General features: G+C 46.6%; 1 protein-coding gene across 2 annotated transcripts; it reads right to left on the bottom strand.

The window, feature by feature from the left end:
- Positions 1-24682: 24682 nt before the first annotated feature.
- MAD2L1 (mitotic arrest deficient 2 like 1) lies at positions 24683-44130 on the bottom strand. Of its 2 annotated transcripts, none has more exons than XM_075616203.1 (5): positions 43593-44130; positions 30978-31124; positions 30483-30603; positions 26640-26743; positions 24683-25394 (listed from the first exon to the last, which is right to left on the bottom strand). In XM_075616203.1, the coding sequence occupies exons 1-5, from the start codon at positions 43663-43665 to the stop codon at positions 25222-25224; spliced, it is 618 nt and encodes a 205-aa protein (XP_075472318.1). In that variant the 5' UTR covers positions 43666-44130; the 3' UTR covers positions 24683-25221. The 2 variants fall into 2 exon arrangements, with proteins under 2 accessions (XP_075472318.1, XP_075472328.1); XM_075616213.1 differs by lacking the exon at positions 43593-44130 and adding an exon at positions 43378-43586.
- Between the last annotated feature and the right edge of the window lie 19765 nt (positions 44131-63895).

Here is a 63895-nt window from a genome sequence, read left to right as displayed (position 1 = left end):
ATACCTAAAGATGGCGTTATTTCCATCCAGACCCCCAAATATGGCTTTTGTTGGAGAGGAGAGAGACAGAGATACTCCATTATACAACATGTGGACAGATACCTGTTAACAAAAATATAACACTGCTGAGATACCTGGGAAACATGCTCATTTGGATATACAAAGTATTTTTAAATGACACACACTAGGTAGTACTAACTTAACATGGTGTTAAGACTATGAGAATGAGATATGCAATGATCATTGTTTTTTGCATATAATTAGCTACTGTGGGTATGTGTTAACCTTAGGTAATATAATGTCTGTTACTGATTTTGGTAATATGACGTTATGAACCCCGTGTTCATGGTGCACTGTGGATCTTGCCCTAAGAGGTTTTCTGGAAGACTTCTCCTTAAGCAACAAGTGATAAGAATGCAGAACAAGACTCTGGCCCATCACTGAACTAGTTACACTAACAAGCATAGTGAAACATTGCACGTCAATGCATTCTGTAATATTTCTAAGGCTACTGTAAACAGAAAATATCCCTCATGTCATGAGTTGTTACCTAACATTACATAAACATGCTGTGATTTTTTTTTTTAAAGATCATATGCTAGATTTCTAGTTAGGAAATTTCAACAAATCAAAAAGGGGTACAATCCTTTTTCAAACACAATATTTGATTTATACTCTCATGTTTATTATAAAACTCAGTGACTGGGTGGCCAAGTCAATTTTAGAACGTTTGCAGAGTTTGCCTTTGGCAGGCAAAATAAACCTTTCATTGGAGTTAAGTTTGATTGTATGAATATGGCATAAGAACGCTACGTGATATATTTACTGATCCTTTACTGTGCACAGACTGGCCTTCAGAGCTCTCCATTTTTACTGAGTCCTTATATATATATATATATATATATATATATATATATAATGGTATCACTCACTAATAATGGAGGGCTCTGAAGGCCAGTCTGTGCACAGTAAAGGATCAGTAAATATGTAGCATGTGTAACAGTGTTTCCCCCACCCTCTGGGAGATTCCCCTGTTACCAGGTGTTTGGTGCATGCTACCAGTTGGCTCACAGGATGTTGATGGGTCCTCCGATAGTAGTGGAGACGTCTGGACAGGCTTCTGGGGTACATTACCGTTGTTTATTCCTGGGTACACCGCGCCTCCATCTACTGCAGGCTCCTGATGTATGGAGGCAATCTCCCACAGAAGAACCGGACTCCTCTCCTCCCAGAAAGATTACACACTAGGCAGGAGGTATAGATAACTGGAACCAATTTATTTCTCCTCTGCATACAAAGGATCACAGACATCCTGCCCAATACAGTTCCTGCAGGTCTCCAACTTCTGGATGGTCCCTGGACCTCCACTCCGGGCCAAGGGCACCCGAAGCAGTCCTTACTTTTCCCTGCCCCTCTAGAAGGGACAAGGGAATGGTAATCAGTCACTCTCCCCAAGGGGAAGAGGAACAGGGAATGCCAATGCACAAGCAATCCTGTGTGATACCTGTCTCTCTCAACGGTAGAGACACTGTCTACATTTTGCGGTGCAGCTCTTTAAGTACAGTGGGAGGAAGGTACAAGGTCTGAACCCATGATTGGGTAGAACACAGGCCTTGTCCCACCTCCTCCCCAGTCACTCAAGGGAGCTGCCTCTGTGGGGAAAACCCATAATTGGTCCTGTCACTGCCTGCGCTGTTACCAGGGCTTGCATGACAGGGAGGGCAGACTGGTAGCCAAACCAGGCATGGCTACAGATGTAAATAGTACATATGGGCATGTCCGCTTTAAGTGCTCAGTTTCCAATACTTTTGTCACTTTCATAAAGAAAGAAAGGATTTTCAATAAATAAATGGCTAGTCAGAAAAGAGAAAAAAAACAAGAAAACTAAGGGAGGTGCTACACCAGGGGTGGGTATTTAAATGCATTTATTCATGTGTGTGTATAGACATCACTGCACCTGATGAAGGGGCGCGGTAAATGAGTATACACAGGGTTAACATTCCAAGAAACTGAATGAGTACCAGCATAAGAGAAACAGACAAAGTATGAGAAAATAAAAATATTACTTTATTAACACATGCATCACACCCAGACTCAACGTTTCGATCCCCAGCGGAACCTCTTTCAGGGGTATCACAACGACACTGATGCCACCTTTACACAAAGCCTTGGCTCCAAAAAAAAGCAGGAGGAGGAGTAACATTCCCCACTATCTTTTTGGTGCCATGGCTTTGTGTATTTAGCATCAGTGTTACGCTTCCTGCTCACTTCCTGCCTCTACTCACAGTGAGCTTGGGACAGAACAGTAAATTACAGCTCTACAGGAGAAAGCTTGAGACACAGTAGCTGCTGCAACAGCTTCCCAGAGACTGCAGGCGGACTGCAGCCCTATCCAGCTACAAAGTGAGGTACAGCCCTCAGACCTACCCCAGCGCTACGTCCCCACTGCTAGGGCTACCAAGGGCCATGCTTCGGACATTCGCCAGGACATGGGCCTGAGCAACGGACACCTATAAGTACAGTTATCACTACACTGACCACTGCAGGACATCGACCTGCACTATCTGAGGCGGTCATCCATCGCTGACGCAGGTAACAGACCACACACCATACACATTGGCAAAAGCCTGCAGACACCTGCAGCATGGCAGAACTCAGACCCTCACCAGACACCAAGCATGAGAGAGATAACTCAGACACTGAGACCGCTACACAACCGCAACAGATGCAAGAGAGCGTAAGGCCTAAGTGGACAGTCGCACTTATACAGAAGGCCTGCAAAAAATATGAATCCGACATTGACACACCGTGACAAATTAGAGAAGGTCTGGGAAGATACTGGACTTTATCGCTAATATTTGTAACATTACGCATTTAAAGTAAAACAGTTTAAGCAGGCTATAACTCATCTAAGGTCAAGCCGCAGACATTATCAAATGCTGTCACAGACATATCTCACCTACCTGACAAGGACCAATACAGAAGATAGCCTGCAAGAAAGCAACTGATCTGGAACGTGATGTCTTTGTGCAGACCACTATCACAGAAGCTGAAGGCCAGAGAAAGGACCTCTTGCTGGAGACTACATCACAGTGCTCCAGCACATCAAAGCATTCAACAAGGTCAGTAAGCTCAGTGCGATCAAACCTATCAAGCGCAAGCGCTAACAAGGCTCGAGCTATCGCAGAGGCTGCACGCGTGAGGGCCACATACAGCCGGAAAGAGGTAGCCATGAAATTAGAGAGAGCCTGCATCGAAGAGGAGGAGCAAAAGGACATTATCACAGCCGCTGCAGCCAACGCCGCCACAGCCTCTGTGCATAAGAAGGCCAATATAGAAGCAAACTTTGAGGCCTTAAGTGAAGAGAAGGAAGCCGCCGCCACAGCCCAAGTCGAGGTCTTAGAAGCATTTGCAAGACGAGATGGCGTGGAGCAACCGTAGAATCAGATTGCTTCAGAAGATCCAGCCCATCGCACTAGAGACTGTGATGAGCCACACCAGTATGAGTGCCAGTTAACCATCTCCCTGATGAGGAGGCTATCACAGATGCCGAAGTTATGGAGAATCCACAGGAAGTAGATGCTGTTTCTCTAAAGGCATACGCTACCTGGGATGGCTACAGGTACAACTGTGATCCATACGCTCGCAAGCATATGGATGCACTACAACAGGCTCGCAATCCAGGTATGCCTGCACAGAGAAACACAGCTCCTCACACTAACCCGCAGTCATCACATGTCCACTGCAATGAAGAGATGACAGCAAGGTTCCTCCCAGCAACCACCATTGCACATAGTGCACACCCTGCACACACCAACGATGCCCGATAAACCCCCCCTCGACCTTACAGTCCAACGCTGCAAACTTAGATGGCGGACAGAGCAACATACCCAAATGCAACCGCCCACATCTTCCGCAACACCAACAGACTGAAACATCAGGCCTAACAGACATGGGCAAGTACATGATCCGGCGTGAACGGGTCAAAACAGGACTTATCAACTTCAACGACTGTCCTGAAAACTACAGAGTATTGAAGTCGACATTCAAGAATATAACCAGGAGTCTGGACATTACTGCAAGTGAAGAACTTGACCTGCTAGCTAAATGGTTGGGGAAATAATCTTAAGAGCACGTGAAGAGATTCAGAGCAGTAAATGTAAATCGCCCTCAAAAAGATCTTAACTTAGTATGGGAAAGACTAGAGGAGTGCTATGGCAGCCCATAAGTAATTGAAGACACACTGTTCAAGAGAATTGACAACTTTCCCAGAATCTCGGTCAAAGACTTTATACAAAGTTAAGAGAGCTCGGAGATCTGCTGCAGGAATTGGAGTCTGCAAAAGCTGATCAATTTCCACCAGGTCTCAACTTCCTAGACGCCGCTCGTAAAGTGAAACCCATCTTGGAGAAACTGCCTCATAACCTTCAAGAAAGATGGACCACATAAGGTTGAAGATACAAAAGGGAGAAGTAAGTCACCTTCATTCTTCTCAAACTTTATTCGTGAATCAGCAAAAACAAGAAATGATCGCAGCTTTACTATAAGTACACCAACTGCACCCAATGCTAGCTAGCTCAAGAATGAAGGACCGGTGGCAAGGTACGGTAACACCAGAATGCCTATCCCGGTGCACAGGACAGATGTGTCTTCTACAACATATATAGTAATGGGGAATAGGGAGGGAGGGATAGAGAGCTCTAGCTACTGTCTGTGGTTAGGTGCCAGGGGTGAGAGGATCATTAATTGTACAGAGAGACTTGCCTAGACAAGTAAGAGTACCCCTTTGGAACAAGCACTCATAACATAATTGATACAAGTAGTTAAAAAAGTATGTAGGTAACCTTTATTAGTGTCTGTGGGTAAAATAAGTGAAATACATAAACACTCAACACAATTAAAACACGTATTAAACTGTTTGTCTCTGAGTCTAAGTCATAGACTAATGAAGGTGGTGTTTGAAGGAATATAGTGTGACTGGCACCATATGCAATAAAATCAAAACAAGACAAGAGAGAGGATTTTAATTATTGCAGTATATTATGTGTAGGGTAGGGTGCCTCAGTGTGGTGTGTATATTATAGATGAAAGTGTCTGAAGTGTGTCACATAAATAGAGTGTAAATCACACTGCTTTCAACCACATCTGATTAATATGTTGTTCTCTGACAGTATATAGATGGTGTAATATATTTGGTACTTTTCTTTCTAGATCAATGTAATTTAATACATGATGTGGCCCGTTTGGAATCGGTTTGTCAGAGAAGCCAACAAGAGGTTAATAAATTTCCTTCAATACAACGCTGGGTAAAGTCAAATATCAAAAAGGGAAAGGAAGGCTACTACGTAGCTAGGGGTGGTGAGGCTAAATAGTGGAAACTATTGGTATATAGTAATACTTATATAGTTTCCCCCTAGTCAGTAATTATTACAATAAAGATATAGCCTCAAATGAGCTCGACAGAATTTACTTGATGAATAAATAGTGAGATAAATAGCTGCTCATGTCCCCTGTGAAGGTAGCAAGTGTGTTCATAGATAGGCTAGCTGATATCTCTGGAATAATGAGGCCAATTATAAAGGGTAAACTTCAGCTGCCTATAGGATAAAAATCACTCTATATCTGCAGACCTCTATATGTGGTATAGGTGGGTGATTACTATATATATTGGCCGCCCTGTTGGATCAGTCCATGTGAAAGTTGTGAATGGGCTGGCTGTATTAACATAGATAAATTTGTCACAGCAATCACTTATCATCTAGGGCAAATGCGCCCTGTCTGCTGGTTATAGGTGACTAGGTATAATCTTGATGGTGGGCGGTCCTTTGTGACGTCAGCACGCGCATTGGTGCGGCGACATCTGTTTGTAGAGCGCGGAGTAATAGCCGCAGCTTCATATTCGAGCTCCACCCGGCAGTTGATTACATAGCGGTGTTTATGAATACACCATGCCGGGCGGAGACTAAACAGATGCCGCCACTCGGGAGCAGGAACTAAACGCTCCGAGACAGCAGCCCCCCCACAGCCCCCTTGAATTGTAGAGGGTACGCTATAGCGGCTGCGGGGCACCATCAAGATTATACCTAGTCACCTATAACCAGCAGACAGGGCGCATTTGCCCTAGATGATAAGTGATTGCTGTGACAAATTTATCTATGTTAATACAGCCAGCCCATTCACAACTTTCACATGGACTGATCCAACAGGGCGGCCAATATATATAGTAATCACCCACCTATACCACATATAGAGGTCTGCAGATATAGAGTGATTTTTATCCTATAGGCAGCTGAAGTTTACCCTTTATAATTGGCCTCATTATTCCAGAGATATCAGCTAGCCTATCTATGAACACACTTGCTACCTTCACAGGGGACATGAGCAGCTATTTATCTCACTATTTATTCATCAAGTAAATTCTGTCGAGCTCATTTGAGGCTATATCTTTATTGTAATAATTACTGACTAGGGGGAAACTATATAAGTATTACTATATACAGCTAAACCCCGTTATAACGCGGGTCTCGGGGTCCACCCCGAGACCACCGCGTTACTAACGGGGTCGCGAGAAAAAAAAATGGCCGCCGCGCTTTAGCGCATATTCATCCCGCGGGACAGGAGATGGGAGCGGGCATGTCCCTCCGCTCCCCGCTTCCCCCTGTCACCGCGGGACAGGCCGCGGGGCAGGAGATGGGAGCGGGGATGTCTCTCCTGTCCCCGCTTCCCCCTGTCACCTCGGGACAGGCCGCGGGGCAGGAGATGGGAGCGGGGATGTCTCTCCTGTCCCCGCTTCCCCCTGTCACCTCGGGACAGGCCGCGGGGCAGGAGATGGGAGCGGGGATGTCCCTCCTGTCCCCGCTTCCCCCTGTCACCTCGGGACAGGCCGCGGGGCAGGAGATGGGAGCGGGGATGTCTCTCCTGTCCCCGCTTCCCCCTGTCACCTCGGGACAGGCCGCGGGGCAGGAGATGGGAGCGGGGATGTCTCTCCTGTCCCCGCTTCCCCCTGTCACCTCGGGACAGGCCGCGGGGCAGGAGATGGGAGCGGGGATGTCCCTCCTGTCCCCGCTTCCCCCTGTCACCTCGGGACAGGCCGCGGGGCAGGAGATGGGAGCGGGGATGTCTCTCCTGTCCCCGCTTCCCCCTGTCACCTCGGGACAGGCCGCGGGGCAGGAGATGGGAGCGGGGATGTCTCTCCTGTCCCCGCTTCCCCCTGTCACCTCGGGACAGGCCGCGGGGCAGGAGATGGGAGTGGGGATGTCCCCTCAGGTCGCCGCTTACCTCAGAACCATGCTGCCTGCATGGAGGTTGTAGCGGGGGGTTTCTTCTCCCCACCGCTGTCCCCGGTGCTCCCGCTGCCTGCGCGGGAGGAGGGGGGGGAGCGGGTGGTGGTGCTGGTCGCGGCCCGTCTGTGTAGAGTGAGAGAGTGTGTGTGTATGTATATATGGGAGAGAAAGTGTGTGTGTGTATATGGGTGTGTGAGTGTGGGTAAGTGTCTGAGTGTGTGTGTAAGTGTGTGTAAGTGTGTGTGAGTGTGTGTGAGTGTCTGTGAGTGTGTAAGTGTGTGTGAGTGTGTGTGAGTGTGTGTGAGTGTCTGTGAGTGTCTGTGAGTGTCTGTGAGTGTCTGTGAGTGTGTGTGAGTGTGTGTGAGTGTCTGTGAGTGTGTAAGTGTGTGTGAGTGTGTGTGAGTGTGTGTCTGTGAGTGTCTAAGTGTGTGTAAGTGTGTGTGAGTGTGTGTGAGTGTCTAAGTGTGTGTAAGTGTGTGTGTGTGTGTGTGTGTGTGAGTGTGTGTGAGTGTCTGTAAGTGTGCGTAAGTGTGCGTGAGTGTGCGTAAGTGTGTGTGAGTGTGCGTGAGTGTGGTCAGTGTGTGTGCAGTGTGTCAGTGTGAGCAATGAGCAGTGTGTGTGCAGTGTGCAGTGTGTGTGCAGTGTGGCAGTGAGCAATGAGCAGTGTGTGTGCAGTGAGTGTGTGCAGTGTGTCAGTGTGAGCAATGAGCAGTGTGTGTGCAGTGTGCAGTGTGTGTGCAGTGTGGCAGTGTGAGCAATGAGCAGTGTGTGTGCAGTGAGTGTGTGCAGTGTGCAAAAAAAAAAATGTAAAAAAATTTTTTTTAAAAAAATTTTTTTTTTTTTTTTTTTTTTTTTTTTAAAAAAAAACGGGAGCCACGGGAAAACCGCGTTATAACCGAATCGCGGTATAACGAGGCGCGTTATAACGGGGTTTAGCTGTACCAATAGTTTCCACTATTTAGCCTCACCACCCCTAGCTACGTAGTAGCCTTCCTTTCCCTTTTTGATATTTGACTTTACCCAGCGTTGTATTGAAGGAAATTTATTAACCTCTTGTTGGCTTCTCTGACAAACCGATTCCAAACGGGCCACATCATGTATTAAATTACATTGATCTAGAAAGAAAAGTACCAAATATATTACACCATCTATATACTGTCAGAGAACAACATATTAATCAGATGTGGTTGAAAGCAGTGTGATTTACACTCTATTTATGTGACACACTTCAGACACTTTCATCTATAATATACACACCACACTGAGGCACCCTACCCTACACATAATATACTGCAATAATTAAAATCCTCTCTCTTGTCTTGTTTTGATTTTATTGCATATGGTGCCAGTCACACTATATTCCTTCAAACACCACCTTCATTAGTCTATGACTTAGACTCAGAGACAAACAGTTTAATACGTGTTTTAATTGTGTTGAGTGTTTATGTATTTCACTTATTTTACCCACAGACACTAATAAAGGTTACCTACATACTTTTTTAACTACTTGTATCAATTATGTTATGAGTGCTTGTTCCAAAGGGGTACTATTACTTCTACAACATATACACATCCCAACAATTCTATCGCTATAAGAGGGAAGACTGAGAACCCAAAAATGGAATGTCCCATACACAAGAAACCGCACCCACTTCACAGGTGTTTTGGGTTTAGAATGAAGCCCATAGAGGAACGCAGGAGCCTACTCAAAGAACTTGGCGTTTGCTTCAGGTGCTGCGCTTCCACAAGTCACCTGTTCATAGATTGTAAAGAAGCTAATAAATGCACAGTGTGCGATATAGTGACAAGCTTGTAACATCTTTACATCCAGAGGTCATTACACTCTACCAACTCAACAACCCTACCTCCATAGCAAAACATGGCAGGGAGAATTGAAATATGGCCGCCGGTATACCGGCACCCCATAACGGGGCCTGTAACTCGGGAAGCAGTGGGTTCCCGGACCTGAAATCAATGTGGTTCAGCTCCAGAGACCCTCCAGCTACAATTCTGTATTATTAAAATAAAATAAAACCCCCGCGATCGCCTGTTAGAGGCGCGCAGGTAGAGTGACTGATTCAGTCTCTCTCTTACTGCGCGTCTCTTACAGACAGGTGGAACCCAGTAGGATTCACATAGCGCGAGTCCCATTCAAACGCAGGGACCCCCCCTGTGTTAATCCGATTAGACATTACAGCTGCTTTGGGCCATCTCACAAGGTTTTTCGCAAATTGGCCGTGAGTTTGGTACGTGATGTGGCCGAATACCGGTGGCTACAGCTGTACCTGTTTTTTCTTTTCTTCTCACAAACTCATTGCAGTGGTCTCTAGAACGTACAAAACTATGGGAAGTGCTTTGAACACTAAAATGGCTTAATGACAACAAAAAGTTTTATAAAAAGCATAAAAGCAAGATTACAATTTTACTGCTGCATACCAGACATGACGAAGTAAAATGTAAGGGATTATTTTAGCAGACACTGAATCTTAACACATCTATTATTTGCTCATTCTCCAGATATATCTTGTTATACAGAGTGCTATAAGTACACTAAGATTCCACATTTACAATTATTTACAACCTTATATTTAGTTAGGAATCAATGGCATTTCCTTATGTAGGGTTTGTGCCCTTTAAACGCTTGTTAATAAGACCATTTTAGTAAAACGGGAATTCAAGCTGTGATTAGCTTTGCTAGTGTTCTTTGTGCTTTGACATTTAAAAGGCCTGACTCTCACTGAAACACACTTGTATTGCCCTCCAGTAGTATCTGAAACAGTGTCATCTGCTCAGTTCAGAGGAGTTTGAGTTTCATCTTTCTGTCTTCAACAAGAATTTTGCAAAACGATGCAGTGGCTTTGAATTTCTAAGACACTCTAAAGGAGCAGTTTTCAATGTGCTATTTTTTTTTTTGCTACAGTACCACCTCATTTTACTTGGATGGGAAGCAGGGGGTCTGTGGAGTTGAACTGCGTTAATTTTAGCTTCGGAGACCCACTGGCTCCCAACATATTGGGGAAGGTGCTGACGGAAGCACAAAATGGGGGTTTAAATCACCCGCATAGTTCATAGATTGGACTGTATGATGCAGGGATTTAATACCAGGAAGTAGCTGGCGGCTCCTTTCCCAGAGTGACTCTCAGGAACCAAGGGATACTGGAGCGGAAATTAATGTGGTTCGGATCATGGACCTCCTGCTTCCTACTGTACCTTTATATATTGTTTGAAAAAAGGGACTGCTCCTTTAAAGCTGCAGTTCAAGCAATATCCTATGTGCGTGTTTTTTATTTAATATAAATCAGTTCTGTACTATGAGAAAATGCTTATAGCATTTAAACAATTTTTAGACATTTTTAATGTATTAAATGTGACAAACATTTTTTGTTTCTAAAGCAGCCATTTACAAAATCATATCCCCTTCCTCTTCTGAAACAGGCTCTAGCACACCCCTATTTGAACCCTGCCCTCTCTCTAGCAGTGAAGCAATTATATCTAGTGCCTGCCTGGTCACATGATCTTCCACACAGATCTTTGCATCTTGGGTACTCTTCTGCAGCACTGACAGTGATTTAGTGAACCCCCGAGCCGGATCTTCGCCGATTGATCACAAGAGAACGGATCGATCGGCAACTTAGCTAATCACTTGTTGCACTTCCATTGAATGGATTTTTTTTTTAATGGCAGTTTGAACTGCTGCTTTAAATATACTTGTACATTTATATAAGTTCACTGTTTTGAAACTGTTTTAGCGACAGTGTGGCAATGCAAGTTGCCAATTGCCACTTTGTTCCGACATAAAATAATTATGGTGCTATCATTAGCCAAATTAATACATTATCAATAAATGGCTCTTAGTCAGCCTAAGGATTTGGCAATGTGGTTAGAATTACAAGAACAAGCATGTGATGGGAATGAAAGGTCACAAGAGCTAATGTTAATATTCGAGCTGGGTTCACCTGCTTCAAAAGCAGTGCTCTTACCATGGAGTTACTCCTCCAGACATTATATATTCCCTTTAAGAGTTATTCCATATTTCTAAGACAGGAATGCTAATGTTTACTCCCCAAGGGCTACCAAAAATCCAGGTATTACAGGGCAATACATTTCTTTATACAAGCAAGCTGTCTTAATGATACTTTATGCTAGGTTATTTGTTTGTGTTAAATAGGTAAATCCTGAAGGCTGATGTTTGATACAGATGTGCCCCTCTGTTGCATTACAGTGGGATATTATCCTGGCTTTCAGCAGATGTTTTTGAATGAGGGAATAGCTCGGGTAGAAGGTCACTGAGGGAATAGCTCAGGGAGGTCACAGGTGAAATGGCTGGATCCAGTTCAATTCCCAATGTTAGCTCTTCTTGCGACCTTGGTCAAGTCCCTATTTCTCTGTTCCTCTGACACCAAAATGTTATTGTAAGCTGGGAAGGAACTAATTGTCAGTGCAAAATCCTATGTACACAGTCTGTGCTATATAAGAACAAATATATATTGCATATTCTGCACTAACATTGCATTCTATGTAAACTAATATTCCGAGTTGCAATCAGATATGTTGTGTTTCCTGTGAGAACAAGGTCATGGGTACATCTGTAGGTCTCTGGGACTGAGCTTGAATACTCATGTTCTAAGCAAGCCAATTATATTGAGCAGTTGTTAACTAACCTGGGAGGTATTGCCATAGGAAGTAAGAGAGATTTGCATTAAAAAGCCAACAAGTTGCACATCAATGCCATTTGGAGAGAAAAAGAATAGTATTAAAAGGCGCCTAGTCAGGAAAGGATATATTCACCAACTGGAGGAGACCGATGTGGATTCCAGACGTACCAGATGTGCTTAAAAAGAATATAAAAGAACACAAAACATAGTGTAATACTGTATGAACATGAAACATATATGTGAACACAATAAATATATTATCAGCTGAGATCAAAATATGAGAAAAATTGACAACATTTAATAAATTGATTAAAAAACACTGGACATAAAAAACATATAAAAACAATTAATAAAATATTAAGTTGACAATTAATATTGGTATAGGACGATTAATAGGGGACTGATTCACTGCTGCACCAGATGGAGTGCCCACTCACCGGACGGAAGATAAAATCAGACGGTGGATATATCTGAGAGTATCCCCTCTCTCTTTCCAGCTCACACAGCTTTCACATCAGGATCGGAGCCAGGATGATGGTTGCACACGTTGGGCTGTGTGTGTTTTCCCTGGTCACACGCACTCATCCACAGCTATTGATAGGTGGAACGCAGTTGATGTATATAACTTTCACTGCTGTTACGCCGAGTCTGGGGCCAAGATGTCGGCTATACACGCTGAGCCGCGTGGGCCTCCCTCCTCCTGGCGTACCTTCCTCGTAGCTGTTGGTTTGCTGCGGCAGATTCGAGTTAGTTTGGTCAGCCCAACCCCAAACCAACTCGAATCTGCCGCAGCAAACCAACAGCTACGAGGAAGGTACGCCAGGAGGAGGGAGGCCCACGCGGCTCAGCGTGTATAGCCGACATCTTGGCCCCAGACTCGGCGTAACAGCAGTGAAAGTTATATACATCAACTGCGTTCCACCTATCAATAGCTGTGGATGAGTGCGTGTGACCAGGGAAAACACACACAGCCCAACGTGTGCAACCATCATCCTGGCTCCGATCCTGATGTGAAAGCTGTGTGAGCTGGAAAGAGAGAGGGGATACTCTCAGATATATCCACCGTCTGATTTTATCTTCCGTCCGGTGAGTGGGCACTCCATCTGGTGCAGCAGTGAATCAGTCCCCTATTAATCATCCTATACCAATATTAATTGTCAACTTAATATTTTATTAATTGTTTTTATATGTTTTTTATGTCCAGTGTTTTTTAATCAATTTATTAAATGTTGTCAATTTTTCTCATATTTTGATCTCAGCTGATAATATATTTATTGTGTTCACATATATGTTTCATGTTCATACAGTATTACACTATGTTTTGTGTTCTTTTATATTCTTTTTAAGCACATCTGGTACGTCTGGAATCCACATCGGTCTCCTCCAGTTGGTGAATATATCCTTTCCTGACTAGGCGCCTTTTAATACTATTCTTTTTCTCTCCACTTTGTTATCTGACCAGGGGGTCAGTTTTAGTATTTAGGCAGCCCCCTATGTGAGCTATCCCTCACTATAGGGTTTGTTCCCTTATATAGTTAGCGCTACCCAACCTGTGTTTACATCAATGCCATTTGCTACACAATGGAGTAGCTTTGTGGACCGTATTGGATCACAGTTGTCTCTCCTCCTTGCAACTGTGTGCATGTTGCTTTATGTCCATGTGCCATAAAAACTAAAATACAGATTGTGAGCTCTTCAAGGCAGGGACTAGCACAATGCTGTTCTGGAAACGTTGCGCTCCTTTTCCTAAGAAGTTGTTTTTAACCAAACAACAAGATATAAAATAGAAGGGAGAAGAACTGTTCCTGTTGTATACTCCTGCCTGAGACTGCAGTTAATCAGGAGGAGTAGAGGGTTTTCCTGCAGGGACTGCACCCAGTTCAGCTGGGGCCTGCGGTGAATGGAGGCGCTGCACCAAGTGAAGAACAGAGAAGAACCCTAAAGTCTGTCCTGTTAATCCCCGCTACCATCGGCGGACATTCAGTATCCTGTAAGCCTTGCAGGTGAGCAGCACAAGAACACTAGGTAGCAGAGAAATCTCACAGAGGGTGGGGGAACTCCTGTTACATTTGGAGGCGCTGCTAAGACCTCCTATCAGGACAGGCTTTTACAGTAAGAGAAAGGAGGTACGCTCCTGCTATGTACGAGGAGGGGAGGGCAGGTGTAGTGTCCAGGGGACTCTTGCCCAGCAAGGGACCAACTTCCCCATCAGCCTGTGCTGCTCCCTAGTGTGTGTTAGTTCATGCCATCCCAAGGACTGATGTGTAGGGCACCTGGAGGGGGTATTTTGGGATACTGGGGATCCAGAAACCTCAGGAAGGGGACTATAGCATCACAGTCCAAACAGATGGGGTTCACAGCATGTGTGGGAAGTGTCCGAAGGGGGGCTCATGAAAGTCAGGAGGCCAGAACCTCCATTTGAGGAGCTACAACAGTACTAGTAGCGGTCCCCAGCACAGGGAGCCGCAGTGTGCTATAAATGAATTGTTCATGTGTGTAGCGTCCTTGCCCAGCAAGGGACCACCTTACCCGCCCGACAAAATTGGGAGGACCGCGTGGAGACGTTTGCAAGCTTCTTTTGCAAACACAATAGGGCTTGGTTCATCTGCTGAGAGTGGCTTGGCGAAAAAAAGGGAAGCCGCACCCATCCATAGTGTGCCTGTAATAAAGTGAGTGTCATCACTAGGGGCGTAGCTGGACGTGGCTACCACACCCTCAGTCGCATATGGTGAGTCAGCAGAGCAGGAGCTGATCGCCACTATTCCCGTGCAATACTCTACCATGGCCGAGTGTATTGTATCCCACTACCGACTACCAGAAGGCTTCCTGGTAGTGCAAGTGAAAGGGGAACGTTTCCTGCACTGCTGTGATTTCCTGGGCAGAGTGGTGAACCCAACATCCAAGTGCCAGCGTTATGGTAGTCCCCACTTAAAGCCCAAGGTGTTGCCGCCACCCCTGCCGGTCCAAAAGGGAAGACGCGGCATACCTACAGAGGCGGGAAAACTGGATTGCAGCTTCAGGAATGGACACTCCCTTGGACCCATGCGTTTCTGTTCCAAATCCTAAAAAGGACTTACCCGGTGAGGTGACTGACCGGGAGGAGGCATAGGCACTTCAGCTGATGGTGCAGGAGTTGGACCGCTGCCTGAAAGCCGCCATCAGCAATAGTGAGGTGTCAGGGAGACGCCCATCCCCAAGACCGAACGGGAGCCGAGTCCCGTAACGGTGATATCATCGAAGGCGACAGTGCAACCGGAGCGGAGGAGCTCCAAGGCCTTGGAGGTTCCTCAAGAGGCGGCATCGTACGTGCCTGCTCCCGGCCGGGAGAACCACGTGGATGCCAAGGACCATCGGTGTGGTGAGGATGCGTTTCCTTCCCAGGTTCCAGTGGAAGGATCCATCGGAGAGGTACTGGCTGGTACTTCTTTCCACATCGCAGATATCAACACCCTTCTGGTGCAACTGGATATCGTCATAGCGGAGGCGACCACCGGGGTGGAGGAGGACATTGCTCTACCCGCTCCGGTGAGTAAGGCCCCAACTGACCTGCCTTTACATCCGCACCACAATCGCGCCAAGGCCCGAGGGCGTAAGGCATAAGGCATCTGCGGACCCCAATTAGTACAACATAATAGCAATAATAGGCTGTGGTAGACATACCGAGACTGACACACCCAGAGACCTTGTGGAGCTTAAGGCTTCCACAGACCTTGTCCAGGACAATCAGAGGGTAACTAAATCTTCCCAGGACTGTAGAAACTGGTTTGGGTTTGATGGTGATCCTGCTGGAGGAGAGATGGCTGAGTACATGGCTTTCTCCAGAGAAGGGTCAGAAAGATCGGGAACACCCTCTGGGCATCTTCCGAGTCTGATGGGTCTGTGTGTAATGCAAATGTGGGGAAGGTATGGCAGTGGTGGGACCCCATGTTTCAAGGGTTTGTCCATCCTATGAACCGGATACGGTTCTTGCTGTTTAGAGGAAACATTGTGGCTCATTGGTGGGAGGAAGGAGAGTTCTCTGTGGAAGAGATGGCAGAGGCCCTCAGGAGAATGGATAGGGAAATTAAACTTGGGTTGATGCAACCAACCGGTTTAACACTAACCTACCAAGAACAGCCCTCTCACGAACCAGTATTCTGGGTGCTAACGGGTCAGGTCAGTGGTCGTAAATTAACCAAACTCAGTCGGGCTGACCGATTAATAGTTCAGAGGTACCGTCAGTCCCATAGGTATGATTACCCCTATATCCCTGAGCCCATAATGAGAGAAATAGAGGTCAACCGAGAGGAGTGGTTGCGGGAAGGTGTCCTAGAATACATAGCCTCCAATTGTAGTATCTCTAGGTACTACAATGAGAAATATATGTTGTTATCTAATGAGTATGGAGGGTAGTGAGAAACATCTACCTGGACCGGGTGGAATATATCCCTGAGCGGGGTTCCAAGAAAGTGTACTCCGTTACCGTTCCTGAGCAAGAGAGTAAGTTGATTAAGGAGCCCGATCCAAAACACTACTACTGAAGGGGGGTATGGGTTCTTCTTGTTATGGAAGGGATCGACATACCTCATTGGTTAAATCTGTTATGCTATGAACTATTATGTCATCAAATGTTATGTATCGTCCCAGGTTATCCAATTTAAGGATAGTCTATAAATTGGGTTCTCAGTGGGGTCCGTGAGATTCCACCAGGGGGAGTGTGTAGCCATGTATCCTCTTGGCTACTAATCTGCCCTATCTAACCCATTAACCCTGGTACAAGCACAGGCGGTGTTAAATCTATGCCCTTGCTGCAGCAGAAAACAACTGCCTTGCATGACAGGGCAGCACACATGCCTTCGGCCCACCCCCATATCAGGGATCAGACATAGGATCCTACCCTGGGTACAAAAGGGGCTGCAGATCCAAATTTAGTGCAGTGCTGGAGAGATCCCCTCCCTCAGGGTAGTGGGAACAGCTATCCATATTACACCAGGGGATATGGAGCAAAGGATAGACCTTTGGGGCCTTAAACTCCTTGGGTTGATTCCAGGGACCAGAGAGAGAGAGAGAGAGAGAGAGAAAGTAGTGTACATGTTGGTATACTGTACTGCTGTGCTGAAGAATAAAGAACTGTCCCTGTTTTATACTCCTGCCTGAGACTGAAATTACAACAAAATTTTTTTCCTGAGGAAGCTGTCAGTTTAGCACAACGAAACGCGTCGGGCAAGTAGCTTACTATTGTGGTCTGGAGAGAGGAGAGAGTAGCACCCTCTGACGAACGCTGACAGACGTATTGGTGGAACCGGAAGTGACGTCGGAGGCTGTGATGCGGACAAGGAGGCAGAGATGAACAAACGAGGAGCCAGTGAGATCACGACTCACCACAAAGAGATATCGTTTGTTACCTTGCTTGTTTATCTGCATCTGAGTGTAAGCCTCCATTTCTGAGATTTCCTGATTAACAAGACATTTTAAGTTTTATCTGCACTATGGGTGTTTTTCTTTTTCTGAGATCCACTGAACCACCTGCATTGTATCCAGCCAGAGACAAGGCTGCCACTGCTAGGAATTCTGCCTTATTACATCTGCTCTATTGTGAGTAGACAATTGATAGGTTTTATGTTTCACTTTTTATAATTATTTTGCATTATTGCACAGTGATTTTTTTTCTCTTACAGTACATGGCACCTACCACCACGTTCCCCCATGGTTCGGAGAGACTGCAGTTAATCAGGAGTTGTTCAAGAGTATTTTCCTGCAGGGACTGCACCCAGTTCTTCTGGGGCCTGTTGGAGATGGAGGCTCTGCACCAAGTGAAGAACTGAGAAGAACTCTAAAGCCTGTCTTGTTCATCCCCACTACAATCGGCGGACACTCTGTATCCTGTAAGCCTAGCAGGTAAGCAGCACAACATCAGGGACCAGTGAAATCTCCCAGAGGATGGGGGGACGGAGGGGGGGGTGGGGGGGGAGAACACCGGTTAAATATTTTACTTGTAAGTTTCATCTAGGTTTTAGTACAATGCCATCATAATGAAAACTGTAACCTTTATTCAACCCCGGTGAGACATTTATCTGTAAAGTGCAGCAATGGTGACCCCTGGTGGTTATGTGACGTTTTGTCAATAAGATCCACTTGAAAATTAGGTTTGAATTGTTTCTCATTATACACCTGTAAATTACATAGGTAATACAAATAGAACTAAAACTACTAATTACATGCAATACGAAACAGAGTAAATACTTCTACTGATCGACACATAGCACTTCAGGGTGAATGATACATCTGAAGACTCTAACCCCGCTTGCATGTTTGTAAAGTGCAGAGGGTAAGTTGCAGCACTTTGCAAATTCCCAGATTGACAAATGGAAACCATGTTGTACTTTATTACCACAATATTTGACAAAGCAGTAATTTGCTCTAATTACCACAAAAATTTATTTTTATTTACCATTGCAGTCATTTTTTTGCTGTCCGTAGCAATCCCATCCTTTCATTAAATTCTGTTGAATTCTGGAGATATCAGTGTCACGGGAGACCATGTTTCATAACACCTTTTTATTACCGGGATCATTGATTGAGCAAAAGAAGATGGTAAAATAAATGGTAATTTATTTCTCGTAGAAGACAGACACACAAAGTTACACAATTCAAGGTTAACACATTTACTGGGACTGGGGCTAACAAATAAACAAAAATCCTTAAGATTACCTTTTTAGAGCACTTTCCAATGACCGGTAGTTACCCGCAAAAGTCCTGGGACTGATTTCGGCATGCAATGCCAACCGCGACCGCTACGTTCTAAAAAGCTGGACTTTTCTGACTTGAAAATCTTTGAAGCCGGCTCACGTCTATTCAGTTCTGAGCATCTTTGAATTTGCCGCTGTTGGTTTGGTGCTTGGAATCTGCGCTCCTGATTGGCTGTAAGCTCTCTTAAGGCTTTCATTCACTAACCTGAACAGCCTATCAGAGCGCGGGAATTCTCTTGCCAGCCAATCACCAATTTGTCGGGTTGTAAAGCCGGGAGGGCACCTTTTCTCAGTCTGAAAACGGGACATGCACCAACCTGGCACCTCTGCCTCTTTGCATACTGAGCCCACCCGTAGTTCAGGCTCCGCAGAGTCTGGGGTTGGGCAAATGGTTGCCGGATAGCCTTGTGTTAGCCCAGGATGTGGGTACTCAGGTAGAACTGCAGTACCCTGCCTGTTCTAAACCTGGGCATCACTGAGGCTTTCAAGTACGGACTCCGCACAGACACAGAGGCACTAAGCTTGGTCGCCATCTGGGCTGGCCGGAATCCATGACTTAGAAAATCCCTCAGTTCATATACAGGTTATCAATATACATACACATTAAACTGTAACCATTTAATAAAATATATTGTGTCCTGTTTCTGTGTGCTAAAAGTTATGAGTTCCTATTCTGGTGTCGGGGATGGAGTGAGTGTATATTCCCTACATTCACTAGCCTCATTCTTGGCAAACATGAGAAAATACTTTAAAAACAGTTAGACAATGTAAAATCTGCTCAGCTTTATAACCTAGCTATAGCAGCCCCTGAACCCCTACACTAGGTTCAGTGTACCTGGGAATCTCTGTATATTGGGGAACCCCTGCTAAACTAGGGATTCCGTGAATAGCTGCAGATATAGTTTAACCCCTTCATACCCATTTACCCTGTCTGGATGATACTGCAGCCGGAATAACGCTTCCAGAGTCAGAGTTTGGCGGAGTAATGTGCTTGGCTGTATCTGGGAATTTCACTCAATCACCGGATCCAACTCTTGGGGTATCCCTTAACTTGGGAACCCCGATACATAGACACATTCTGTAAATACTTTCTCCAACAAACCTACCCTGAAATTTACAGCCTAGAAATCTCCCGATCCCAGCATTCCCATAAAGGCAAAAGTCAAATAAATCATTGTCGCAAAATTAGTATACCGTTGCAGTAATACATTTTCGACACCTGGGTCCCAGAGCTGACACTCTAAGACTCTAACACCCAGGTCAGGATTAACCAAGTGGACTTGACCTTTATCGATGAGCCTGTTTAACCCCTTCACGTCACAATCAGTTGCTGAAATTGAGAGGTTGAAATAATCGCTGACATTTACTCTCATTAAGTCAAGAGCTGTTGCCATGGTAACCACAGATGCCAGTGAAATAAAATGGGTGAAAAATGTTGGCCAAAAAAATAAAATAAATTATATATAATCACTTTATTTTTGTTTTTGGCAGGTGGATTGCTGCTTAAAGAAAAATTACTTTTCAATTAAAAAACTCCAGAAACCCCAAATCTCATGGATTTCAGTCCCTAGATGTCCACGTCCTGTTACTTAAAATACAGTATATAGAAAAGCTCACTTGTGCTAAAGGGCTAACGTTGCAAGCCACAACTAACCTGGCTTTTTGAAAAAGTTGCTATAAATGCCAACTGACTGGAACCATTCTGAACAAATGATCTAAAATTGTATTTTACATGTCTTTATTTAGCAAAACCATACATTCTTAATTGAACTTCCTGTATAATGTATCAGTGCATAAACAGGAAGTTTGTTTTATGCACATTAACCTTTGATAACCTTGGCAGTCTCTTTTGCATTAAGATCCAAATAATAAAATAAACACTTTAAAAAAAAAAAAACAGCCTTCAGATTTGGTATAAACCAATAGAGACCATCTTTTTAAGCTTGTGCACTAATATGCTTGGTGCCCTAATTTATACATATGTGAAGTATAGTAAAATCCCTAACATAATCCCACCTAGTTTTCTTGGAAGAATTCAGTCACCAGCATGAACTGCTTTTCCCCCAATACCTACTTTTCTGATTATAACCATGCTCTGCTATATGAAACGAGAATAAACACGAGTCTAAACACTTTGTCCACAAAAGCATTTTGCCCTCTAGTATAGCTACAGTAAGTATACGGTCACAAGCTGTATATGAGAGCTTACAGTGGCAAAAAGGTTTATTAACCCCAATGATCATTACAGAAATTCCATAGTTTTCCTTGATAAAACTGGTTTTAATTCAAGGTTATCTTAAATGTCCAGTAGGATTTATATTAACAAATTCCATGTCTTTTGAAACAAAATGATGTAGAAATTAGACAAAATGAGTAATTAAGAGTCAGGGTATGTGCAAAAGTAAGTGAAATCCTGGTTTTAATAGCTAAATTAAAAGTGGATAATTAGAATCGGGTGTTTAAATAATTAGATCTTCAGGAGTGAATTTTGGAGGCCCCATCCTATATAAAATTCAGAAAGTTTGTTCATTTGGTCTTCACCATTCAGGTGTTTGGAAACACGTCATGCCACGATCAAAATAAATCTGCGGGCCTCAGAAAAACAGTTATTGATGCACATCTGTGTAGAAAGGGTTACAAAACCATTTCTAAGGATTTGGGATTCCACCAATCCACTGTCAGACAGATAGTCTACAACTGGTGAAAGGTCAAAACCAGAGTCTCTCTACCCAGTAACGATCGCCTTACCAAAATCTCTCCAACAAACTGGTAAATCATCCAGGAAGTCACAAAGAACCCCAGAGTAACATCCAAGGATCTGCAGGCCACTCTCACCTTGGCTAATGTGAGTGTTCATACCTCAACTATCAGAAAAAGACTGAACAAGAATGGTGTTCATGGAAGGATAGCCAGAAGGAAACCACTGCTCTTAAAAAAACACATTGCTGCCGGTCTGACATTCGCCAAAGAGCACATAGCAGATACACAATACTTCTAGAACAATGTTTTTTACCCAGAGGGGTCAAAGGTAGAACTTTTTGGCCTTAATGAGAAACGTTGTTTGACAAAAATAAAAACACTGCGTTCAAACAGAAGAACCTCAGCCCAACCATCAAGCATGGTTGTGGGAGTGTGATGGTTTGGAGCAGTTTTGCCATCTAATGTCCTGGATGGTTTACCATCATTGATACATACATGAACTCTGCCTTGTATCTGAAGATTGTAGAGGCGAATGTAAGGTCATCAGTCCTTGAAATGAACCAGGAGTCATGCAGCAACACAATGATCCTAAAACATACAAGCATACTGTATCTACAAAATAATTGCTAGAGAAGACGACATTCCGTTTTAGAATGGCCTATTCAAAATCTGGACCCAAACCTCATCGAGCTATTGTAGCAGGACCTGAATAGAGCTGTCCATGGAAAGAAACCCTGAAATGTCACAGAGTTGAAACAGTTCTGTAAGGTGGAATCAGACAAAAATCTTCAAAACCGATGTGAGTTACAGACCAGCAGTTAAAGGAAACACTTAGTTGGTCATTGCTGATCAAGGTGGGGCCACCAGGTACTTAATCTAAAAGGGTTCATACTTTTTCACACATGGATATTGAATGTTGAATAATTTGTGGATAAATGACTGTTGAAAAAGTATCATGTTTGTGTCGTTTGATCAGGTCATCTTTATCTCATATTAGGACTTGGATTAAGATCTAACAACATTTTAGGTTTGCAATATGTGAAAATCCAGAAGGGTTCAAAAAGCTCTCACCACTGTACATGTTCATAAAATAGAATGTAATGCTCAAATGCTGGAGCCTGGAAGGATAGTAGTTAGTGTAGCAAAATGACTTTCGCCATCATGAGTTCTGCTTGGAGTAAAGAGAATCTGAGACAAGGATCAACAGGATGTTGAAAGTTTGTTTGTCTCTCCAGATGCCAGGAGCATTTGAAGTGGTACAGGTCTACTGCAGTTAACTTGGGATACTCTACCTGCTCTAAAAAGCAGAAAACAAGTGTCCCACGTAGATTGCTTTAACAGTTGTTAAGCTTACAGATATGAACATTGTTCAAAATTCATAAAGCTTAGGTACATGATATTACACCTCGCTCCAGTATTAATGCAATCATTGCTTGATTAATCGTCACCAGTATTAGGAGCTCCTCAAATTCCCCTATTAGCTGCCTTTCAGTTTCAACCAATTGTTTAGTCACTAACACAATAATAAATATATGGGGTGGGGTGAAATACCCCAATAAAATGAAAAAAAAAAATAAATATATATATATATATATATATATATATATATATAAAAAAAAAGGCACCCCACCTAAGTAGCAGGTTTTTCCAAGTACTTGTGCAGGATAGGTCCATTGAGGCCATTCTCCCTCCACTGAGGTAAACGAGAATTTCACAGGTAGTGTTAGGACCTGCATACTTGTCATGCCGTGACGTGGCTGCAGGCTTAGAACACTTTGGCCAAAAAGGTTTAACTAAATGACCCTTACTCATGAAAATACTAACATTTGATGTAGCATTAGGTATTTTTGCCTTTTGTTGTATACATTTGGCCACACTCCGTAGCACTCCTTTTGACACACGTGGTGGGTTCTGGACACACACGGTGTTAAGAATTAGCCTCATTGTCCCACTCCTCTACATAAGGCACCAAGTGAGCATTCACCCAATACACAAAATCCCAAAATCCCAAAATCCCCAAAAATGAGGGCACTCAAAAAAAAAGTTGATAGGCTAATTTACAAAAGCAGCAGGCAAACCTATTCTAAATAATGTCCCTATATGCCAAGTATAAGAATCAAATAAAATACTTCACCCAAACCCACGGATCAGAGTAGAAGAGGCAGCACATGCAAGTTAACAAATTAAAGTGTATTGCACAAAAAAATCAAATGCATCAGTCCTAAAATAAAACCTTAAAACCAGTGTGACTTATTTTAGAACTGAAACTGTTTTGTCCAATACTATACACTCATTTGTTAACTTACCTGCGATGTGCTGCCTCTTCTACTCCGCTCTGGGGGTTTGTGTGATACATATTTATCTTTTGATTCTATTAAGAGAGCAAGGCCGTCTCTTAACTTATTCAACAGTGCACGCTGCTAACACAGATTGAATGACTTTCTTGGCTACATTGTGAATCATGTGCGCCTATAAAAGCAGGAACAAAACGCTACACAATGAATATCAGCCCTTACATCTTATAGTTGGGATTTTTTTTTAATGCATCATTATCTAATTCTATAGAACTGATATGCATATTAAAAAAAAAAAAAAAAAAAGAGGATGTTTGTAATTCTGCTTTAAGCCCGGAGAAGGATGCATCTTCATTCTTAGTAGATGGAATGTTAACCACTCTAAAAAGGAGGCTACTGCAGGACTGACTAATGTTACTTTTTGGACACCTACAAGAAATCACAATGGAGCTCCTCCCCACCCCCACATGTTACTCAACAACAAGCCCTGAATAATTTAGCAATCAATCGTGCTTCCTTAAACAATTATAACCACAACTTGTTGCTTCCCAGTACACTTACAAAATATATCACTTAACAATTGAATTGGCGACCATCGTTGTTCCATGCAGATCAGCCCAAATGGGCAGTGATGGCACTTTCACTGGCAGCTCTTCAAAATAGTTTGTGTTGACTGTCATATCAGGAAACCACGTCAAACTGGACATTTTTCATTTTTCCTGAGGAAGGAAGGTGTGGACCGCAAAATGTAGTTTTTGGTTTCTGCCACTGTTAACGGTCGCAATAGAGGATGAACATTGAGAGGAGAAAAAAAGTAAGTTGTGGCGTGATTTTCTGATGCAACCGCCCATCAAAATATTTTGAAGATCTTTAAACAATGGTAAGCAAAGCAAAGATTTAACCCATTTTATTTGGAAAATAAGCACAAATTAATTTTTCATTAGGGCCTCTGAATGAGGGATTTACTCCAATCTTATCAAGTTGCTAAAAAGTCGGAGGGTGGGAACAAAAAACGCTCACAATACATTTAAAACTTTATTGTATAAAAATAACAAACATTAGACAAACTTTCACCTACCATTTTTTTGTCAAAAGGCACTGTATTGTATACTGCTTGTATCACAAGGTATACGTACATACAATATTGCTGTATGATGATCACAAACAGTTTAGTCTGCTGAAGGCACAAAACCATGCTTAGAGAGAACTATTGCAGTTTGGTAGAAATTGAATCTCCTTAATTAAATGAACAAGATAGCCAGGATTAGGAATTAAGCATCAGTGAGTAGAGCAAAATAGAAAAAATAATAATAATAAATTCACAGTCCAGAGCACAAGTTGCAGTCTACCGCCCTTCTAACAGACCTTACATTTCTGACATTAACGAGCTAGTAAATACAGCAGATGCTTAAAAGCCCACAGACGCCGCCTAGGAAAAACAAAATGTCTGCCATGTTGCATCAAATCCAGTTGAAGGACAAATACAGTAAAAATAGCTGTATCAATACATCTGCAGCATATGTAAAAAACAGCTCTGTACACCAATAAAAAGGAATAGCAGTCAATACGAATCCATTTTTTTGTATGCCACCATGCTGTTTACTTTGTGAATAGTCGTCGTGAAGGAACGAAGACGGACCTCTTCAGAGTTGGCAACAAATTGAGGACCAGATTCCTCCCACTTCTCCGGTACGTCCAAATCTTTGTCTGTATAAATAAGCAAGTCAAACGCACCTACATTTGAAAAACAAATATGCCTTGGTCAGTTATAATAAACAAAAACAAATAAGCATTTAGGGTAATCAAGTGCCTTAATATCTCCCTCCCTCACCCCCTTAGTCTGTCTATAGTTTGATATCTTGAAGGTGTGCATTCATTTGAATACCTTATTGAGGAGCATACATTAAATAATTAATTCAGACGTGGAAATAAAAACAATGAGAAATTTACAGGCTTTTTTGTTAAAGGGACCAAATTTAGATTAAACTATTAAAAACACCACTTTAATTTTCTCAGCCTATGTACAGTACATGCATTTGCCCATATGCAAGGGCGATTCAACCTAACAAGAAACGCATTAGTTTTTTTTACGTTAAATAAATAGATTACCTTTGAACAGATGATAAAAAACAGACAAGTTTATTTTGTACAATCCGCTCCTAATCTTGTGATAACAGCATCCAAAACCATTTCATTCACATTTTCTCTTGTAATGAACAGATGTAGAAGACTTACTTTCCCCAGCGTCATGAACAAACAAGCAAAAGTCTGCTGCGACTGCGCAGCGGGGTCAATGCTTCTGAATGAGATGCTGCGCAGTGTTAATCACTGTGCCGCAACCGCCGTTGACTGCATGCGGCCGCGGCAGGAAAGATGTTAAGTCTTACTACAATCCGTAAAGTAATAAGCCAACCAATAATTGTGCAGGGTAGTGAAGTGAAGATCTGAATTACAATCGACTGAAAATAAAGCTCTGATAAAGATGTCACAGGACTTAAGTAACATTTCCACTGGAAGGGTTACATAATCTATGAAACACATTGATAGAGGCTGGAACATTTTTTGACCACTGACTGCCTGATTGAAGGGGGTACAGTATATCTTAAAACGAAATGGTTGTGTAAAGTCCTACTGGAAAAGTAGGAACTAATTTCTCCCCAACAATTATCATCCTAATGAGAATCATCGAATAAAAAGCAGTACTAAATGTCATGTATCAGACAGAAATTATGGTTAATGATCCTAGTGACACCCAGGATACACTACTCCTTTGAAAGATGCATGAAACATTTCTGCAACGTGACCTTCGCTCCCGCGTCTGGCAAATGTGAGAAATAGCAGAATTAACAGGTATGCCTGGTGTTGTTCCATAGTGCAGTTTGAAAGTTCCCTACCATACAAGTAACCTTCCGAATTGCCTTTCCAAAAGGTTTGCACATCCCTTGATATTTGCTTCAGTCCTTGCAATCATATACTCACAGGCCGATTCCAGTAAAGGTAGGAAGGTTACTGATGCAGTAATTTGTCTGATAACAGATCGGATCTCTTCTTGAATAGCCTTTTGTGACTTCTCTCTTACAACACTGAAAAAAGATAATGCAGATAATCAGATATTGTCCAATGATTTTACTTAGTGGGAACTACGCCTTTAATACTCAGCAAGAGTACATCAGGGCTGAATCAGCACACAATTCAGTAGACCATTATTCATTCCTATAACAGTTTGTTTATACAAACAAGACAGATTGTTGTTCCACTCAAATCTATTTTAACCATTAAAAACACACTATTGCAAAGCTTGCTGAACACAAGGGATACAGATTTTAAGCACTAAATCAATTGGTTGGCAGTCAACATGCTCTCCTTTGCAATCCAAGTTTGGATGAGCTCAGTAGGAGCTGGTAAACCTGCGGCAAGTCACCACTGAAATACAGACAGGAAAAATAGTGTGTAATCTTCTTTGAAAAAGAGTAAAAAACAGTCTTACTGATTAGCAATGTTCTTAAGGTTACGCATAGGTTCTGCTGTTTTTTTGTTTAAACCAAGGTTTGAAGCAGGGGGTCCCCGGAGTTGAAATTAGTTAATCTACAGAGACACCCTTTCTTCCCACCAAGGGGGGAGATTTTTTTGTATGAATTGCTCCATTAAAACTACCAAGACATGATTCAGTATGCTGTAAAGGTCGATCGCATTGTGATCGTCCGACAACTGTCACTACTTGAACAGTTTTTGGCCACTCTACCTCTTCAGAACATATTCATTCAAGATCTAAAAAGTGTAAGCAGCCACAGTCGAAGATTAACTTTGTTATAGTAAATCATAAGCATGGGATCAGATTTGCAGCTAGACCATACTCCATCCGAAAGCATACTCCGTCCCACAATGAGCAGCTACTTACCTTTGTGTTTCAACAATGTCTCTTTCCCCCCTGCCCCCCACCAAACAAAACAGATATGATAGGCATATAAAAAATGAAAGCATAAAAGTCCAATCGTCAATTACAGCCACTTCAATAAAAAAAAGAAAAAAGAATATAATAGAATCAAATGAAGAGTGGCAAGAAGGCTCATCATATCAGTGGTTGCCGTCTCCCTCATTGGATCTCTTCCAAAAAGAAAACTCCTCTAAAAGAATTTTCTCCAGGTGGATTCCTCATAATATGTAAAAGTAAGAGGGCAATTCTTTTAAAATGTATTACAAAAGAACATGATTCTCAATTGCACTTACATTTTACAAAACGCAAAAAAAAACCAAAAACAACGCTCAGAGCGTCAGACTGTTCTAATGCGAGGTAAACTCAGTGTGTGTGCGCCGAGCTAGTCGTCATCTGTCGCCGCTCCCAGTTTGGCGTTCTGTTTGACCTCCAGTCTGCAACTTCACCCAGTGCTCCCGTTTCGTAGCCCAACACATTTCATAAAAGCGACTTCATGGGGGGAGGGAGGGGAATTACTGAAATGTCCTCCCATTCTTTACATACATACTGAAACACCGGAATGTATTTTAATACTTAAAAAATATATAATAAAAAAAAAAAAAAAAAAAAAAAAGGGAATCCCAGCCACAAAGACATCATCCAATCATTACACAGTTCTGCCATTAAGACCAATGAATATAACTAGTAAACAACTATTGGAACAGTTGCAAAGTAACAAGCCACAAAAAAAAAACAAAATCATAATCTTAAGGAGTTACAGAAAAACATGTTACCTTGCAACTATTGCTATATTTGTATGCTCGTTATATACATTAATTTAATAGAATAAACAATGGGTGTCTTTGGGGCTGGGATTCCTTCCTTTTTATATTTTGAACGTACTGAAATAAATGCACACAGCAGTCTGTATACAAAAGGGAGGAACACGTCAGTAACCATGCTCTGAAGGCGTGAGCTTTAATGGAATGCGTTGGGCTACTGGACACGAGCACTGGGTGGAATTGCGGACCGGAAGTCAAGTGAAGAGCCGAACTGGAAGTGACGACAGACGCGGTCAAACCAGCACAGACACGGAGAGACACTTATGCATGTATAACCAGGAATCCATCTGGAGAAAATCCTACTAGAGTTCCTTCAACTATGCCCTTTTGTAATCCAATGTGGGAGATAAGAGATCTTGAGGGACAACACTGATCTGATGAGCCTACTTGCCCTTTAAATTTGAGAGAGTATTATACTTCTAAAAAGGATCTGAATTAAAAAAGTACTTAAATCAGCATTTGTGCCTGCTCTTTCTTTATATTAGATTTAGGACTGAAAACCCCCTGGAAAGGTGCAGAATATGCAAGAAGAGCAGGAAAAGAGGTTGGTGTACATTGAACAGTTCGGAAAATTACTGTGTGGACTAAGTTCTCCAAAGTTTTATATTTCTGAACTTAAAATTTGTTAATGTTGGACAGATGTAAGCACAAACGGGCATGGATTTAAGAACATAACAGCACTGACCTCTTCCTACAAGCGCTTGTTAATGTTATTCAAAATAATTATCCTCACATTAAAGGAGACTCGGGCTGCTTCCCCCGTGCCGCTGACCGCGCTCATGCATGAGCATTCGGCGTGAGCAGGGGGGTTGAGGCCAACTTGCAGTGACTGCCGCTGATTGGCTGAGGTCATGTGTCCTTTCAGCGTGCCTCAAACACAATTGTATCTGTCTCAGCAAGTGCCTAGCGCCAGCGAGCTAACGTGCCCAAACAGATTCACATTGATTGTGCTGACCGCACTAAGCTGCAGCATAAACGCCACCTTACGAGCATTGCTAAAAATATTTTTTAAATTAGTGATTGTTTTGTTTACTATTCACCTTGCACCAACCTAGATAACATATCCCCCCTCCCCCCCACAATTCTTTGAGCGCACAAATTTATGTTCCAAGCAATATAGAAAGTTCAGTTCCCCCTGCATGGTTTTTTTTTTTTTAAATTAATTTTTTATTTTATTTTTAAACATCACAGCAGTATACAGCAGTATACGTTTTTTTCACTTCGTTTTAACCTGTTAACTAATTTTTTTAATTCTATTTTATTTATTTTTTTGCCCTCACAAAACCTTAATGAATATGACCCTCTTGTTTAGTTAATTAGTAGACCTCAAAACTGCCGAGAAAATTAAAGCCATTTATTTTTGAACACACAACACAGGGAGTAAAGAGATCAAACCTCAAATATTAAAGCGGCAATCTACGCCACATTTTTTTTCTTCCCAGGATTGAAGCAGGGGGTCTCCAGAGATGAACTCCGTTCATTTCAGCTCCGGGGACCGCCTGCTTTTGGAGATACTTGCTTCCATAGTTGGTGCCAGTAACCACTCCAGGGTTGACATCATGGCGGATTTTCAAAGCTCGCAGGGCCCTGCAGGCTGTAACGTCATCTGGTGTGGCTTCCTATTGGCCGTGTGACCGGGGACTTTAAACGGCAGGAGATACTGGCACCCCCTACGGAGGTATCTCTGGAAGCAGGGGGAACCCGGAGCCGAAATTAATGGGGTTCAGCTGCAAAGACCTCCTGCTTCAATACTTCAAAAAAGCACTTCTAGGTTTCCGATTTCAGTAAAAAAAAAAATGGCTTCAAGTCACCCAGATGGGACCTCAAACAGGTCAATGGAATTAGTTCACTTCAGTCCTAGGAGGAATTGCCCCTTTAATCATATTACCAAAAAAAAAAAAAACCTACCCTGTTTTAATTTTGTTAAGACCATATCTACAATATATGTGCCTATGATGTTCACTGGGCATATTTCCACTTTTACTGGATATATCAAACAACCGATATAATACTATATTCTACAAGCGCTGCTCTTATTGTATAGGAAAGGTAGAGGCGAGCTCTCACCCATCATCCTTTATAGTCTTGTCACACTCGATGTCAAACTGCCAGCGCTCAAGAATTTCATTACTGTCGACACTTGTGATCACCACCACCAACTTCTGCACCTGGCATCGGTGCAACCAATCTGAAACACATAGGAAGTAAATCACTTATTAGTATGTCACCTTAACCCCATGCTACCCAACGATAGAGAACCGGGTCATTGAAAGTTCATTAAGTAGCGCAGGAAAGATGTGGTCTCACAAATAAACTTTGCAGGCCTCCAGACGCTGGGCCAATTTTCTGTTGAATTGGTCAGCAGTTGCACGTTACAATACTACATGCTGTATGCTGCGTTTTTGCTATTTCACTGCTTATTACCCACAAACCAAGCAAAGAAAAACAAAGCTTGTATTCCTCGTGCAAGAACAAAGGCCCGTGTCCACTCTGTGCAACAAACAGATCAGCCGAAACAGGTCTTTATCTCTCCATGACTGAATGAGGATGGAGTTTGAGCACCTTTAAGCTGCTCCACCACATTGTTCAAGTAATCCTTCAGCTGCGGATCTGTAGTGACAAGCAGAGTGAGGCCGTACTTCTGGACACGTGTGAAGGTTTCCGCTGGATAAATCCCACGCTGGTATAAAATACTGTTTATTCCATAAGCTTTGAGGGGGGAAAAAATAAATATGTGTTATAAGAACAAAATATACCTCAGGCACATTAAAAATGTTTTATCATCAGTTATCCGAAGGCACATTTTTACATACATACAAAAAGGTCTATGTCATTGTTGAGGTAAAAGTCATTAACTACATTCTTTGCGTACTGAGGAAAAGGCGATTAAATGTTATTTGACATAAAAAATGCTGTATTTACAAAAGGACAGTATTTTGATATGACAAATTCTGAAGATTAGGTGTCTGAGTTTTTCAATAGAAAAAGAAATTCCAAGTCAGGAAATGCATTTAGTGAGCTCATGCCAAAAAACCACTTAATGACTTTCACCTATACAACGACGATACATTTTGGGTCTAATTTAAATTCCCGTGTTAAGACAATGCACAGCAAAATCCTGCACATGACCCCTTATACTGGTTCATATTGAAAATCAAAATGCTGACAGAAATTAGGACTTATTGATCTCAATGGGTTACCGTATTAAAGCAATGACGTGGTTTTGAAAGTTTTGATTTCATTCATTGTCTGCGAAAGAGTTGGAGCATTGGCAGGGAAAACATTTTTACAACAATGCACAAATTGTTATACGTGGACATCAAGGTGTAAATTGAATGGGTGAAAGAGAAACACATTTCTACTTGGAGGGGGTTCCTAATAATTAGCCTAAAAAGTTTTAAACACCTCCGCCGCCCGAGGAGATTGCAGCTCATTTTCTGTTCTGCAGCAACAAAAACATCAAGAGAAATGTTATACCGTCCAGAGATCATAAAATGTGTATTAAACAGAAGGGCCCAATGTCCACACTGACAGACATAGCCGGCTCACAGTGTAAGCACGTGCAAAGTTATACTGCTGCTAGCTGCAGAAATACACACCAACAACAAAAGCGTATTAATGCATAGATTACCAGTGACACTACCATGACCCACACAAAAACATTACAAGTAAATAACACCCATGAATATTTACACCACATAACACATGCAGTCCTCAGCGCCCCCCCGCTGCACCACCAATAATAACATGCAGTCCTCAGCGCCCCCCTGCTGCACCACTAATAATAACACAAAGTGCTCAGTGTCCCCGCAGCCCCACTAATAATAACACACAGTGCTCAGCGCCCCCGCAGCCCCACTAATAATAACACACAGTGCTCAGCGCCCCCCGCAGCCCCACTAATAACATACAGTGCTCAGCGCCCCCGCAGCCCCACTAATAATAACACATACAGTGCTCAGCGCCGCCACAGCCCCACTATTAATAACACACACAGTGCTCAGCGCCCCCACAGCCCCACTAATAATAACACATACAGTGCTCAGCGTCCCCCGCAGCCCCACTAATAACATACAGTGCTCAGCGCCCCCGCAGCCCCACTAATAACACACAGTGCTCAGCGCCCCCACAGCCCCACTAATAATAACACACAGTGCTCAGCACCCCCGCAGCCCCACTAATAATAACACACAGTGCTCAGCACCCCCGCAGCCCCACTAATAATAACACACAGTGCTCAGCGCCCCCCGCAGCCCCACTAATAATAACATACAGTGCTCAGCGCCCCCGCAGCCCCACTAATAATAACACACACAGTGCTCAGCGCCCCCCTAATAATAACACATACAGTGCTCAGCGCCCCCCGCAGCCCCACTAATAATAACACACACAGTGCTCAGCGCCCCCACAGCCCCACTAATAATAACACACACAGTGCTCAGCGCCCCCCACAGCCCCACTAATAATAACACACACAGTGCTCAGCACCCCCGCAGCCCCACTAATAACACAGTGCTCAGCGCCCCCGCAGCCCCACTAATAACACAGTGCTCAGCGCCCCCACAGCCCCACTAATAATAACACACAGTGCTCAGCGCCCCCCACAGCCCCACTAATAATAACACACACAGTGCTCAGCGTCCCCCGCAGCCCCACTAATAATAACATACACAGTGCTCAGCGACCCCGCAGCCCCATTAATAATAACACACAGTGCTCAGCGCCCCCCGCAGCCCCACTAATAATAACACACACAGTGCTCAGCGCCCCCGCAGCCCCACTAATAACATACAGTGCTCAGCGCCCCCCGCAGCCCCACTAATAACACACAGTGCTCAGCGCCCCCGCAGCCCCACTAATAATAACACACAGTGCTCAGCGCCCCCGCAGCCCCACTAATAATAACACACACAGTGCTCAGCGCCCCCCGCAGCCCCACTAATAATAACACACACAGTGCTCAGCGCCCCCCGCAGCCCCACTAATAACATACACAGTGCTCAGTGCCCCCGCAGCCCCACTAATAATAACACACAGTGCTCAGCGCCCCCCGCAGCCCCACTAATAACACACACAGTGCTCAGCGCCCCCCGCAGCCCAACTAATAATAACACATACAGTGCTCAGCGCCCCCACAGCCCCACTAATAATAACACACACAGTGCTCACCACCCCCACAGCCCCACTAATAATAACACATACAGTGCTCAGCGCCCCCACAGCCCCACTAATAATAACACATACAGTGCTCAGCACCCCCGCAGCCCCACTAATAATAACACATACAGTGCTCAGCGTCCCCCGCAGCCCCACTAATAATAACATACACAGTGCTCAGCGCCCCCCGCAGCCCCACTAATAATAACACACACAGTGCTCAGCACCCCCGCAGCACCACTAATAATAACATACAGTGCTCAGCGCCCCCCGCAGCCCCACTAATAATAACACACACAGTGCTCAGCGCCCCCCGCAGCCCCACTAATAATAACCCACAGTGCTCAGCACCCCCCGCAGCCCCACTAATAATAACACACACAGTGCTCAGCGCCCCCCGCAGCCCCACTAATAACACACACAGTGCTCAGCGCCCTCCGCAGCCCCACTAATAATAACACACAGTGCTCAGCGCCCCCCGCAGCCCCACTAATAATAACACAAAGTGCTCAGTGTCCCCGCAGCCCCACTAATAACACATACAGTGCTCAGCGCCCCCCGCAGCCCCACTAATAATAACATACAGTGCTCAGCGCCCCCCGCAGCCCCACTAATAATAACACACAGTGCTCAGCGCCCCCCGCAGCCAAACTAATAATAACACACACAGTGCTCAGCGCCCCCCGCAGCCCCACTAATAATAACACATACAGTGCTCATCGTCCCCCGCAGCCCCACTAATAATAACACACAGTGCTCAGCGCCCCCGCAGCCCCACTAATAATAACACACACAGTGCTCAGCGCCCCCACAGCCCCACTAATAATAACATACAGTGCTCAGCGCCCCCCGCAGCCCCACTAATAATAACACACACAGTGCTCAGTGTCCCCGCAGCCCCACTAATAATAACATACAGTGCTCAGCGCCCCCGCAGCCCCACTAATAATAACACACACAGTGCTCAGCGCCCCCGCAGCCCCACTAATAATAACACATACAGTGCTCAGCGCCCCCGCAGCCCCACTAATAATAACAGACAGTGCTCAGCGCCCCCGCAGCCCCACTAATAATAACACACACAGTGCTCAGCGCCCCCGCAGCCCCACTAATAATAACACATACAGTGCTCAGCGCCCCCGCAGCCCCACTAATAACACACAGTGCTCAGCGCCCCCGCAGCCCCACTAATAATAACACATACAGTGCTCAGCGCCCCCGCAGCCCCACTAATAACATACAGTGCTCAGCGTCCCCGCAGCCCCACTAATAATAACACATACAGTGCTCAGCGCCCCCACAGCCCCACTAATAATAACATACAGTGCTCAGCGCCCCCGCAGCCCCACTAATAACACATACAGTGCTCAGCGCCCCCACAGCCCCACTAATAATAACACATACAGTGCTCAGCGCCCCCACAGCCCCACTAATAATAACACACACAGTGCTCAGCGCCCCCGCAGCCCCACTAATAATAACACATACAGTGCTCAGCGCCCCCGCAGCCCCACTAATAACATACAGTGCTCAGCGTCCCCGCAGCCCCACTAATAATAACACATACAGTGCTCAGCGCCCCCGCAGCCCCACTAATAACACACACAGTGCTCACCGCCCCCACAGCCCCACTAATAATAACACACACAGTGCTCAGCGCCCCCCGCAGCCCCACTAATAACACACAGTGCTCAGCGCCCCCACAGCCCCACTAATAATAACACACACAGTGCTCAGCACCCCCGCAGCCCTACTAATAATAACACACACAGTGCTCATCTCCCCCGCAGCCCCACTAATAATAACACACACAGTGCTCACCGCCCCCACAGCCCCACTAATAATAACATACAGTGCTCAGCGCCCCCACAGCCCCACTAATAATAACACATACAGTGCTCAGCTCCCCCGCAGCCCCACTAATAAAAACACACAGTGCTCAGCGCCCCCACAGCCCCACTAATAATAACACATACAGTGCTCAGCGCCCCCGCAGCCCCACTAATAATAACATACAGTGCTCAGCGCCCCCACAGCCCCACTAATAATAACACATACAGTGCTCAGCGCCCCCGCAGCCCCACTAATAATAACACACAGTGCTCAGCTCCCCCACAGCCCCACTAATAATAACACACACAGTGCTCAGCGCCCCCACAGCCCCACTAATAATAACACACACAGTGCTCAGCGCCCCCGCAGCCCCACTAATAATAACACACAGTGCTCAGCGCCCCCCGCAGCCCCACTAATAAACACACACAGTGCTCAGCGCCCCCCGCAGCCCCACTAATAATAACACACACAGTGCTCAGCGCCCCCCGCAGCCCCACTAATAATAACACATACAGTGCTCAGCGCCCCCCGCAGCGCCACTAATAACACATACAGTGCTCAGTGCCCCCGCAGCCCCACTAATAATAACACACACAGTGCTCAGCGCCCCCCGCAGCCCCACTAATAATAACACACACAGTGCTCACCGCCCCCACAGCCCCACTAATAACACATACAGTGCTCAGCGCCCCCACAGCCCCACTAATAATAACATACAGTGCTCAGCGCCCCCACAGCCCCACTAATAATAACACATACAGTGCTCAGCTCCCCCACAGCCCCACTAATAATAACACACACAGTGCTCAGCGCCCCCACAGCCCCACTAATAATAACACACACAGTGCTCAGCGCCCCCCGCAGCCCCACTAATAATAACACACACAGTGCTCAGCGCCCCCCGCAGCCCCACTAATAATAACACACAGTGCTCAGCGCCCCCCGCAGCCCCACTAATAACATACACAGTGCTCAGTGCCCCCGCAGCCCCACTAATAATAACACACAGTGCTCAGCGCCCCCCGCAGCCCCACTAATAACACACACAGTGCTCAGCGCCCCCCGCAGCCCAACTAATAATAACACATACAGTGCTCAGCGCCCCCACAGCCCCACTAATAATAACACACACAGTGCTCACCGCCCCCACAGCCCCACTAATAATAACACATACAGTGCTCAGCGCCCCCACAGCCCCACTAATAATAACACATACAGTGCTCAGCGCCCCCGCAGCCCCACTAATAATAACACATACAGTGCTCAGCACCCCCGCAGCCCCACTAATAATAACATACAGTGCTCAGCGCCCCCCGCAGCCCCACTAATAATAACACACACAGTGCTCAGCGCCCCCCGCAGCCCCACTAATAATAACACACAGTGCTCAGCACCCCCCGCAGCCCCACTAATAATAACACACACAGTGCTCAGCGCCCCCCGCAGCCCCACTAATAACACACACAGTGCTCAGCGCCCTCCGCAGCCCCACTAATAATAACACACAGTGCTCAGCGCCCCCCGCAGCCCCACTAATAATAACACAAAGTGCTCAGTGTCCCCGCAGCCCCACTAATAACACATACAGTGCTCAGCGCCCCCCGCAGCCCCACTAATAATAACATACAGTGCTCAGCGCCCCCCGCAGCCCCACTAATAATAACACACAGTGCTCAGCGCCTCCACAGCCCCACTAATAATAACACACAGTGCTCAGCGCCCCCCGCAGCCCAACTAATAATAACACACACAGTGCTCAGCGCCCCCCGCAGCCCCACTAATAATAACACATACAGTGCTCATCGTCCCCCGCAGCCCCACTAATAATAACACACAGTGCTCAGCGCCCCCGCAGCCCCACTAATAATAACACACACAGTGCTCAGCGCCCCCACAGCCCCACTAATAATAACATACAGTGCTCAGCGCCCCCGCAGCCCCACTAATAATAACACACAGTGCTCAGCGCCCCCCGCAGCCCCACTAATAATAACACACACAGTGCTCAGTGTCCCCGCAGCCCCACTAATAATAACATACAGTGCTCAGCGCCCCCGCAGCCCCACTAATAATAACACACACAGTGCTCAGCGCCCCCGCAGCCCCATTAATAATAACACATACAGTGCTCAGCGCCCCCGCAGCCCCACTAATAATAACAGACAGTGCTCAGCGCCCCCGCAGCCCCACTAATAATAACACACACAGTGCTCAGCGCCCCCGCAGCCCCACTAATAACACATACAGTGCTCAGCGCCCCCGCAGCCCCACTAATAATAACACATACAGTGCTCAGCGCCCCCGCAGCCCCACTAATAATAACACACAGTGCTCAGCGCCCCCGCAGCCCCACTAATAATAACACATACAGTGCTCAGCGCCCCCGCAGCCCCACTAATAACATACAGTGCTCAGCGTCCCCGCAGCCCCACTAATAATAACACATACAGTGCTCAGCGCCCCCGCAGCCCCACTAATAACACACAGTGCTCACCGCCCCCACAGCCCCACTAATAATAACACACAGTGCTCAGCGCCCCCCGCAGCCCCACTAATAATAACACATAGTGCTCAGCGCCCCCACAGCCCCACTAATAATAACACACACAGTGCTCAGCACCCCCGCAGCCCTACTAATAATAACACACACAGTGCTCATCTCCCCCGCAGCCCCACTAATAATAACACACACAGTGCTCACCGCCCCCACAGCCCCACTAATAATAACACATACAGTGCTCAGCGCCCCCGCAGCCCCACTAATAACATACAGTGCTCAGCGCCCCCGCAGCCCCACTAATAATAACACATACAGTGCTCAGCTCCCCCACAGCCCCACTAATAATAACACATACAGTGCTCAGCGCCCCCACAGCCCCACTAATAATAACATACAGTGCTCAGCGCCCCCGCAGCCCCACTAATAACACATACAGTGCTCAGCGCCCCCACAGCCCCACTAATAATAACACATACAGTGCTCAGCGCCCCCACAGCCCCACTAATAATAACACACACAGTGCTCAGCGCCCCCGCAGCCCCACTAATAATAACACATACAGTGCTCAGCGCCCCCGCAGCCCCACTAATAACATACAGTGCTCAGCGTCCCCGCAGCCCCACTAATAATAACACATACAGTGCTCAGCGCCCCCGCAGCCCCACTAATAACACACACAGTGCTCACCGCCCCCACAGCCCCACTAATAATAACACACACAGTGCTCACCGCCCCCACAGCCCCACTAATAATAACACACACAGTGCTCAGCGCCCCCCGCAGCCCCACTAATAACACACAGTGCTCAGCGCCCCCGCAGCCCTACTAATAATAACACACACAGTGCTCATCTCCCCCGCAGCCCCACTAATAATAACACACACAGTGCTCACCGCCCCCACAGCCCCACTAATAACATACAGTGCTCAGCGCCCCCACAGCCCCACTAATAATAACACATACAGTGCTCAGCGCCCCCGCAGCCCCACTAATAATAACACACAGTGCTCAGCGCCCCCACAGCCCCACTAATAATAACACATACAGTGCTCAGCGCCCCCGCAGCCCCACTAATAATAACATACAGTGCTCAGCGCCCCCACAGCCCCACTAATAATAACACATACAGTGCTCAGCGCCCCCGCAGCCCCACTAATAATAACACACAGTGCTCAGCTCCCCCACAGCCCCACTAATAATAACACACACAGTGCTCAGCGCCCCCACAGCCCCACTAATAATAACACACACGGTGCTCAGCGCCCCCGCAGCCCCACTAATAATAACACACAGTGCTCAGCGCCCCCCGCAGCCCCACTAATAAACACACACAGTGCTCAGCGCCCCCCGCAGCCCCACTAATAATAACACACACAGTGCTCAGCGCCCCCCGCAGCCCCACTAATAATAACACACACAGTGCTCAGCGCCCCCCGCAGCCCCACTAATAATAACACATACAGTGCTCAGCGCCCCCACAGCCCCACTAATAATAACACACAGTGCTCAGCGCCCCCCGCAGCGCCACTAATAACACATACAGTGCTCAGTGCCCCCGCAGCCCCACTAATAATAACACACACAGTGCTCAGCGCCCCCCGCAGCCCCACTAATAATAACACACACAGTGCTCACCGCCCCCACAGCCCCACTAATAACACATACAGTGCTCAGCGCCCCCACAGCCCCACTAATAATAACATACAGTGCTCAGCGCCCCCACAGCCCCACTAATAATAACACATACAGTGCTCAGCTCCCCCACAGCCCCACTAATAATAACACACACAGTGCTCAGCGCCCCCACAGCCCCACTAATAATAACACACACAGTGCTCAGCGCCCCCGCAGCCCCACTAATAATAACACACAGTGCTCAGCGCCCCCCGCAGCCCCACTAACAATAACACACACAGTGCTCAGCGCCCCCCGCAGCCCCACTAATAATAACACACAGTGCTCAGCGCCCCCACAGCCCCACTAATAATAACACACAGTGCTCAGCGCCCCCCGCAGCGCCACTAATAACACATACAGTGCTCAGCGCCCCCGCAGCCCCACTAATAATAACACACACAGTGCTCAGCGCCCCCCACAGCCCCACTAATAATAACATACAGTGCTCAGCGCCCCCCGCAGCCCCACTAATAATAACATACAGTGCTCAGCGCCCCCACAGCCCCACTAATAATAACATACAGTGCTCAGCGCCCCCACAGCCCAACTAATAATAACACACAGTGCTCAGCGCCCCCCGCAGCCCTACTAATAATAACACACAGTGCTCAGCGCCCCCCGCAGCCCCACTAATAATAACACACACAGTGCTCAGCGCCCCCCGCAGCCCCACAAATAATAACACACACAGTGCTCAGCGCCCCCACAGCCCCACTAATAATAACACACAGTGCTCAGCGCCCCCACAGCCCCACTAATAATAACACACACAGTGCTCAGTGTCCCCGCAGCCCCACTAATAATAACATAGTGCTCAGCGCCCCCGCAGCCCCACTAATAATAACATACAGTGCTCAGCGCCCCCCGCAGCCCCACTAATAATAACACACACAGTGCTCAGCGCCCCCCGCAGCCCCACTAATAATAACACACACAGTGCTCAGTGTCCCCCACAGCCCCACTAATAATAACACACACAGTGCTCAGCGCCCCCCGCAGCCCCACTAATAATAACACACACAGTGCTCAGTGTCCCCCACAGCCCCACTAATAATAACACACACAGTGCTCAGCGCCCCCCGCAGCCCCACTAATAATAACACAGTGCTCAGCGCCCCCCGCAGCCCCACTAATAATAACACACACAGTGCTCAGCGCCCCCACAGCCCCACTAATAATAACACATACAGTGCTCAGCGCCCCCGCAGCCCCACTAATAATAACACACAGTGCTCAGCGCCCCCGCAGCCCCACTAATAACACACAGTGCTCAGCGCCCCCCGCAGCCCCACTAATAATAACACACAGTGCTCAGCGCCCCCACAGCCCCACTAATAATAACACACACAGTGCTCAGCGCCCCCCGCAGCCCCACTAATAATAACACATACAGTGCTCAGCGCCCCCGCAGCCCCACTAATAACACACAGTGCTCAGCGCCCCCCGCAGCCCCACTAATAATAACACATACAGTGCTCAGCGCCCCCCGCAGCCCCACTAATAATAACATACAGTGCTCAGCGCCCCCCGCAGCCCCACTAATAATAACACATACCGTGCTCAGCGCCCCCGCAGTCCCACTAATAACACACAGTGCTCAGCGCCCCCCGCAGCCCCACTAATAATAACACACACAGTGCTCAGCGCCCCCACAGCCCCACTAATAATAACACACACAGTGCTCAGCGCCCCCGCAGCCCCACTAATAATAACACATACAGTGCTCAGCGCCCCCGCAGCCCCACTAATAATAACACATACAGTGCTCAGCTCCCCCGCAGCCCCACTAATAATAACACACACAGTGCTCAGCGCCCCCCGCAGCCCCACTAATAATAACACACAGTGCTCAGCACCCCCGCAGCCCCACTAATAATAACACATACAGTGCTCAGCGCCCCCACAGCCCCACTAATAATAACACACACAGTGCTCAGCGCCCCCCGCAGCCCCACTAATAATAACACATACAGTGCTCAGCGCCCCCGCAGCCCCACTAATAACACACAGTGCTCAGCGCCCCCCGCAGCCCCACTAATAATAACACATACAGTGCTCAGCGCCCCCCGCAGCCCCACTAATAATAACACACAGTGCTCAGCGCCCCCCGCAGCCCCACTAATAACACACACAGTGCTCAGCGCCCCCACAGCCCCACTAATAATAACACACACAGTGCTCAGCGCCCCCGCAGCCCAACTAATAATAACACACACAGTGCTCAGCGCCCCCCGCAGCCCCACTAATAATAACACACACAGTGCTCAGCGCCCCCCGCAGCCCCACTAATAATAACATACAGTGCTCAGCGCCCCCGCAGCCCCACTAATAATAACACACACAGTGCTCAGCACCCCCGCAGCCCCACTAATAATAACACATACAGTGCTCAGCTCCCCCCGCAGCCCCACTAATAATAACATACAGTGCTCAGCGCCCCCGCAGCCCCACTAATAACAACACACAGTGCTCAGCTCCCCCCGCAGCCCCACTAATAATAACACACACAGTGCTCAGCGCCCCCACAGCCCCACTAATAACAACACACAGTGCTCAGCGCCCCCCGCAGCCCCACTAATAATAACACAAAGTGCTCAGTGTCCCCGCAGCCCCACTAATAATAACACATACAGTGCTCAGCGCCCCCCGCAGCCCCACTAATAATAACATACAGTGCTCAGCGCCCCCCGCAGCCCCACTAATAATAACACACAGTGCTCAGCGCCCCCCGCAGCCCCACTAATAATAACACATACAGTGCTCATCGTCCCCCGCAGCCCCACTAATAATAACACATACAGTGCTCATCGTCCCCCGCAGCCCCACTAATAATAACACACAGTGCTCAGCGCCCCCGCAGCCCCACTAATAACATACAGTGCTCAGCGCCCCCGCAGCCCCACTAATAACAACACAAAGTGCTCAGTGTCCCCGCAGCCCCACTAATAATAACACATACAGTGCTCAGCGCCCCCCGCAGCCCCACTAATAATAACATACAGTGCTCAGCGCCCCCCGCAGCCCCACTAATAATAACACACAGTGCTCAGCGCCCCCACAGCCCCACTAATAATAACACACAGTGCTCAGCGCCCCCCGCAGCCCAACTAATAACACACACAGTGCTCATCGTCCCCCGCAGCCCCACTAATAATAACATACAGTGCTCAGCGCCCTCCGCAGCCCCACTAATAATAACACACACAGTGCTCAGCACCCCCGCAGCCCCACTAATAATAACACAAACAGTGCTCAGCGCCCCCACAGACCCACTAATAATAACACACACAGTGCTCAGCGTCCCCGCAGCTCTACTAATAATAACACACAGTGCTCAGCGCCCCCGCAGCCCCACTAATAATAACACACACAGTGCTCAGCGCCCCCCGCAGCCCCACTAATAATAACACACACAGTGCTCAGCGCCCCCGCAGCCCCACTAATAATAACACACACAGTGCTCAGCGCCCCCACAGCCCCACTAATAATAACATATACAGTGCTCAGCGCCCCCGCAGCCCTACTAATAATAACACACACAGTGCTCAGCGCCCCCGCAGCCCCACTAATAATAACAGACAGTGCTCAGCGCCCCCGCAGCCCCACTAATAATAACATACAGTGCTCAGCGCCCCCCGCAGCCCCACTAATAATAACACACAGTGCTCAGCGCCCCCGCAGCCCCACTAATAATAACACACACAGTGCTTAGCGCCCCCGCAGCCCCACTAATAATAACACATACAGTGCTCAGCGCCCCCACATAAAACATGTTATTCCCGCCGCTCTCACAGAAGAACTCGGACACGATCGCCGCGCTGCCCTTCAGGGTGATCCCCTCGCGCATCATCTGGGCCGCCATCCTGCGCGCTGTGCTGGTGTCCTCGCGCCGAACTCCCCCACACTCGAAAACTCTCCGGCGCCGTTCAAACCCGATCCGAACAAGCGCGCGCCTTTCACTTCAAACCGCTTGCCTGGGAGACCGCCTACTCAAAAAGCGCCTTTACCGGTTGGCTCCCCGCGTGTGGTGACGTCACTTCCGGGTAAATGGACTAACAGCCTATCGCTCCACAGCAGCATGTGACGTCAGGCGTCTCTCAGCACTCAGAGGGCTCGGTGGCCATCTGTAGTGAGGGCAAGCTGCCTCTGACAAAATTCCTTCTATTGGGAATGAAAAGTGTAACGATGTGAACTGATTTGCGGAGTATTGTGTTCATTGATGGTGAGATTTCCAGCTAATAATCACACCACAAAAATAGGACAAGTCCTGAAAGGGTGCTTCTAACGTATCGAGCAGTTAATAGATATATCCACTTGTAATGATGAATTCCACAATGTAAGTAGGCAGAACGGACCCTGAGGTATAATAAATGCAAAGTCCTTAATACGGCTCTATATTGTGTGGTGTGCAACTGATGATTCCGTCACCGAATAAACACGGGGCCCTTCTTGATGATGATCCTGGGTACGTCAACTCGCCAATCATATGGTGAATCCCCACGGTGAACACTTTCCTCCACCTACTACCCCAAGCATACTCCCACAAGCCAAAACACCCCACTGGCTCATACATCACAGAAATGCAGGTGAGAGGTAGATGCACCCCTCTTGTCTGTCCGTCCCGCGTGCGTCCATCCCGATTGGTAGTAGTATCCGGTGATGAAGAGCAGGGTTGGAGCACTGCAAAAAAGGCTGGACAGGACACGGGTCTAGATAAAGTAATTTAATAGGCATAATGCCAAAAAAGAACAATACAGGTCAATACTCTGACGCGTTTCGTGGAGGGGGTAGATTAGGTTGGTGTAACTAATGTCATTTTATTGGAAAATATTTTATCAGTGGGGCTCCATTGAAGTCTGTGAGACTGCTCAGTGACTCCAAATCAGTGATTATCAATCATCAATTTTAGAAACTGAAATTAAATATCTAATCACTACTAAATGTTACATTTACAATTACCATGTTCGAGATTGACAGAGTTGTGTTTTAAAATATAATTTCCTACTTGTGTACTTTTCACAAATAATTCATTAAAGTCATAGTCTAATTCAAGTTCTCTATAGGAAACCTTTTAGGCTGGTGTGAAGCACCCTTAGGTGACACCCAGGTTTAGAAATACTAGCAGAGTTCTGTTAGAGCTGTCATGGGTCCCCCCACTTGGGAGGGTGAGATTGGGCCTCAGATATGCATGAGATTTGGATGTGGCCCTTCCTCTCCTCTGGAGCTGGGGTCTACCAGGAGTGGGGTCTGTGATGCTGTTAAATTGGGGGAGGGTGTCTCGGGGTCTCCCAGTAATGTGATATTTACCTCATGCTACATGAGACACAGCCCACATAACTTGCAATACAAGTGTCAATTTGCGGAGTATTGTGTCCATTGCTGGTGGGATTTACAACTAATATTCACACAACCACAGCAGTTTCAAGCAGCAAAACGTTCAATATCCTACATGTGTTTTTTTTTTTAATAATAATAATACATCAGTTCTGTAGTATTAGATAATACTTCTTACATTTTTTTCAACTCTTTATGCCATTTGTAATTAGTTTTCATGTACTGAGCATCCTTTCCATTTGTTGCTATAGCAGGCTCTTGCACACATCTTTTTGAGCCCAGCAGTGCAAGATATTTGGCAACAAATTATCACAGACAGGAAAGTGTCGCAGTGCTCCCAGCCGGAGACTGGCTGAGTTGAAATCTGTAACAATCGACAATATTGCCATTAGTAATATAAGGTTATATTGTTACTGTTGCATTCCACTGGCTGAAGGATTGATTGAAAGGAGCCCATTAGGTGAACCCATGGAGCAGGATATTAGCTAATCGATCACAAGAGAAAGGATTGATCGTCAGCTTGGGTAATTAGTTTTCATTACAGGTAATCAAATTGAATTATAGACTAAACTGTTAGAAATTCTGGGCATTATTGAAATCCATGCTCTCTGATTGGTCAAAATTCCGGACAATATTCAGTCAGTAATGGTCTGGAATTTTTGGCACCTTGCCAAGTTTTTGTTTCCAGCCAATCAGCTTTTATGTAACGCTTGTGCTTACCATGAACAAGGCCGGACCCCGGTACTGAGGTGGGAAGATATGAACACCTGGCACAGCGCGCCTGCGCAGGACTCCAGAACTCTGCAGCAACTTCCATGATCAGCCACCTGGACTCTTTCCTATGCCTGGCCCACACAGAAATCCCAGTTGCACAGGGTGGGCCCCCACCTTTCTCAACAGAAAGGTCACTGGCACAACCCTTCCCAATGCTATACACCAGGGGTGAGCAAACTTTTTATGCGGAGCCCCCCTTTTCATCCATAAAATTTCTCGGGCCCTCCCTGCCTGATGTAATCAAAATCACATGAAAAAAAAAAACCCTTTATTAAACGGTATACAATATAAATCCAAATATGTCTAAATACTTACATATTTCAACAGCTCGCGCTTGCAAAATTAGGCTGTGTCCACGCTGCCGCTGAGAGCGGTGACATCACCAACTCTCCAAGCATGAGCGCAGGGTGTCCTGCATAATTTTGCAAGCGTGGATCGGGTATATTTGTGTGTGTTTGTGTGTGGCTGTGTGTGTATTGACTGCTGCTGAGCGCACTTCAAAGTCAATTTTGTTTGTCTCCCCAAGCGCCAAGCTTGGGAGAGCATACGTGCACAAAGGCAATACTTTTGGGGGCATTCATCCACCTCTTTGCTACCTCCCTTCCCTTTCTCCCCCTTTTTTTTTCTTCCTTCCCCTCCCTGCTAATTGTCTTGCTATCCCCAGTGTCATCCACACTACTACTTACAGTATTATTTATTTTTTTCCGTTTTCAATGTTGTGTTTTCACTTTCTTTTATATTATTTCAGTACATTCATAGTATGATTGATATAGTGGCAGCCTACACTTTCACTTGCAGAGGATAGCAGCGAAGCAGGTTGCCAGCGGAGGAGAGCAGGACCACAGCGCTATTGCAGGGCAGACACCGGGAAGGGCGTTTGAGTTCACCGTGCTCGGGCGTGCTCCTCCCCGTACCTCCGAAGCCCCTGCGCGTGCGCTCACACACCATCACGTGGCCGTCACCTGCACTATCCTGTTCAGCCACCCGCACACATCTTCGGCTGCCCGCCCGTGCACATCTACTTGGCCGTCCCTCGCGCAAAGCTTTTTCGTCCTCCCGTGCACAGCGTCTGCCAGCCCGCGCACCCAGTTTTCGCCGCACGCCACCTGCGCCTCCCTAATCTTGCGCCTCATTGCCCCCCCCCCCAGTTTGCGCACCACTGCATTACAACACACACTCTCTCAATCAATACACACACACTCAATCACCACACACACACTCAATCCCCCCACACACACTCAATCCCCCCACACACACACTCAATCCCCCCACACACATACAAAAATCACCACACACACATACACAGACACACACAGACACACACACACACACACACACACACACACACACACACACACACACACACACACACACACACACACACACACACACTCAAATCACCACACACACACAATCAGTCACACAATTTCACCTGGGGGGGCGACATGCTCCGATCCCCCAATCCCCCATGCTGCTGAAAACTGGTGCGGGAAGCAGACAGGAAGAGAAGGAGGGGCTGTCTGTGTGCAGAGAGAAGCCCCGTTCCTCTGCAAGACACAGACACATAGAAGCAGCAGCACGGAGCTTCTGGCCGCCCGTGCACAGCTCTGCCCGCCCCCAGGTTTCCCTGCAAGCAGCCCGCGCCCCCCCCTACATAATCTTGCGCCCCCCAGTTTGCGCACCGCTGCTATACACAGTCACACAGGCAAAGTCACACACACACAGTTACAAAGTCTCACACACACATACAAAGTCACACACACCATCACACACACCTTCACACACCATCACACACCATCACACACACACCATCACACACACACCTTCACACACACCTTCACACACACAGGGATACACACAAAATACCAGGAATTCACAGTTAGAATAAATATAGACAAGCAAATAGCTAAAACGGGGGGGTTTTGTGCTCTTTCCTGAGGCAATTAAATGGCGGGGGACAGTGCGAGGCATCTGCAACCTCTGCTTACCGAGGTTCAGTCCAATTCAGGACGCGTGACCATGGCAATGCGGCATCAAATGACCCCACGGGGCCATGCGACGTCACGGATGCCATGGTAACGTGACGTCAAATGACGCAGCGGGTGATGTGATGAGATAAGGGTGGGGGTCGCAACATCGGCGGGGACCTGTCGGGGGGGGGGGGGCGCAGCAAAAAATGTTTGCGTATACTTAGCTCCTCTCCTCCCCTTTTACAATCTCCATGTTTCCCCCTCTATCATTCTGCCCTCTTTTCCCCCTCTCTCTTTTCCCCCTCTCTCTTCTCCCCTCTCTCACTCCCCCCCTCTCACTCCCCCCTCTCTCTTCCCCCCTCTTTCCCCCCTCTCTCTTCCCCCCTCTCTCACTCCCTCCTCCCTTTTTCTCTTCCCCTCTTCTCTCTCCACACATCTTTCCCCCCTCTCTCTTCCCCTCCTCTCTCCCCCTCTCCTTCCCCCCTTTCTCCCCCCTCTCTTTTCCCTCTCTCTCTTTTCCCCTCTCACTATTCCCCCCTCTCTTTCTGCCCCCCCTCTCTCTCTTCCCCCCCCCCTCTTTCTCTTTCCCCCTCTCTCCTCCCTCTCTCTTTCCCCCCTCTCTCTTTCTCCCCCCCTCTTTCACCTCCCCTCTCCCTTTACTTCCCTTATCTCGCTTTATTCCCCTTTCTTTCTTAGCCCCCTCTCTCTATCTTCCTACCTCTCTTCCCCCCTCTCTCTTCCCCCTCTCTCTCCTCCCCCTCTCTCTTCCCCATCTCTCTCCTCCCCCTCTCTTTCCCCCTCTCTCTTTCCCTCTCTTTGTGTCTCTCTTTCCCTCTCTCTCTCTTCCCTTCCCCTCTTTTTCCCACCTCTCTTCCCCCCTTTCTCCTCCCCACTTTCTTCTCCCCTCTCTTTCCTCCCCTAACTCGCTTTCTCCCCCTTTCTTTCTCACCCCCTCTCTCTATCTTCCTAACTCTCTCCTTATCCCCCCTCTCTCTCCCCTTCTCTCATCCCCTCCTAGCTTTCCCATGTCTCTCTCATTCTGCACTCTTCCCCCCTCTCTCTCTCTCTCTTTACCCCCCTCTCTCTCTCTTTACCCCCCTATCTTTCTCTTTACCCCCCAACTCTCTCTCTATCTCTCTTCCCCTCTGTCTCTCTTTTCCCCTCTCTCTCACTCTCCCCTCCCTCTTTCCCCCCTCTCTCTTTCCCCTCTATTTCTCTCTTTTCTCCTCTCACTATTTCCCCCTCTCTTTCTTTCCCCCCTCTCTCTCTTTCCCCCCTTTCTCTCCCTCCCATATCTCTATCTCTGCCCCTCTCTCTTTCCCACTCTTTCTTCCCCCTCTCTCTTTCCCGTCTCTGTTTCTGTCTTCCCCCTCTCCCTCTCCTCCCCTCCTCTCTCTCCCTCTCTCTTTCCCCCTCTCTCTTTCTCCTCGGCTCTCTCTTTCCTCCCCTATCTTGCTTTCTCCCCCTTTCTTTCTTACCCCCTCTCTCTATTTTCCTACCTCTCTCTTTATCCCCCTCTCTCTTTTCCCTTCTCTCATCCCCTCCTAGCTTTCCCCTGTCTCTCTCATTCTGCCCTCTTCCCCCCTCTCTCTCTTTCCCCATCTCTCTCTTCCCCCTCTCTCACTCCTTCCTCCCTTTTTCTCTTCCCCTCCTCTCTCCACACATCTCTCTCCCCCCTCTATCTCCTCCCCCTCTCTCTTCTCTCCTCCCCCCTCTCCTCTCCCTCTCTCTTTCCCCCTTCTCTCTTCCCCTCCTCTCTCTCCCACCTCTTTCTCTCTTTCCCCCTCTCTCTTTCTCCACCCTCTATCTTTCCTCCCCTATCTCTTTCTCCCCCTTTCTCTCTAACCCCCTCCCTATCTTCCTCCTAGTGTCTCTCTCTCTCTCTCTCTCCCTTCTTTCTCTTTCTCCCCTCTATCTCCCTTTCACTCTCTCTCTCTTCCCCTTCTTTCTCTTTCTCCCCTCTATCTCCCTTTCACTCTCTCTCTCCTCCTCTCTCTTTCCCCATCTCTTTCTCTCGTCCTCCCTCTCTCTTCCCCCCTGTCACGGGAGACCAAGACTTATGCACAAATTAATACCGGGATTCTGCCCATAGCACACAAGTTGGGTAAAATAAATTGTAATTTATTTCTTTTCAGACAGACACACAAAATCTTTACAATATACACTCAATAAAACACTTACTGGGATGGGGGAACAACATCAATTGTCCTTGGAACGAAACAAACTCTCTGGGCACCCCTGAACACATGCAAGTGGGTGCACAAAAGGATCTGTGCAGCAATTCCTGTCTAGGGGCACAAGTTGCCACCCCTATATTTCCGCCAAAAGGTAAAAGTTTGTTCAGTCCTTACATGGTTCGTTCGGGAACCCTTAGCTCTAACGAATTCCAGAAGAGGGGGATGATCCTTGGTTACGATATTATTAACCCCTCACCCTCCGGAACCGCTGACACTGGAACTTGGTTCAATCGTTGTTAAATCAGATGAATCTCTCTGGGACTGGGCTGCAGGCATCTTTATAGGGTTTAGGGTCCTATACCTAACATGCCCAGGCTTGCCAGTAGTTCATAGCATGGGCAGAAGTGGCTTCCTGGTTTTCACAGAGCATGTGTCAACTTGACACCTAAGCTGCTTAGCATACCGGGTCCAACTTCTTACCTGGCGACAGTAAGTCTGGGGTTTGGCTACCAAGTGTGAATGGCCCATCCTGCATACCAGGATATGATACTCAGAGATATCCTGGCCACTTTAACACCTAGCCTCTCTGAGGCTTTTCAACTTCGGATTTCTTATAGACACAGGGGCACCAACTTAGCAGTGGACCCTTTGAAGCCCAAAGATGAAAAGCCCTCAGCTCATGTACCCTTAACATATTTACATGTTAATACATTCCTTGCCGGGCTGGCAGGAAAAGTTTCCTGCCTGTACAGTTTAAAACATAACTCAAATACAGTTTATTTATTTATATATATATATATATATATATATATATATATACAAAAGGGACACACAGCGCAATTCTATAAAGTTTGTTCCTGTGGAAGATGATATTCACACCACTATGTAGAGCCAATAATATGAAGGGGGTACATACCCTGGTTCACCTCTAACCCTATACACTGCAGCTAGTTTAGGTCTGCGGCTCCACAATCGCCGCCTTGGAGATCTGGAGAAGAGTGACCCAAGCGCAAGTGGAAAAAGGGAGAGAGAAAACACAAAAAGGGATCATAGGGCAGTATATCTATAATTATATAAATATAAGAATGGTAAGATATGCGCTTACACTGATCAAATAAGTATGAGCATTTAATCCTCTCTGGGACTCACGAACGTAGCTTTTAAGGACTTGTTTGAATATTGCTTGGTCTTCCAGAGATCTTCTTTGCAGGAAATCAGCTGCTGCTCATCCAGGAGATCTTCTTCCCAGGCACTCACGTCTCACTATGGATGAATCTCACAGAAGGGGGGAGGGGGGAAGGGGGGGTGGGGAGGAAATAATGGAGGGGAGCAAAATATGTGTAAAACCTTTTAATCTAAAGAAGATTGTTTAAAATATAGGTGATCAACTCACATTTGATGAGAAAATATCAAGCAGTTGAGAGTATTTTAGCGAGTTTCTTACACTCGTTCAGAATCGCCGGTTTACCAGTCCTCTCCGCAGTCTCTTCCATACCACGTGATCGGCCGTGGCGTGTGACGCTGCGTGTGACCCGGCCCGGCTCTCGCGATGTTGTCAGTCTGTTAGTACAGGATTTCAGTTCCGGAACTCCTCCTGAATGTCTCACAGGGGCTTCTCGAATAGCAGCCCCTGACGAAGCCCGCTGGGAGAAACGCGTAGGGCCAGCTTGTGAGAGACACGCCGAGAAGCCCCTGTGAGACATTCAGGAGGAGTTCCGGAACTGAAATCCTGTACTAACAGACTGACATCGCGAGAGCCGGGCCGGGTCACACGCAGCGTCACACGCCACGGCCGATCACGTGGTACGGAAGAGACTGCGGAGAGGACTGGTAAACCGGCGATTCTGAACGAGTGTGAGAAACTCGCTAAAATACTCTCAACTGCTTGATATTTTCTCACCAAATGTGAGTTGATCACCTATATTTTAAACAATCTTCTTTAGATTAAAAGGTTTTACACATATTTTGCTCCCCTCCATTATTTCCTCCCCACCCCCCCTTCCCACCTCCCCCCTTCTGAGAGATTCATCCATAGTGAGACGTGAGTGCCTGGGAAGAAGATCTCCTGGATGAGCAGCAGCTGATTTCCTGCAAAGAAGATCTCTGGAAGACCAAGCAATATTCAAACAAGTCCTTAAAAGCTACGTTCGTGAGTCCCAGAGAGGATTAAATGCTCATACTTATTTGATCAGTGTAAGCGCATATCTTACCATTCTTATATTTATATAATTATAGATATACTGCCCTATGATCCCTTTTTGTGTTTTCTCTCTCCCTATTTCCACTTGCGCTTAGGTCACTCTTCTCCATATATATATATATATATATATATATATATATATATATATATATATATATATATATATACACGTTCTGCTTATGCCACAATTATAAACCTAACATGCATGTTTATGGTTTCTTTTTACTTAGCTGCACTCCAAAAATTAGAGTGCTAGCTCTTTCCAAGCGCGAGGTAGCCCCTTAAATGAATGTGCTTTGATCGGGGATCACAGGCACACGCCAGCACTGAAACACACTTTATTTTTTATATGTGGTTTCTACCTGTATGAACAATATAAAACAAGTACCACAAACGACACCAGAGACCCAGAGACACAGTGTGACTTGGCATTGGTTTGTTGTTGTGTCACTTGCTTTTTCTTTTCTTAATAATAATTATATCACCGTGAGAGTAAAAGTTTAAGGCTTCTAGGATTCATTATTAATTGTTCTAGCTGTGGTTAAATACAGGATATTTCTAAACTTTTTTTTAACGTGCAAATGTATTTTTTTTAAGGAGGGTTTGACATGCTTTTCAGGCTTTAGTCTATGATTTGAATAATTAAAAAAAATAAGTTAATAAATAAATTAAAAGCCCACTATAGGGTTGTAGAGGGAGAAAGGGGGTGGCCTGGGATTAAAGGGGTTACACCCCATTTGGCCATCCCCTGACCTCACCCGGGAGTCAAAGGGTTAACTGGGCTAAGACCTAGAACGGTGATTTAACCCCTGTAATGACATGTAAATGTGTATTCCCCTGTTTCCCCTGTTTTATTGTAACATCTGGTCTGCAGCACACACACACTGGGATCCATCCAGGAGCACAAGAGTTAATAGTTGTATAGTGATTATAGCCCTTTGTGTAATTTTCCCGCCTTTTCAGGCACCATTTTGCAGGTTCCCATACGGCTGCCATTAGGGCTCAATGCTTTTTAATGGTGAATCTGGCTGTGGAGTCCGGTTCCTGAGAAGACCAGCAGATGGCGTCCGAGAGGGAGAGCGGCGGTTTCCCATTGAAAGTCAATGGGCTCATTGACTTCAATGGAGAAATCCTCGAGAGAGCTTTCCAGGAACGAGTTGGCTGCCGTCCAAACCGCTTAACCGCAAAGCGGATACAATTTCAATAGAAGAGCTTTGATCACTTACAAGGCAAGTTCAATGACAAGTGGCGTGGGAATAAACAGTTCTAGGGCCCCTAGGAATAAAATTCTTTCTGTCCCTAGTTCCTTGACCTCCCCCCACTCGACCACAACTGGGTCCCCGTATCCTGGACCCCCGATAAGGGTCGAACCGAGAATAGCTGGCCGCGCCATAGGTTCCAATGGCGGCGGCAGAAACAGCTCAGGAAAACGGCTAAGTGTCAAATACAGAAATTTGGTATTCCATAGCTCCGGTTCGGGAGGGTCCAGAGAGTCAGGGTTTGGGGTATCTGTAGCCACTGCTCGAGCATCGCTGCAGAACCATCCTTGACCCTCTGGGACCAACCCGACGGAGTATGGACCCCTTGAAAGTTCGGGATTTTTCCCATAGACTCCAATGGCGGCCAAACCCCATTGACCGGCTACGGAGGAAAACTCCCATTGACTTCAACGGCGGCATCGCCCCGTTGAAAGTCTATGGCGGGGATGCCCATAGCCGCCAACGGCGGTTTGCCATTGAAAGTCTATGGCGGCGAAGCCCGTTGTTTTCAATGGGGATTTAGTGAAAAACCGTGATTTAATTTACAGCGGAGATTTGTGTATTAAAATGTAAAATGGTTTTAAGTGTATTTGTGTATCTCCGGTTTCCCAGGTCGTAGCAGGTCGCAAATTGGACCATAGGGTGTCCCAGTTCCGGCATTGAGAACTGGGAAGTTTGGACCTGCTGGACCCAAAGGAACGGGATATTTTAATATGTTCATGTTTTATCCAACATACTGTATTCCAAGATATGGGTAAAACTCAGAGGAAATTCCTTTGCATACCAGAGTAGCATATGGCCAGAAAGGCGACCCAATGTCTAGGACCTGAGTATGTTTCAAAGGATTTTGTCACCTCCACTGTTTGCATGAGGGTGGAGACTACTCAAACCAGAGCAGTCTTCAAGTGTTCCATTTCACACCTCACAACAAAGGATTTCCTGCCAGGTACTCCATTTGGTAGACTAGCTGGCATTCCTGATATAGAGGAGGGGTTATAGAAATGGGACCCCAGAGCTCTACTGCGCATATTCCAACTAGCCGGGGGCATGGGTCAAAAAGTGTTCCCACGTTAACCACTGGCTAGAGTTAATTGCAAACCAATCCACGGTACTGAATGTTAAGGATAGGGCACAAAAGGTTTATAAACTGATGTTCACCCTGTATCCTTGGTCTTCAATTTTTCATCTGATGGCTACCTGATTGCGAGAGAATTGCTATGCTATATACTTCTCATTCCCCAACCCCAAAGTACAGCACCGACATTGTTTATTGCACTAAATCACGACGGCACACCGAGATCTACCCCAGCTGCCGCCAGTAACAACCGCGCGCCGCCGCGTTTCCCCCACGCACCCCCCCTCCACTTCGCGCGCAATTTAAATCCCTTCCCGACCCCGTACAAGGCTCCTGCTATGCCCCTCTGCTTCCCCGCACCCCGCTTACCTTCATTTGATCTCCAGGGGTGTCGGGGAAGCCAGGGGAAGACGGGGAAGACGGGGAAGCCGGGCGCGCATGTTACTGTGACGTCACAGTGCGCCGCCACGCGCCGCGGCTACCCGCTTCCCAGCCGCATGGAGCCGGCGGCTTTTGCTTCAATAAGCAATGTCGCTACTGTAAGTGTACTTCTTGTCTGTTACTGTATTATTCGTGTGTTCACCTATCCAAAGGAATAAATATACTTTATTATATCTAAGACTCGTCCCAGTTCAGACCCAGTGATAAATATATATCATCTGTTATATATAACAAAAGCAACAAAAAGCAGCAGCCAGCACTCCAAGCAACAAATGTAAAGTCAAGATGCATGCTCCATAGAAATCAATATAGAAACCCTGTCTTCCCATAAGAAAAGGCACAAAAGCAGCAACACTCAGATAAAGCAAAAAGACATGTATTAGCAGTTACAAAACAGCACACTATAAACCCAACGTTTCGGTCCTAGGCAGGACCTTCCTCAGGGGGGTGCTACCAGACAATGACACCCAGAGAACATATATACCCCATAGTTCACCATGTGAGGACAATTAGAGGCAGCTAATTGTACAATCCTGGAGCTCCACGAGTGCAATCAGTGTATGAGGTAGTACGGCGGCCATCTTGGAAATCAGGAGACAGAGCAATGTATGCTATCTCACATGGGCAGATGAGTACAGGCTCCCCCGGTGGACAAAAAAATCCTAGCGTCCAATGTTGCTAGGAAACGCATGTGTGGCGTCATAAAGTCCTGGGAAGTCAGCTCAAAGTAAAGTTGCGCATGTGCAAGGCTCTGTGACAGCACCAGAGTGTCACGCCGATCTGGTACCCCATTCAGTGTCAATTGCATCAGTGTGGCAGCTCCCTAAAGAAAATGACAGTGAAGGAACAAGTGAATCAACACATAAGGGGAATAAAAACAATTTCCAGAGTTGAGGGTGACTGTTTAGATGGCAAGGGGAGGGAGGGCAAGGGGAGGGAGGGATAACAAGGGAAAGGAGGAGGTAGAGCAAAAACATGCATATAAATTAGGCAATTGTAAATGGCATACTGGTTAAATATTAATATTCAGTACTGCACCATTGGGGAACAATAATGCAAAGTCCCGGCAATGGAAACCTAATTATGAGCATCTATGCATTAATGAAGAGAAAAGGACACAGAACAATAATTCAAAAGATGCAATCACAAAAAACATCCTAATTTGAAATCTTCATTTAGTCCTCGCGGAGCCATTGTGTTCAGTTCAAAAATCATGCGAGTTTCAAGTTGTAACAGCAATTTGCCCCTGTCTCCTCCACGGGGGCCAGCATGTGCTTGCATGATGGGCATGCATCGTAGCGTTGCCAAGCTATGCTTGTGATCTTTAAAATGTCTCGCTACCGGTTGCAGTTTGAGATCCTCATTATTCGTACTGTCAAGTAATGCCTTCCTGATGGAGGAGCGGTGCAAGCTCATACGCTCCTTCAACATACGTGTGGTTTTACCAATATAATACAGGTCACATGGACACCGGATGATGTATACAACGAATTTACTCTCACAGTTCATGTAATCCTTTATTTTAATGGCTTTTCCACTGTGTGGATGGACAAAGCTTTTCCCCAATATCATGTGTTGACAGTTTATACAGCCATGACATTTGTGTACACCGGGAGTTTTGGAGAGCCAATTCGTAGGGCTGGCATACTTGGATACCGGATCTCAATATGTTCATGTTTTATCCAACATACTGTATTCCAAGATATGGGTAAAACTCCGAGGAAATTCCTTTGCATACCAGAGTAGCATATGGCCAGAAAGGCGACCCAATGTCTAGGACCTGAGTATGTTTCAAAGGATTTTGTCACCTCCACTGTTTGCATGAGGGTGGAGACTACTCAAACCAGAGCAGTCTTCAAGTGTTCCATTTCACACCTCACAACAAAGGATTTCCTGCCAGGTACTCCATTTGGGAGACTAGCTGGCATTCCTGATATAGAGGAGGGGTTATAGAAATGGGACCCCAGAGCTCTACTGCGCATATTCCAACTAGCCGGGGGCATGGGTCAAAAAGTGTTCCCACGTTAACCACTGGCTAGAGTTAATTGCAAACCAATCCACGGTACTCAATGTTAAGGATAGGGCACAAAAGGTTTATAAACTGATGTTCACCCTGTATCCTTGGTCTTCAATTTTTCATCTGATGGCTACCTGATTGCGAGAGAATTGCTATGCTATATACTTCTCATTCCCCAACCCCAAAGTAAGTGTACTTCTTGTCTGTTACTGTATTATTCGTGTGTTCACCTATCCAAAGGAATAAATATACTTTATTATATCTAAGACTCGTCCCAGTTCAGACCCAGTGATAAATATATATCATCTGTTATATATATTTATGTGTGACTATACAGCCTGCCATAATCTCACTGTGACAAGGGTGTTGCCAGTAAATCAGTTATTAGTCAAATGGTACACAGCAGTGCCAAACACTCCTTGTTATTATGGCCTGTAGTTTAGTTACCTTTGATTATTAGAGGTTGGTACACCACACTTAGGCCAAGCTTTACAAAAGGGTACTAAGCTTTAGCATGCCTCAGCTCCTATTAATATGAATGGGAGTCAAAATCTTCTAAAGTTTTCCATTTCTTCCCCCCTGTCCCACAGGTTTATGTGCTAGTATGAGTAGGGTGACCAGATTTTCAAAATGAAAAACCTGGGACACTTAAAAAAAAATATTTATAAAACAATGTACATCACGTCATGAAAACGAGACACTCTAACGTCAGGCGGTGACATGTTGCCATGATAATGTGGCATCACGTGATGCCTCGTCACCATAATGCATTGTCATGTCAACTTGATGCCGCGTGACGTCACAGAGTGTCGCCTTGTTATGGCAATGGGCATTACGTGGCGTCGCACAGCCATGTTGACAGAATTCGGAGGGGAGGATACAGCCAAAGGCAAGATAAATAAATATATAATAAAAAGATCTAAAAAAAATTATCTCCTGGTTAGCCTTCAATAGAAAGTGGCAACCCTGGCTGCAGTGTGTATTTCTGTATACAGAGGTGGGCCCTGCAGTGTGTGTTTCTGTATGCAGAGCTGGGCCCGGAAGTGTGTGTTTCTGTATACAAAGGTGGGGGCTGCAGTGTGTGTTTGTGTGGATAGAGGATAGTGAAATCCTCTATTAGAAATAAATAAAACAAACCATTTTGTAGCCTGAAATCTAAACTGTAGTTAATAAAAAATAATACATTCATTAAAATTACATAAATAATGAAACATTAAAATTAAATAATTAATTAATTGGCATTAATTAAAATTAAATAAAAAATGAAGGCATTAATTAAAATTAAGACATTAAAATTTTTTGACATTTCTCATTCCTGACCTTGTGGCTTGTGTATATAATATTACAATTTGCAAAATAAAGAGGGGAAATAGGGTTGTGTGTTATAAATATATGTTGCTACTTACAGTACTTATTAGCTCTGCTAGGAGGTGGATTAAGAAGATAGACTAGACCAGTGATTCCCAACCTTTTTGGTTTGGAGGAACCCTTGAAGTATTTAGAAAAATCTCGGGGAACCCCTATCTGGCTGACACATATTAGGCCGTGCTTATAGTGCTGGTCACTTTGTGTCAAATCAAATGTATTGACACCGTCGCGTGCCCTAATAGTAGGAGCGACAGAACGGCGCGACGGCTTGGTCGCAATCGCTGGAAGTCACTTCAATTAGATTTTTCCAGCGACTGCAGCGTGACGTCAGCGTCGCCGGCACTATAAGCGCAGCCTTAGGTTAATTTCACACCTCACGAGCCCCCTCTATTTCCCACCTCCTACCCATGAATTTCTCCCCTCCGTCTCACTCACTCTCCTTCCCTCCCGCCTCGCATGTATTTATCTCCCCTGTGCCTTACTCCCTCTTTTCCAAACTCGCTCCCCCTCTCTCCTCTCACTCGCCCCTACCTTCCGTCAATTACCCCACTCACTCAATCCCCGCACAAAATACATACAAAAAAACCCCACCCTGCAACACATAATAAAAATACCCGCCCCCGCTAATACATATTAAAAAGACCCCGCCGCCCCAATACTTTTTTAAAAGACCCCCGCTCGAGGCGCATGCGCGATGGTGTGGTGGGTAGTCGCTAAGCTGAGAGCTCCTACCCCCACCGCCAAATAAAGCATTGATACCCGCAATAAAACTCACTTTTTTCAGCGCAATTTCCCCACACAAGTCAGAGAACCAGCAGAGATGGCCCCGCAGTCCTCAAAGAAGAAAAATACTGGCGATTTGAGGAAATATTTGAGCCGACCGGCGATACGGGGCGCCGGAGCAGAAATGGCGCCAGGATCGGCAGCAGGCTCGGAGTCCGACCATGAAGAGGACGCGGAGGAAGCAGCTACCCGTTCGGAGGTGCGACTTCGATCGCCTCTACAACGGCATGAAGACGCTCTTCCGCGCGGAGATCCAGGAACTAAAGAAGGAGGTTCAGGACCTGGAGGAGCGCACGGGATGGCGGCTGTCACTACCACAATCAGAAAATCGGAGAAGCGGTCTACCTACCTGCAGGCCCAGATCTCAGAGCTTGCGGACCGGCAAGAAGATGCTGAGAACCGAGATCGCCGCAGCAACATACGCATACGCGGTATTTCGGAGGAGGTAACAGAAATAGTGGACTTCATTACCAGATGGATGACCACCTTGCTCCCGGATGCTCCCGTAGCGGAGCTAATGATGGACAGATGCCACCGGGCCCTCCGGAGTAGGCCGGCAGCTTCCGATCAACCTCGAGATGTAATTGCCCGCATTCATTACTTCCGCACGCGGGAAGCTATCTTTCAAACAGCTAGGGGAGAGGGGGCCTGCACGTTTGAAGGGGCCCCCCTGCAGCTGTACCAGGATTTGTCTCCTATAATGAAAAGTTCAGTCCGCGCTCTGGCTCTTTAAACTTGGAGTGTTGGTCCCTCTCAGTTCTCTTGCTGCTTCTGTGTTTATGAGGTGTCTCCCCCACCTCCAAATGTGGTCTCCACCGGAACCCCGATGGTGATACCAATATCAGCAAAACAAGAAAAAACACAAAAGCGCACCAAGATGAGAGATAGATATTGTATTAGCAACAAATAATTACCTCCACGTGTGGTAGCGTGGTGCAGAGTGTAGCACACATGTGCAGGAACCGGGGCCTTCAATAGGTGTCCTTAGGATGCCTGTCCGTTTTTGATAGCATAGAAACGATCGGAAATAAGCAGGAACGGTACACTTGAGTGTGTACTGGTGGTGGGTAGTAAAACCGCCAGCCACAACAGTCGCGACGCGTTTCGTTTAACAAAGTAAACTTCTTCAGGCGATATCTGGGACACCTGTTTAGGGGTCCTTTATAGGTCTAGACCTATGCTATCAAAAACGGACAGGCATCCTAAGGACACCTATTGAAGGCCCCGGTTCCTGCACATGTGTGCTACACTCTGCACCACGCTACCACACGTGGAGGACAGGAGAGTGAACAGAGACAGCCCCAGCGCGCGGGTCTGATCTCTCAGAACTGAGATTACCCTTCATACTTCCTATGTGATGCCCTACTCCTGTGATAGACACCAGAATCGGGGATTATTAAAGAAATTTTATATGTAAGTTACTAATTTTATTATTTGTTGCTAATACAATATCTATCTCTCATCTTGGTGCGCTTTTGTGTTTTTTCTTGTTTGTCTCCTATAACCCTGGCCCGGCACAAGAAACTGCAGCCAATTACCAAAATTTTGCGCGACAGAGCCATCTGCTACCGATGGACCTTGCCATTCGGCCTGCTGGTCCTGAGGAATGGGAAGGCCATCTCCATGAAAGAACCAGAGGAAGGCCCTGACTTCCTCCGAAAGTTAGGGGTGGAGGAGGGCCAGTCATCCGCTTCCCGACGGGACCCAGACCCAGAGCCAGACACAGACTGGCAGCAAACCTCCACCTCTAGAAAGAACCGAAGACGATCAGAAGGGGAGAAGGAGTGAAGGGATAATCAACCGTTCAATACACTAATAAAATGACTGTTACCCTGGTTTAGTGGGGGGTGGTCCCGTGGGGTCCGTCGGCGGTGCACTGCTGTAGTAGATAATGGGGGCTGCACACCAATTCCAATAAAAACTGCTTTATTAGGTGGTCATCAAAGGTATAATACAAACACTCTGACGCGTTTCAGGACTGTTGTCCCTTTATCAAAGAGTAACTGCGCGTCTGCTGAGTTCTCCATTATGTAGTAACGCGTCAGAGTGTTTGGAATTGGTGTGCAGCCCCCATTATCTACTACAGCAGTGCACCGCCGACGGACCCCACGGGACCACCCCCCACTTACCTGAGATGCAGGCGTGATGCACGCACTACTCTGAGTCTGAGCAGCTGTTCCATTGAGGCTCCATCAAGCATTTATGGGTATGTACTTTGGTTTTCTGGGGATGTAGACAGTGCCTTTATGGTATATATAGAGTTCTGTGTTTGTCCTCCAGCTATACCTGTACACCTATTATTGTATTATACTATATAGAGCCTCATACAGCTTAACACATGCTCCCATGACCAGATATATGCCTATTGAGACTTCAATCAAGTCATTTCCACACACAGCTGAGCCCTGAGGATTGGGATTATTTCCCTTACATACAACTAACGTTACCCTGGTTTAGTTGCCGCAGTTGCGGCGTGAGTTAATTCCAAAATGGCGCTGCTACCCCTCGATGCTGAGAGTGATGAAACATAAGGATTATCCCGGCTCTAGGCGACCCCCTGGTAGTCCCAGCAATTATATAACCCACGATGAAGATTGCGGTGTTCTCCACGGCGATGTCACCCCTGCACTTACCTTAGAAGTCGGTAGCCGGTCAAGGAACCCGGAAGCACACCGTGGAATGCACGCACCAGAAAATGGAGATGCCAGAGGATTTGGCGGGCTTGATGTCCCACGCCGGATGAAGAAGCATTCTGCGCGGGAAGACTGGCCCAGAAGACATCCGCTTCCATCGACATCCGGCGACTGAATGAAGAAAACCGGATGGACGTCACCGGAAGTAGCAGGGCGGCCATCTTGGTGGTGGCGAACTGTATCCGACACCGGAAATGAGGGCCGGAGGGAGCAGAGCGGTCGGGGCACGGACGAAACACGAAGGGGGGAAAGAATCGTACACTTCAGGAAGGGGCCAGTAACACGGCGCAGCGCAGAGGGGCGCCACAGGCTACAGTGCGGCACAAGGCCTCATGGCCTGAGAGATAGCTCCCGGCTAGGCCCCCCATATAAGTACACTAAGGTCAAAGGTCACCCCCTCTAAGGACGAACACTATATAGATCAACTAGAAAGCATACTGTAGAATAGCAGGCGGACAGCAGTAGAGCCTTAGCCAAAGGTGACCACAGGAAAACACACTAAGACAGCGTGAGAGGGGACAGGGAGGAGAGCCATTCATGGACAAATATTGAGGGCTGAATAAAAGAAAAAAAAAAGGGGGACAAGCTCAAAGTTATACAGGGGAGTAGCGCAGGTTAAGGGGAGAGGAGTAGTCAGGTAGCATGGACAACGCGGATATCAATGTTAACGAAGTTTATGTTTTTCTGTGTTCAAAGGCAGGGGTGGGAAGCGTTTCGCCCACCGTCGGCATGAGACTCCACGTGGGTTCCTGGGGAACAGTCCACAGGAGACCCATGCAAGACCCCGCTGGGCCGGTAATCTTTGGCCAGGAGCTCACTTTTAAGATCGGAGCAAGACAGGCCCTGACCGGACCCCCAGGAGGGGCAACTCAGGTAACCACGGGGATCCAACCCCGGCGGTACATCGAATGTTTTATTTGTTGTGATATCAATGTTTTCCCGGTGTTCCCCGTCTATGTACCCTCTTGTTTTCCCCGCACGCAGGCCAGAGGAGCACGTGACAACATCAAGAGCCTTCGCCACCAGTGGACACCTGGAGGAACCCGGGGCGGTACCCCAGCTCCCAGCACAGAGAGATACCAGAAAGACACCAATGGGTAGGGAAGTCATAGTAATTTCACACAACGTGAAAGGTTTTAATAGCCCCCACAAAAGACGCTTGGCCATGACTGATTACAAAAAAACAAACTCTGACATTATCCTCCTACAGGAGATACATTTTTCCAAGAGCAACTCCCCAAAATATATAGACGGCAGATACCAAACCTGGGTAGTGGCGTCGGCCAACAAAAAAAAGAAAGGGGTCTCGATCATGATACCCAATCGTCTGACAATAGACATTAAACTTACTAAGAAAGACGCTAATGGCCGGTTCATCATAGTTGTGGGGACCATCCGTGGTCAACCCCTTACCATAGCAAACGTATACGCCCCCAGTGACCGTGCCGATACCTTCCTTGATCGATTTTTTACGACCCTGCACAGAGTAGCACAAGGAGGCATAATATTGGGGGGGACTTCAATCAAACACTGGACCCACACGCAGACAGATGCACCCTAGGCGGGCATAAGAATCCGCAAAGCAGAGCGGCGTGGGTCAGGGGCCTTAGAGCCAATAGACTGGTCGGCATATGGCGTGAGCAGCACCCAGGCGAAAGAGAATACACATTTTATTCACACCCACATGACCGCTACAGTAGGATAGACTACCTCAGGGAATATTTTACTGAGAACACTGGTAGCGTGGCATCTCAATCTACCCTCTGGGATGCCCATAAGGCGACACTCCGCGGTGAACTCATTGGGATTGCAAGTAGGCGGAAGAAAGAAAGGGAACGAAAGATACATACTTTACAATCTGAATTGACAACCCTATCCGCCCTATACAAAAAAAATAAACAGGCACAGACCCTTAAGGCATGGCTGGATACCAAAACGAAACTAAATTTACTGATGTCCTCCCGAGCTGAGAAGGAGATGACTTGGTCCAAATGGAAATTCTATGAACGAGCAAACAAGCCAGATACCCCGCTTGCCAATAAACTACGGAACATAAACCGTAATTCTAATATTCAGGCAATTCGAACATGTAAAGGTGACCTTACTTCTGATCCGAAACAAATTGTGGCAGAGTTTAAAACTTACTATGAGACCCTTTTATGACGGGGCAAAGGTCTCCCATTGCGAGACCACTCGTACGCAGCTAAAGGCATTCTTAA

Source organism: Ascaphus truei, chromosome 1 (genome assembly GCF_040206685.1).
Source record: "Ascaphus truei isolate aAscTru1 chromosome 1, aAscTru1.hap1, whole genome shotgun sequence".
NCBI lineage: Eukaryota > Metazoa > Chordata > Amphibia > Anura > Ascaphidae > Ascaphus > Ascaphus truei.
This window is presented reverse-complemented; position numbering and strand designations above follow the sequence as displayed.

Excerpts from the sequence above, each read along its gene's own strand:
- MAD2L1 (XM_075616203.1), bottom strand. The coding sequence starts at position 43,665 with ATGCTGCTGTGGAGCGATAGGCTGTTAGTCCATTTACCCGGAAGTGAC. Across the intron at positions 30,604-30,977 it reads TGTGGTGGAGCAGCTTAAAG|ATTGGTTGCACCGATGCCAG; the intron begins GTGCTCAAACTC and ends TATGTGTTTCAG. Across the intron at positions 26,744-30,482 it reads AAGACTATAAAGGATGATGG|TGTTGTAAGAGAGAAGTCAC; the intron begins GTGAGAGCTCGC and ends ATCTTTTTTCAG.